Source organism: Arvicanthis niloticus, chromosome 2 (genome assembly GCF_011762505.2).
Source record: "Arvicanthis niloticus isolate mArvNil1 chromosome 2, mArvNil1.pat.X, whole genome shotgun sequence".
NCBI classification, from domain to species: domain Eukaryota; kingdom Metazoa; phylum Chordata; class Mammalia; order Rodentia; family Muridae; genus Arvicanthis; species Arvicanthis niloticus.
Window position 1 is genome coordinate 47,165,034 of NC_047659.1, and position 72,089 is coordinate 47,237,122.

At 45.1% G+C, this 72,089-nt stretch overlaps 1 long non-coding RNA gene across 2 annotated transcripts; it reads left to right on the plus strand.

The window, feature by feature from the left end:
* Positions 1 to 7,490: 7,490 nt before the first annotated feature.
* LOC117703694 (uncharacterized) lies at positions 7,491 to 36,726 on the plus strand. 2 transcript variants are annotated; one of them, XR_004606185.2, is made up of 5 exons: positions 7,491 to 7,655; positions 24,780 to 24,959; positions 25,912 to 25,982; positions 30,610 to 30,815; positions 31,164 to 36,726. It is a non-coding gene; the product is annotated as an uncharacterized LOC117703694 (long non-coding RNA). The 2 variants fall into 2 exon arrangements; XR_004606186.2 differs by lacking the exon at positions 30,610 to 30,815.
* Positions 36,727 to 72,089: the final 35,363 nt, after the last annotated feature.

Here is a 72,089-nt window from a genome sequence, read left to right on the forward strand (position 1 = left end):
GTGAGTTCACAGCTCCATGTGGAGGACTGTTTCAATGTCACGGAAACCCGAGGAGGCTCCCGGTCACTTTGTAGCTAGAGGAACCTGGGGGGGGGGGGGTGGGGGCTGGCTGGCACTTTCAGCCCCTTTCACTCTCCTCGGCTAAGCACCCTGCTGTGGGCTTCCCTTTCTTTCAGGCTCAGGCCAGCCCCGCCCCCACCCCAAAGCCGTTCGAGGTCTTTGTATCAGCGGGGAAAGGAGGAGCTGAAATTAGATTGTGTGGGAGGTCAGCAAAGAAGAGGGAGAGGAGCCCCCAGTGGTCTGAGGTTTCCTAAGTGACTTTGCAGGTTCTTCATAACCCCCTCCCCCCACAGGTCTCCCATGCACATTCCACCGCTGTGACAGTACAGTTAGCCAGCAGAATAGAATCCAAGCAAGATATATACGAGGGGCCAGGGATGCCATGCCGCTCAACGATAAAGGGCTTGCCTAGCTTCTGGGAGGCCTTGGGCTGGATGGTCTTTGTTCTTGGTAGGGGGGAGGAATGACACTACAGGTTGTTCCCAAAGCTTCCCTTCCTCCACTATACCCGTTGGGAACAGATCATCTCCCGCCGGGATGAAAAGATCTTGAACTTACAGACAGATGCCTGAATATTCTTTCTCTCAGTGCTGGCCATGTTGCTGTGGGAGAACATTTCAGTCAACACGCACTGCCTGGGTATCTGCTGGGGGCGGGGGAGCACTAGCGAGCCAGAGTTCTGCTTTTTCCCGTTGCTGCCGAGAGCACCTGTCTCCAGATTTTAGTAGATGTACATTCATATAAGAGTGAAAGTGAGTTGCCCTACCCATACCCACTTTTATAAATTATATGATAAATTATATGATGTACTGTTATATTGTATATTGTATAAACAGATGCAATGATTTACGTATATTATCAAATAAACATATGAAGATGAGGTGGGTTTTTTTGTTGTTGTTGTTTTGTTTTTTGAGACAGGATTTCTCTGTGTAGCCCTGGCTGTCCTGGACCTCACTCTGTAGACCAGGCTGGCCTCGAACTCAGAAATCTGCCTGCCTCTGCCTCCCAAGTGCTGGGACTAAAGGTGTGCGCCACCACTGCCCCGCTTGAGGTTTTTTTTTTTTTTTTTTTTTTTTTTTTTTTTGTTGAGAATCATCCAAATGACCTGTCGTTGCCTCCAGTTCTGGACCCCACAGGTCAGTTCACATGTGGTTGCTTCTGAGAGCCACCGAGATCATCCTTTCTAAGAAATGGAGCGACGCAGTCGGCCTTCTTGGGTTGACTGTAGAATGAAGAAGGCATGTGTTAGAGCACTGACCAGCAGATTGGCTTGGAGGTGTGAGGCCAGGCTTCGAAAGGAGTAGGGGGTGGGGAGAGGCTGGTTTCTGGTACCATGGAGAAGAAAGTACCTCTAGAAAGTATAGGAATAATGGCAGGGGTTTCAGATGACTTTCTCCACATCAGATGCTCTGCTATGACCAGGTATTCGAGAGAAGCAGAGAGGTTTAACTATTGGCAAAGATGAGGGGAAACAACAGCCATAAACCAAGATCAAAACAAAACAAAACCCAATTCTTCGTCAAACTCTAAAGCTGAGGATAAAATTGCTGCCTCCTCCAAGAGCAAATGACTTAGGCCGAGACTGAAGAGAGCTGGCTAGTTAGTTGTATGTGCAACCAGGGCTGGACAAGCATCCCCCAAAAGGCTGTGCAGCTCCAAGTCTCCAGCTTCTCCTCAGCTAAACTGGCATCTTTTTTTGTAAGCTCTCAAGTTAGAAAGGATGTGTGAAGGCGGGTTGAGGCCTGGAAGGAACAGGGACAGAAAGTGTTTGGCATGTCAAAAGATGGATCAAGATGAGGATCAGAGAGGCCACTTTTATTTTTATTTATTTTTAAAGTAATTCTTAGAAACTGTTAGTATTCTGTCTAAACTCCACCTCCACAGTTACCTGGTAACAGCCAGTCCTGACCCACTAAAAGGGGCTACTTGCCCCCTCCTCTCTCTTGATCTCTTACCTCTAGCTTCTCTCTGTCCCCTCACCCCTCTCCCTTCCCTTCCCCCTCTCTCCAAGTGGTCATGGCCAGCCTCTACTTCTCTACTCTCTCTCTCTCTCTGCCTCTACTACCCTCCTGCCCCCCCCTCCCCTGCCCTGAATAATCTCTATTCTATGCTATACTGGTGTGTGGCTGGTCCCTCAGGGGGAAGAGATGCCTCTGCGTGGGCCCTGAGACATCCCCTTCCCCCATACCTCTCCACACACCCACAGGACATACTCTCTTTATCTCTTTATCTTTTTATAAACACATCAGAAACACCATGATTTCTCTTTTCTTTCTTTATGGTTTTTTTTTTTTTTTTTTTTTTTAGTTGTTGACTCAGGAAGCTGGTCAATTTGAGAAAGGTTATCGGTATTAACAAAAACCAATTGCTGTTTTAGTTCAAGCAATAAATAATATACTTCTAAACATAGAGTAAAATATATTTTTAAAATAGCTGCGGAATTGAAGGTCAAAGTGAAAGCTGGGTGAGGTGATTTCTGTGAAGCCCACATTATTCATCTACTAGCCTGACTTTAGGACCCAAAATAGGACTTTTACTCAATAGATTTTTTTTTAAAGTAAAATAGTCTAGCACTTTAAAAACGAAAGTTTTGTGAATCCTTTAACTATTTAAGTATATTATGTTCCATTAAGGAAGTAAATCTTAATTGTTCTAATAATTTCTTTCACAGATCACAAATTCTCACTTTTATTTTATTTTTTTAAAGACAGGGTTTCTCTGTGTAGCCCTGGTTGTCCTGGAACTCACTCTGTAGACCAGGCTGGCCTTGAACTGAGGGTTCCTTCCCACCTGCCTCTGCCTCCTGAGCACTAGGACTAAAGGTGTGGGCCACCGTGCCAGGCAGATCACAACTTCCATTTATCTTATGAGTTAAAAACATTGTGAGCCAGTTAAGGTGAAGGTCCTCAGAATCCCGTGTGTGCAGCTAGCACAAAGGCTGATCTGTGGCCATGTGGATGATAACAAGATCTCTCTGAGAGATTTTACTTCAGAGTTTTTCTTCTGAAACAGTGGCTTTTAACAACTGGAAGGTCACAGCTTCCTTTACTGTCTCTGTCCCTCCCTGTTTAAGCCGAGTCTTTTTTTCAGTGTGTAGTCTTAAGGAGACTGGAGGACTCTTGCCTTAAGCTCCGGCTTTCTCCCTATAAATCACGGCCAGTGGAGACAGGGAACTCAGGCTCATGGTGGGTGGTGGTGTTCCTTGTGATGGACAGTCCCAAGTATGTCAGTGGAAGAGGCCTGTTTGTATCTAGACCCCTGAAATACCGGATTTGGTGGGGCTGGCTTAATAGCCAAGAGGAATTTTGCATTAGTAACTAATCAGCTAGAAATTTATTGTGGTGGTTTGAATAAGAATGGCACCCATAGGCTTATATATTTGAATGCTTCGTCACCAGGGAGTGGCACTGTTTAAGGATTAGGGGGTGTGGCCTTGTTGGAGGAAGAGTGTCAATTGGCTTTGAAGATTCAAAAGCCCAACCCAGATCCAGTGCCCCTCTCCCTTCCTGCTGCCTGTGGATCTGGATGTAGAACTCTCAGCTATTTCCCCAGCACTGTGTCTGCCTGTGTGCCCACATGCTCCCCACCAAGAGTCATGAGCTAAGCCTCTGTAGAGAGAACATCTTATGTGTTGCAGGGATGCCTCACCTGTCCATTAAAAAGCCCATGGCCTATGGCTTAGGCAGGAAATAGAAGGTGGGACATCGGGAGGAGAAAGAATTCTGGTGGAGAAGGAGGCAGGGAGATTGGCTAGGAAAAGTGTGAGGAGATGGACACATGGTGACTGAGCACAGGTGACCAGCCACATGGCAAAACGTAAGTTAAAATAACTGGGTTATTTTAGCTATGACCTACTCAGAGCAGAGCCTAGCTATACAGCCAAGGCACTTGTATTTTGAATCTGAGTCTTATTTTGGGGAGCATGGGGCTGGGAGGCAGAACTGGATCTAACTTTTTGGACTCCGAGTCTCAATTTAATGCTTTCTTTTATAAGAGTTGTCATAGTCGTGTTGTCTCTTCACAGCAGAAGAACACTGACTAAGATATTTATTGATTCACTGGGGGCAGAGGTATGTGTGGGTCAGTGGAAATTTTATGGGAGTTGGTTTGTTCTTTCCATCATGTGGGTCCCTGGGTTCTAACTCAGATCATGAAGACTGGTGGTAGGTACCTTTCCCTGCTGAGCTATCTCCCTGGCCACAGTCAGCTGGTTTTTAATGACTGCAATGGACTGGGTGGAATGGAAGTGAGAATTGCCACAACACAGTTGCCTTCTGGGTACCCAGAATCCTCTGATTTTGTGGCCTGCCTCCAAAGCAAAACAAACCCTGCCAGGAGCAAACCTTTGTCTTCCTCCAGGAGTCCTTGGTATTCCTGTTTTCCAACAACACAGTTTCCTCACTGGTCCTTAATGATCCAAGAGAGCATCCTTATTGAATTTCTCCTTCCAAGTAGTCATGGGCATTAGGACAAAAGGGGGAACTTAGCTCAAATAAAATCTAGTGGCCAAGACCTCTTGAACAGGCATAGGGGTGGGGCAGGGCTAGGGAACAGATCCTTAACCCTTACATTTTTCTAATGAAAGGGAGATATTAAATATCAATATTCCACCCGAGGGATGAAGTAGAATACTGTTTTGATGGATTTGTTCCTGTTGGAAGGTGCTGGCAGATGGCAGTTCTTTTCCAAAAGTTATGGTGAGACTCAGCAGGTAAAGGGACCTGACACTAAACCTCAGGATTTGAGTTTGATCCCAGGGACTTATGTGGTGGAAAGAGCAAACCAACACCCATAAGTTTTCTTCTGATTCCCCAGTGAATCAGAGGAAATGTCTTAGTCACTATTTATCGCTGTGAAGAGACACCATGACTACAGGTCTTACAAGAACAAACATCTAATTGGGGCTTGTGTATAGTTTCACAGGTTTAGTCCATTTTCGTCATGCTGGGGAACAAGTAGCACACAGGTCGACATGGTGCTGGAGAAGCAGCTGAAGAGATCTACATGCTCTCCACAGACAGCAGGAAGAGAGGCACGGCTGTAGCTTGGGCTTTTGAATCTTGGCTCTGCATTTTACTAACAACAGGGAATGAAGAACACCAGACTCCTAAAGAGAGATTCTGCTCAGGCAGAATCCCTTTGTGGCATCAGTCTCTGAATTATGGCAGGATTAATCCTGAAAGCACAATTCTGGGAAGCCTTCTCAACTTCCTGAGCCCAGTTCTCCCCATCTGTGAAAAACGACATCTCACAGTGTTGTGGTGTCAAACTGAGTGAAAAAATGTGTCCTGTGTATTTTATCAACTTTAACTCTCATACTTCCTCCTACAAACTAAAATCCTCTCTGAAGTTGTGATGGCATCCTGGGGTATGTCTAGGTTTTATGTGGCCTGGACTTTATATTATTTGGAAGAAGAAAGTTAGAAATGATATAAATACAGTACTCATGTATTAAATCCCCCCTCCCATCTTAGAAAACAACATAAACTATAGAATCAAAATTAGGCAACAACGTATTTGTTTAAATAAAGAATCACAACAAAATTACAATTTTAAAAAGGGGCACAGAAATCACAAATAATACAAACTACTCCCTTTCCCAATACCTCATGATATGTAAAAAATTAACTGTGTGGCCAACTTCTGCAGTGTCTCTGTAGTCCTTTGCTTTGGTCAAAGCCGTTTCAATAACAATGAACTTATTATGTCATTTTTCTATCAAGAGAATAATCATACCGTTCAGCTATCGCTATGGTTGATGGAAAGTTGTATTTTCCTATTGATAATTTAAGATGATGTTCTCCAACTTAATAACTTATTTATGTCAGTGTCATAGAAACTGCCAAAATAAGGTTGCTAAGTTGGGAAAAATCTCTTTTTCCAACATAATATTTTTATTGATTGTTTAGGAATTTTACATCATGTATCTCAATTACACTCACTCCCCAGTCCTCCCAGGGCCATGAGCCCTTATGACCTCCCCTGCAAAAAAGAAGGAGGAGGAGAAGAAGAAAAAGAAGGAGGAAGGTGAGAAGGACGAGGAGGAGGAGGAGAAAAAGAAAGAGGAGAAGGATGAAGAAAGAAAAAAAGAGGAAGAGAAGGATGATGATGATACCACTACTGCTACTAATAATAATAATAATTCCAGTTTGTGTTGCCTATATACTCACTAGAGCATGGTCAGCCCCTTAAAGAAAACTGAGTCCTTTCCCACCCCCACTCCCGTCAGAAGCCATCAATTGTGGAAAGCTACACTTCAGCCTCCTTATCACAGTTTTAAAGAGTTCCCTTCTATGGCTTCCCATCTAGGCTGTTCCTTTGGGGATTAGGGTTGAGGGTAGGGATTGTCATAGAAGCCTTTCATGTCCCTCTTTCTCAACTGTGATTCTCCAGTCATTGAAACCCCTGCAGAAGTAGCTTTCTTGCTACTTGCCTGTAGCAGCATGGATCATAGACTTGTTTGCAGAAATTTTTCTGGAGTTTCTTTTGTATGTGATCCGTGAGGTTTAGCGGATGGTCCCGCAGACTGACTTCCGACTCAAACCTCATTTCTTTTCTCCTACCCTGACATACTCTTTACATGAGCACAATGGGGCATGTTTATACTGGTCACAACCCTCAGTCTTACACCTGAGGACCTGGCTGCAGGAGAGTTAATGTGGTGGAGGATAGATAAGCAAGAAGCAATTTTATACCAGAATAACCAGAAGTAGCTACAGTGCAGACATAACTGTGACCACATGAACTTGTCCCCAGGATGAACTAAATGTGTCCCTGTTACTCTCCCCCAACAACTTCCCCTTTATATATAGGATCCCCTGCTTTGCCCATGGTCTCTCCAGTGCCACTGAAGACAAGCAGAAGTATACCAGAGGGGAAGTCAGCATGGAAAGAGACTGTGGTCCAATAGAGAGAAGCAAAAATAGCTTCTGCAAATTTCACAAAAAGATAGTCACGTGACTACACTAGTAAGGGACTTTGTGCTTTAAGCTCTTTCAGCTTACAGGCAATGCACTGTGGTGGGCACTTAGAATTAACTGGTAATGTGTTTGTTTTTATGACAAAAAGTAATGAATCAGTTATAACTGATAGCAACTTAGAGTTTACAGAAGTCATGGCAAGAGCGGCACACAGTGCCAGAACCTTAGCAATTATACCTGCAATCTGGAGCTCCTGCAGTGGTAGGGACTGTGCCCTTCAAGGGTGTTATTGAAGAATCAGCTCTCTATAAATTGGTATGCCATTAGTTTGCCTATAAAATTTTTACATTGCTGTTTTTGAATTCACGGATCTTAGTTCAAGGTCAATAGAAAACGATTGACGGGTAAGCAGCGAATGCCCAGGGGCAGAAGATGTGCTATTGCTTGGTTAGTGGTCGATGATAATGTACTGGCTTCCAGCTAATCACAAACAAGGCAAGCCAGGAAGCAGGAAAGGCAAAGCCAAAGGAACAGCATGACAAAATGAAGGACACTGTACTGAGGATGCCTGAGTTCGGTGCAGCAAAGGAGAAACTTCCAGAATGATCTTGCTGCCCATCATCTCCCTGAAGGGAACGTGCAACCTGGCCTTCTGACCAGCTGCCGTGCTCGGTGAGGTCAACCCGTTCCATCATCCTTCCCTCCCTATCTTCTGCCTTTCCCTCCATTTCACCTACAGGTTCTAGCTAGTTCAGTTGTCATATTTGGCAGAAGCAAAAGGATCTCGTTGCTTGTTAATGGCGTTGGACCTTCTGCTTTCAAGGCTATTCCTGTGTATAAACATCAGGAGTCTGGGTGCTTGAAATACACTTGCAAAGCTGATTTCCCATCAGCCTTGGAGGCGTGTGCATTTCCTTCCTCTGGCCCCAATTTAGATCTGTTGTAGTCTTGGAGGCCTTTACATGTTTCACTTGGGACTGTGTGGCTCCTGCTAGTAAATGTTACAACTCCTTTCACCCCACTTGGGTCAAGCTGTGTCTCAGAGGAGACTTAAGTATGGTGGTGCTATTTTATGAACAAGTTATAGAAATTGTGAATAGTTAAAATGCGTTCTAGAATAAGCAAGGAAATGACCAAAATAATGAGGTGTAATGAAAAAGGAAGCCTGTTTCAATAGCTGACGGGGGGGGGGGGGGGGGGGGGGCCGAGTTGGTGTGCCTGTAATCTGATTTTGTAACAATCATTTTCCCTAAAGTAATTTGGATGCTATGTTGGTTTGATTACCATGATTTCCTGTTTAGAACACAGATATCTCCTGATATGTCCCCAACAGTGTGTTTCTGGAAATGACCCCCACCAATTACATTAGCTCTTATTCCTTTGGTCTCTATGTGGTTCACTAGACAGGAACCAGGCTGCTCAAGTGTACATCCCAGATAACATGGGCACTAGGGAGAAACTATTTACAATGTCCTTGTGGTGTTACGCACTGTGGAGGCAAGTTCAGCAGAGGCACAGGATGCTGTGGAAGATCTGGTGTAGGCGTATTTTCTATACTATACATCTTGGGGTGGCAGGGTGTTTAGCCTCCTCTTAGCACCCCTTGCTCTGTGTGAATCTGTCAGGAAAGTTAAACACTCCAAGACTGTATTTAAAGGATGTGTGGCAGAGGCCTAGGGAACTCCCCAGGAGAGGCTTGCTTTCCCAGCACCTGTCTAGAGTTGATAGCAGTGTCCAGCTGCACAAGTCAAACTGGCATTTAAGAATCACCTGCTTCTCTGGAGTCAGATTCAACTTTCTACTCGAATTGGACTTTGAAAGGGGGCAAGAGAGTGGACATGGTGGTGATACATGCCTGAATCCTGGCACTCACGGGGCCCAATACTAACAAAAAAGGGGGTGAAGACAATGCCTGGCTTGAGCCTTGCTATGTAGCCCAGAGTGACCCAGAACTTCTGGTGATCCCCCTGCCTCAGCCTCCTACATGCTAGGATTACAGGCAAATGTCACCACACGTGGATCCGCTTCTTTTTTCTTAAGTAAAAATTAGTGTCCTCTCAGCTGAGCATTGAAAACAAAACAAAACAATGGTAAGGACAGGCCTATCAATAAAAGCCAACTTCTTACAGTGTCTGGTTCCTCCAGATACGTGGAAGAAACGGAGGAGTAAATTGCCAGAGTCATCCTACAAGAGTGCAGAGCCACAGGGAACTAGGGCCCCAGGGAGTAGCTACACAGAGCTCATTTGGCACATCCTTCAGTAGTTCAAGTATCACCACCCACCCCACCTGGCCCCCATTTGAGAAAGAGAGGGTCATTTGCAGCAAGACAACAGACTCACAAGTTTTAATTTCTCCTCTGTTTCATAAAAGCATGTGATGTGAAACCATTTTAATGAAATAACTGTTGGATTTCAGGAGTTCATTACTCGGGGCCAGAAAGCCGGGAGCTGCCCAGGTGCCTAAGGATGAGATGGGCAGGGGTCTGGCTGCTCACGAGGCTTTGGTAGTTATCACCTGAAGCTGAATTCTTTATCCCTCAGGCCATGCTTGTCAAGCCTGAAACAGAAGCAAATGTGAGTGGCATAGCCAGGAGTCACAGCCTCAAGTGACTGCCTGTGGGCTCCTGAGGGAGACTTTATGCTGCAGGGTGCATTGTCTGAGCCCAGAGTGCAGTGTCTTGTCTGAGGCCACCAGAGAGTCAAACTAGATCTGCTGGGCTTGGAAGCCAACTGTTGTGGAGTAGGTGAGACTTCGTGTCTCTGGATCTGGCTGAACCCAAGGAGTCTATATGTAGGCAATCACTGTACTCAACCTCTGATTGTTACATATTTCAAGATAACTGGAAGCATCTGAGGTTTCCCAGAACATAGGAATGATTGATGTTTGATGAGGTAGAAATGCCAATTACCCTGATTTGATCAGATGCATGGCATGCATGTATCAAATTAACATAATGCACCCCATAAATATGTACAAATATTTGTATTAATTAAAAGAAAAGAGTTCTCACCCGTGAATGAGTGGGATCCTTGCTGTGCCCTCACCTCCTTCTCCAGGGGCTGTTGCTGTTGATGGCAGCTGCTACATTTCTTTGGAGAGTAAGGACCAAGGGTGTGGACTGTATCAGCCTTGTCCCTAAGCCTGTGTCCCTTGACTGCTAGAATCCCAACAAACTACATTTTGTTGAACTATCATTGCTTCAGCTGACAAATGGGAATCCGAGTGTTGATTTTGGAACACTTGCTAGGATGATTAGATGAAATAAGGCCCACAATATACTCTTACCATCCCTGGCCAAAAGAAGACATGCTCATTTTGGCTATGGGGAAATATTATTTGCCCAACAGTCTGAAGTTTGTCAATAAGAGCTTGGCATGTGAATCTTTGCTAAAGGCGACCATGGAACATAGCACAGCCCTCAATTTTATCTATCTATCTATCTATCTATCTATCTATCTATTGATAAAAAGTCTTTCTGCATAACAGCCCTGGCGCGCGCACACACACACACACACACACACACACACAAAGTTTTTTTGAAGCAATACTTGCCCTTACATGCAAAGTGCTCTGTAACTTTCTCAACCATTGGATGTGACTGTCAGCTAGTTTGAGTTGAGAAATACCTAAGACATTAGCAAAGCATAACCGTGGATGTGTCTGTCCAGGAATGATTGGCATGTAGGACAGCAAGTGAGAGAAGGTCGGTTAGAGTGGGGGGGGGGGGCATTGTTCAACAGGGTGGGGCCTTGATGGAACAAGAGCAACACAGGGAGACAGCCCACTCTGCTCTCTCTGCTGTCTATGGGGTCATGGGGTGAGCTATGTGCTCAATGCTTCATTGTGGCTCTCGGTTTCCATGGACCCGAGCTGATCACGCTGTCCTCTGAAGCCACAAGTCAATCTCCCCCCGCCCTCCTTAAGTTGGCACTCTCCGTGTTTGGTTTGGTTACAACAATGGAAAGCTAATGGTGAACTGATTTTGATGGCTGCTTATAGATGGTAGCCTCAGTTTGAAAGGCAATGACTGACCAGTGCTATGATCAAGGCTGGTTTGAGCCTTTGAGAAGATAGCACTGTAGGGAGGAGCCACTCTGATGGCAGAGTGGGCCAGGGACTAGTTTTCCTGCTCTAAAAGGTGAGGGGCGGGTATTTGTCTTTATGATCTGGTACACTGTATTGTACACGTGTTCCAGGATGCAGACCAGCACCTTGGGTGGCACTGAATATGGTAATGTATGTAATCTGCCAATCTCAAACCTGGCATCATAGGCCATGGGGAGAGGAAGGACCCAAGCTCCAGCTAACACCGTGATCGCTGAACTCATTAATGTGAAGCTGCCCTGCGAGTGGACTTTCTTCTAGAAGACAAGACACCTTAGTTCTCATAGGTGCTTCATTTAGTCAGAGTGACAGTTCAAGTGACAGGCAGCTTTCGATATCCCTTGCCTCTGGAATATGTGCTATGTGTTTTCAACGTTGAATCACCTGGGAACCAGGAGAATCAAAGCAAATTAAAGTCAATTAATTGCCCCCTTAGATTAATATTTGCTTAGATTCACATCCTGTGAGTGGGATGTTTTCCTGTTGTTTTTGTAAACTGTGGAATGGCTGATCTGATCCCCATTTTCTCCCAGGACTGGGAATTGAACCTAAGACCTTATGCATGTTAGACAAGTGTTCTACCATTGAGCTAGGTCCCTAGCCCTGTTTTTACTTTTTATTTTGATAGAAGATCTCACTAAGTTACCCAGGCTGGACTTGAACTCATGTTGGTAGCTCAAATGGGCCTTGTGATTCTCCTGCCTTGACCTACCAAATATCTGGGATTATTGACCTGTACCCCCAGGTTTAGCTGACTGAACTGATGTTAACTAATGCAACAAGTAGTTTAGGCTGTGTGACCCCAGCAAGTTACCTAATCTCTCTGTATCTCCGTTTCATATTTTTATAAACATAGAGTTGTAGATAGAGATCATGGTCATACCTTCATTTTATAATGCTACAGGGTATAATGTTTGAGTAAGGTTTCAGAGGAAAAGGTTTCTTTACAAAGTTATTGCGTCTATTATTGTCACTTTAATATTTGAGTAGGAAGTTTCAGTTGGAAGGTAGTGATGTCCTGAGGTTTGATGGAACTGGGCTACCAAGTTGAGACCTGAATTTAGGCCGTGGCTTTACTGTTTGGTGACCACAAAACCTTGCAGGTTGCGTTCTCTCCTGGGTAAAGTGACCTTGGATACAGTTTATCCTCTATGATTGTGTTTGTGCTTCTGTAAGATGGAGATAGTATTGACTGCTTTTCAGAGTGGTACGAGCGAATTCAGCAGAGTAGACAGAGCTATGCACCGACTGCCTGGCTTGCTGAAATGGATTAGCTGCAGTCAGGAAGCAGGTGTTCAGCTGTCCTTCTCCTTTTTATTCAGCCCAGGACCTGTGGATGGTGCCACCCACATTTAGGATGGGGCTTTATTTAGCCCAGCCTAGAAACTCACAGGGACACCCAGAGGTTTATCTCCTTGGTGACTCTAGAGCCTATCAAGTTGACAGTCAACAGTAACCATCATATGGTGCAAACCAAAGTGTGCATTTAGCTCCTGAAATTGTATGCTGTTGTTTTAACAAACCCAGAAACCCTTCAGGAGCTGAATCTATTCAAGGGGGAATGAGTGTGCGCCTTAATGAAGCTCTCTGACCCTCTCTCTCTTTTCTCCACAGCCTCTAGTACCTGAGGAATTGTTTTTGCTGGGTTGCCCATTATTCTATGCTAGAACTTTCCAACCTTGCTAATTAATAGCTTCTGTTGTTTCTTTGCGGGGGAAAGTGGGCACATGGCTTGCAGAGCACAGATATGAGTTTGGGCTTAGCTACCTAATATGAGCTTTCTCTTGGCAAAACCTACATTTCCACTTAAATAGAGTGTTGGTTCAGAAATCCCAGTGGCTTTTTGTAGAGAATTAAATAGAAATAAATGCATTGGTCCATTGTCCTTGAATGTGATCTGCTTTTAAAATAAGTTTGAGGCCCACTGTGTTGGCACACACCTTTATTTAGTCCCAGCATTCTGGAGGCAGAGGTGGGTGAATCTCTGTAACTTTGAGTCCGGCGTGGTGTGTTTAGTGAGTTCCAGGACAGCCCGGGCTGTCTGTTAGAGAGGTCCTATCTCAGAAAACTAAAATATTAAAAATTAAAATAAAATACGATTTGAATATTCAGCATTGCAAATTAATGTATGAACTCACGCTTCCTGCTTTTCCTCTCAACATAAAATTCTATGGCTCTTACTCATGGTTCTAATCTGAAGTACCAAGAAATCAAATGATTTCTCTACACTGGTGTCTCCTACAATCTGCCATAGAGCTGGGCCGATACCTGGCCTCTCCTAATGAGTATTCCATATGTGTCTAAAAATAGACCATTATCGAATGCTTTCTATCAGATTCTGATTGGGCAGCAGCGTGAGTCTCAACTGCTCTTCCTTCCCTCTCCTCTGATTTTAAATGATCTCTGACATTCAGGATGTGGTAAGTCGACTGTGTTCAGAGTTCAGAGTTGTGAACACAATTTTCCAACATAAGACGAGCTAGAAATATCTCTTTCAGACAAAACATGGAAATCCTACGAACCGGTGCGAATTCTCTTTGAGTTTCCCTCTCCTCCGCCTCAGGAAGTGCACCTTGCACCTGGGGTCTCCCACACTGGCTTCTGGGGCTGGTGCTGAACCATCACCATGGCAACGTACTTCCCCCAGACCCACAGAACGGTGGCCAGCCAGCTCTGGTTTCTCTTTGTTGAAAGTAAGTGACCACTAGGGCCCAGAAGCCCGTGACCCCGCTCATCCCGGCTTTGTTTTGCCCAGAGTCTTTTGTGCAAAGAGGAAACCCAGAATTCGAATGCTTGCTCCATGCTGTGCTGGCACAGCGAGCTGCAAAATAAACCACCACTCCTTTCTCTGAAGCAGCTGGAATGGAGCACTTTTAATGGTAGGGGAGTCTGGCCAACATAGGCCTGGGATGAGACAGGATCATCATTTTTGAATCCTGGTTTGGGGAGACAGTGCTTCTTGTCTGCTCTCATGTGTGGAGTTGCCGCTCCTGGCAGACGGCCGCTGGGTTGAAAGTGTTCCCATGGTACACATCCTGCGCTCAGGGCATGCTGCCTGCAAGGCCTGGCAAAGCCAGCATCTTTCCAAAACTCATGCACACAAGGCTGATTTGTCATTCATTCTGCAAAAGTCACGGGGGCGGGTGGAGGGTTCTATTTAATAACAACGTGAATTAAAATAGATCCCCGAACGCGAGTGTATTAATGAGTCCTTGGCTGCCAATGGCACAGTACCACAGACAGAATGAGTTTTAACAATAAGGGGTTTGTTTGGGCTCGTGATTCTGGAAGAGCAAGGTCGAGGGCCTCCATGGGGGATGACCCGCTTGTTAAAGAATACCAAGGTGGTACCAAGGGCATTGTATAGTAAGAGATGGGGCAAGGGAGGGGGAGAGAACGAGAGAGAATATGTAACTATCTTCTTGCTCCTTTCTCTCCCCCTGTAAAGCCTCCAGGATTCAACAGTGGAAGCTCTGGCTCCAGCCCTTTAACTAGTCTCTACTCATGACCCAGAAACCTGATCTCTAAATACCAGTCAGATTGTCACTATCCTCGGGGTGTTAGTTTTGTTCTCTCTCTCTCTCTCTCTCTCTCTCTCTCTCTCTCTCTCTCTCTCTCTCTTTCTCTCTCTCTCTCTGTCTGTCTCTCTCTGTCTCTGTTCATTTTGCTTGGGATCACACCCAGGGCCTCACACATGATAAGTGAGTGTTCCATTGCTTCTAAGCTTCTCCCAAAGTCCCCGCTCCCTCTTCATATCTCAACACAGGGACCCAAGTGTGATACAAGAAGCATTGAAGGACATACACAAAACGTCCTCTAAATCACGGCAGCACACTCGTAACCATGTTTGTTTTTCACTGAGGAAGGTTTGCCACTGGCTACAGAGAGAGAGGTTGACACTTGCGAAGGCTTCATCATTAGGCAGGCGCATGGCATGCTTACAGCAAGCCTATGAGGTAGCCACTAGCTTTGCCCAAGCCCACTGACCTTTGGGAGCTGTGACAGGCAGTGATGGCGGTGGTTGCTGACCTTGACAGGCAGCAAGAAAGAGGCTTCAGGGATGGTACTAGGCCTTCACACCCCCACCCTCAGAATTTCATCACTTCTACGGGGTATGACTACTATGTTTATAACCTCCGTGAGATGGATGAGCAACTGAGGTGCTAAAGGTAACTTGCCTAATGTCACATAAGAACTACTGGGGGTGGGGAGGAACACTAGAGGGATAGCTCATTGGTTAGGAGTGCGTATTGCTTTTTCAGAGGACTCAAGTTCAATTTCCAGCACCTACATCAGTCAGCTCACAGCAGTCTGTAATCCCAGCTCCAGGAGAGCAGATGCCTCTGGCTTCCATTGGCACCTGCTCTCACAGACACAGGCACAGGCACAGGCACAGGCACAGGCACAGGCACAGGCACAGACAGACATACACATACGCCCACATAATTTGAAATAAATAACTATTAGGGAAATTCAATGATAAATCTCAGTCTGAATCCCAGATTTGTGCTTCTTGGGCCAGCTCAGTGAATGAAGGTGCTTGCTGCCAAGTCTGACTCCCTAAGTGAGTTCTATCCCCAGAACCCAGATGATGGAAAAAAAGAACCAACTGTCATAGGTTGTCTTCTGGGCGTAGTGGCTCATGATTTTTAACCCCAGCATACCAGGCAGAGGTAGGTAGATCTCTGTGAGTTCAAGGCCAGCCTGATCTACATAGTGAGTTCCAGGACACCCAGAGCTGCAAAATGAGACCCTGTCTCAAAAAAAACAAATAAACAAACAACAACAACAAAGAAAACCAAAGAAAAATTAAAGAATAATAATAAATATGGAGTGCAGATGTTATTGGTTCACCTACCAGGAGGCTGAGATATTGTTTCCTGGTCAGCACTGTAACAGCATTCAGTATCTGCGCCTTGTAGTGAGAAGCCAGGAGTGGACACTGGGGTAGATGCCAACAGTTCTTCCATATTGCTCTTGACCAGTGAGTGAACAGGACACACAGTTGACCGTGTGGTGACAGAGGGGAGATTTGCACTCTGTCCAACTGCAACCTGAGCACAAGTGGGCTGTGTTCTTAGGCCCTCCTCGGAGTTTCCTTGCTGTCCTTTCTCCATGTCATAAGCTTCTTGGAGTCTCCATGGCTGTGTTTACTTCTCCTGTATCTAGAAAGGATCACTCTGAGGCTTCATTTTCAGTCATCTCCAAAATGCAAGGTTGCCTTGTGGGCGGGGAAGCTCTGTGCATGGAGGCTTGGCTGGGCCTCCAGCTCTTCTCTCATCTGAGACACTTTTGGCCGGCACCTTCTCCGTGTTCCTTGAATCCCCCCAGGGTGTTCCCACCGCCTCCCTCGAGTGCCTCCATTCTTGTCCCTCTAGCTCCATTCAGTGTTACTGTAACAGAATACCACTGAGTAATTTCTAATGAAAATAAATTTATGTCTCTGTTCTGGAGGCTGGGAAGCCAAGTGCACCAGGCTGGCATCTGTCAGGGCCTGTGGCTGCATCTTAAGATGGAGAGACAAAGCTGTGTGAAACAACGAGAGGAAACAGGACAAATCTCTCAGCTTTCCCAGAAACCTATTCTTGGGTAATGACCTTTATTCATTCATGAGGGCAGAGTCTTTGTGATTTAATCACATCTTTGTAAAATTTGTTTATAATACTAATATTAATTAGTACACAATATATTATGATATAACTATGATGATGATGATTACTATTGAGATAAGGTCTCTCTAAGTAGCTCTAACGGGCCCAAAATTCAGAGATTCACCTGCCTCTGCTCCCCCAGAAGGCCCAGTGGTAGGAACAAATGCACCACCATACTTAACCTAGTCCTTTTTTTCCCCTCTAAGACAGGGAGGGTTTCTCTGTGTAGCCCTGGCTGCTCTAGAACTTGATCTGTAGATCAGACTGGCCTTGAACTCAAAGATCTGCCTGCCTCTGCCTTCCGAGCTGGGACGATCACATCTAACACCTAATCCCTTCTTAGTATTACTACAGTAGTGGGGCTGGAGAGATGGATCATTGGTTAAGAGTGCTGGCTACTCTTCCAGAGGACCTAGATTTAATTCCCAGCACCCTCACGCTGGTTCACAACTGTCTGTAACTCCAGTTCCGTGGAGCCTGATGGCCTCTTCTGACCTCTGTAGGGACCAAGCATGCACATGGTGCACATACATATGATCAGGCAAACACTCAGGTGCAGCAAATTGAAAAAAAAATTACTGTTGCAGTGGTGTTGGAATACCAGCGAGTTTTGGAGGGACATTCAAGCCACAGCACAAATTACAGAATACACAGGCTCCTTTCTTGTCGGGGTCTTTGTGTTTAAGGAGACATTAAGTTTTACTTTATATCAGGTCTTCTGTAAACTGGAGTCTACCCATAACCATGTCTTCACAGTTATATTACAAAGACACCATTGTTTTGAATCCTGGACAGATTGGTTTGTGCATCACCTGCCAACTATACAAATGAGATGTAAAAGCTTGACACACAAAGCATGTCAAAAGACAAGCAGCCTTGGCAGTTACTGGAAGTTACTAGAAGGGTCTTGAGAATCAGAGTCTGAAGCATTACAAGGTCCTCAGACACACTACTGCCCTGATAGAGGACTCTGGAGCTGTAGGCTTTCCCATTGGCAAATGTGAATCCAAGCAATTAACCCCTGTGTCTACTAATGACTTACGCTGCTTGCTTTAGAAGAAACCAAATCCCAGCACTTGGAAGGCAGAGGCAGGTAGATCTCTGTGAGTTCAGGGCTAGCCTGGTCTACATGAGTTTCAAGAGAGGCAGAGCTACATAGTGAGACTTCTGACTCAAAAAGAAGATAAGGAAGAGGAAGAAGAGGAGGAGGGGGAAGAAGAGGAAACGAAAAGGAGAAGGAAGAAGGGGAAGAGGAAAAGTAGAGGAAGAAGAGGAGGAAGAAGAGGAGGAGAAGGAAGAGAAGTTAGGAGGAAGATGAGAAAAAGAAGCAGGAGGAAGAAGGGGAGAAGGAGAAAAAGAAGAAGGAGGAGGACGAGCAGGAGGAGAAGGAGGGGGAGGAGAAAAAGAAGAAGGAAGAGGAAGAGCAGGAGGAGGAGGAGGAGGAGAAGGAGAAGGAGGAAGGAGGAGGAATCTAGGGAAAGAGTGCAAGTGACAACCAGATCCTGAAGTGAATAATTAGTTTGCAGCAGTCTTGCTTGTGCTCCCTGCTTCTCTGGTGCCTCATGCAGATGTCAACTATTCGTCAGTCAGTCCGCTGATTGACAGACTAGAAAAAGGGACCAGGCAAAAAAAGATAAGAATTCTCATACTTAGCTTCCTTTTAAGGATTCCCTGGAGAAATGAGCCAAATCAGTTGCACTTAAGTCTCCAAGTTGTAAGCCAAACATGCTTGACATTTTGGGTTCCCGTAATTGGCTAGTTTTGCTAAGAGACTCCCCAAAGCACCATTGGCTAAACAATGATTTCAGTCTGAGGATACAGTCTAGGTTTAAAAGCCAACTCATGACTCACTTTAGATAGTAAAAGCTGAGGGCTGGGGGCTGCATTCACAATCTCTTTATTGTAGGATCCTCTATAGCTCAGACACCTGGAAGAATAACCGCTGATATTTATCTCTGTGATCCCAGCCTTACACTGTGGAACACAACAAAGAATTTCATTTGGCATTTAAAAGATACTCCCAGTTTATATTTAGGTACTCCCAGGTTGGAGAGGCTGCTCAGTAGTTAATAACACTGGCTGCTCTTCCAGAAGACCTGGATTCGATTCCCAGCACCCACGTAGCAGGTCACTCTTGTCTGTCATTCCAGTCCCAGGGGCTCCACTACTCTCACACAGACATACATGCAGGCAAGACACCAATGCACTTAAAATTAAAAAACAAAACAAAACCTCTGTCCTTTGCCCCGCCACAGAGACTCTCCAAGAGGTTTTTAAACTCCAGTTGGCTTCAGGCCACAGTAGCCATAGGATCTGACAACCTGGATACACACCCAACCTTTCCAGCTCTGCAGGGTTGGAAAATGCACTGTCCTTTCTGCTATTCTATGATGGAGGGACTGCATGAGAGGAAGCAGTGTCTCTGTGTGATGTCACACAGAAAAGGCCCACAACACCTGAACACGTGGCTCACTTTTTATTTTACAGTAGAGGACATGAAGAACAAGAGTGAAGAACTCACCGGGCAATGGTGGCGCACGCCTTTAATCCCAGCACTTGGGAGGCAGAGGCAGGCAGGATTTCTGAGTTCAAGGCCAGCCTGGTCTACAGAGTGAGTTCCAGGACAGCCAGGGCTACACATAGAAACCCTGTCTCGAAGAAAAAAAAAAAAAAAAAAAAAAAAAGAGTGAAGAACTCTCTGCTGCAGGTCCCATCATCGGTGGCTACTTGCCTACCATCTTGAGGCAGCTCTGTTCCTATGGGGCCCAGTCAGGATTAACAGCAAGAACAGAATTGGTCCCTGAGTGTTTCTTGCTGGTTGATCTCCCTCTGCTCTCTAGCCCCTGACTGACAGCCTGGTCTGCAAGACAGTAGAGAGACAAAGACGGCCATCTTTGCTGCTATGCATAGAAGAGCACTTTTGCCCTCTATTTTTTTTTATTTTAATATATATGTTCTGATTACAGTTTGTCTTTTCCCAACTCCTCCCAGATCCTTTCCTTTTTCCTCCCCCACCCAAATTTACAGTCTTTCTTCTCATTAGAAAACAAACAGGCATATAAAAAATAATAATAAGATAAAATAAAAACAAACTGGAATAGCACAAAGCAAACAGAAGAAAAGGAGCCAAAGAAAAAGCATGAGAACCACACATGTTCACCCACACAGAAGTCCCATAAAAACACAACGCTCAAAGTCATAATATACGTGCAAAAGACCTGCAAAGTAAACAACAACAACAACACCCTGACAGAGCACTGTGGGACAAAGAACACCCAAAAAATGCCGTTGAGTTTGATTTGTGTTGGTCATCTGTCCAGTCCAGCTGGACAATCAAGTGGGACCCTTAGACCCTGTGGAGAGGACTGAGATGCGGGAGAAAATAAGGAGGCACAGCAAGTCAAGACGTCTGATCAAGCTGGCAAAGATTTTATTGTTCACACAGGTTATATTCTCTGAAAACAGGATATGGGGAGGGGCAGGAAAGGAAAGAGGGCTTTGCAGGTGGAGGAAGCTAGCTGCAGCTGTGGGGTCTAACTAAGTTATACCTGTTGTTCTCACAAAGCCTTGCCATTACCAGGGGTTCTAAAAACATCTATCTAGCAGGATGTTGGCTAAATCTAGAGATCAGGAGGAAGGGTTACTAAGGTGGGTTGCTATGAGACCTTGTTTGAAGTTCTGAGAACTGACAAGTGAATCATGGAAGGTAAGCAGAAAGAAGAATAGTAGATAGGAGAACCAAGGGTGAGTGTTTGCCAAGAGTAAGGCCTCGCCATGGCTTCCCACAGTCATCTACTGCTGGGCATGGGGCCTGCCCTTAAGAGTGGTTTGTATACCCAGTGAGATTCTGCTGGAGAGAGCTACTTTTTCCCTTGTGAACATTCATCACTTGGAGATAGCTTCTGGGTTAGGGGTGGGGCCTGTGTCCGCGTCCCCTCTCAGTGCTGGGAACCCACCTGGCTTAGACCCATGCAGGCCCCGTGCACGCTGTTACAGGCTGTGTGAATGTGTCAGTTCTGTATTTACAGCGTCTTGTTTTCTTGGACTCCTCCAGCCCCTCTGGCTCTTACACTCTTCCCAACTCCTTCAGCAGAGCATTTTGAAGTCAATAATCTCAAAGCTGCTCCCACTACCTCCCCAGCATTTTGATAAGTCCTCCCACCACTATACTTCTTTCCCAAGATTAACTAATTAATCCTCACTGAGTACCCCAGAGATGAAATTAAAGCTAATTCTTTCACACATGTGAAGCATCTTTTAGGTAAAGATTATTAACCCTGCCTGATGCATTTGTCTCCTTTGACAACAGCACATGTTTCTGAGATGACAAGGAAAGTATTCATTACTATTTCAAAAATCAGGAGCAAAGAAGAAAAAGTTGCCCCCTAGGATACAGAGGAAGAGTTGGAGTTAGCTGAGCAGGGATGGGCTGACGAGATAATCCCAGAACACATCTGGACCTCCAGGTGCGCTAAGAAGAGGGAGTGTGGAGGAAGAGGCAGAGGAACAGGCCTGGCTACTAAGGCTATGGGATGATAGTTCTGGTAAAATCAAGGCAAAGGCAGAGGGTGACTTCTCTCTACCTTGCTGGGCAGTCAATTGACTTTTCTTGACTGGGCTGCTCAGATGGCAGCCACTGAGCTGCAGCTGGGAAAACTATGTTATAATGCTGTTATCTCAGTGGCTTCGTGAAGGGGGGTGTGATTGGTCATCCTGGAGACTTCTCCCTTGACATCCAACAGCAGTTGTTGGAAACCTCCAGTTATCAGGGAGGACAGCACTGCAGCTGACCTCCATCCTGAGTGATGGCTGCGACTGGAGCTCCAAGACCTCCACCCAGGTCTGGTATCTGCTTACCAAGCAGAGGGACATAGCTTCCTCTGGGTCTCTTGGGACAGAAATGTCATAGGACACTCCTGCTAGCCATGAGTTTAAGGACTAGAAGGAGAGGAACTTTGCCCTTTGTAGGGGTGTAAGATGAGATCACCTGTGCCTGGCTTCCAACTGAAGCTCCAGAACAAACACATGAGCCTGATATCTACAGACACCTCTGCCAGCCCTCTCTCCCCCTTCCATTGGAAGCTGGCTTCCCATAGTCATCACACTGGGGAGGGGCTGCCAATCTAGGACTGTCATCTCCAGTTCTTTCCCTCCCCTGGTCCCACAGTTGGGCACATAGCTCTAGAAAGGCTATGGAGCTCTTTATGTGGGATGTGATTTTGAGAAAGAATCTTTTAGAGTTGAGATCTATTTGTGTGTGTGTGTGTGTGTGTGTGTGTGTGTGTGTGTGGTGATAGTTATAATTATAGCTATATATATGGCCAACATATTGGTTTTTTTGCCTGATGCTCATAATTTTTTGTTGTCTTTGTTGAATGACATTTTTAATGTTGATCAGTCTTTATGATTTAGACAGAGACTATGGAATCTACTAAAACCCGCCCCTTGTTCTTAAAGTAGAATGTGGTTACTGTAGTAGGGTATACAGCCCAGAAAAGATCGGAGTTCTCACTAAGGTCATTAGCTGGTTAGTGAACCAGAGGTTTCATGAAGACATAGTATTTGTGATATTCTTCTCTAAGGCCAAAGCAAAGAGTTACCATTAGGATCTCAATTTTATATAATAGAAACCCAGGGTCCTCTTCAAGTCATCTCTGCCCATGGCTCCTCTGTTGTGCCACTGTGCCGAGAGAGAGAGAGAGAGAGAGAGAGAGAGAGAGAGAGAGAGAGAGAGAGAGAGGTCCTGCTCAAGGACTAAAATGGTCCTGATGATATTTGAGATGCCATGTGGGTAGGGTCTAAAAAGGTTTCTGGAGTCCAAAAAGAGTTTGAACAAAAGCACAGAAGCTGGAAAGCACCAGGTACGCCAGGTGTTGCCAGGAAGAGTGTGCTTCAGCACACCTGGGTGAGAGGCTGGGAGCAAAGCTGGACCAGGGCAGGCTAGATCTTCCAACCATCCCCTGTTCCCATGAAAGGGTAGTGATGATGAGCAGAAGACGGCAGCCACAGGCTCATGACTCGTGGGTGGAAAGCTTAAAAGTTGGTTAAATCATGCTTACTTTAACCATCTCCAAAATGTTAGATCCTGGCACTGAAACTCCACACTGTCTATAATAGGCTCTCCAGACTTTAGAGAGCCACTCAGGAAAGGTGGTTAGCAGAAGCTGGGGGGTGGGGGGGAGGGAAGCTCTTAGAAGCTCTTTCCAGAGAGCTTCTAAGCTTAGTTGATTTCCTTTCTTGTGTATCTATGGCTTACTCTGAGGGCTACAGATCTCTGGGTTTGTTTATTTTATTTTATTATTTATTTGAGATAGGTCTTGCTATATGACTCAGGTTGGCCTGGAACTTAGGATTCTCCTTCTTCATCTTTCTAAGGGCTGAGATTGTCAACCTGTGCCAATGTTACTGATTTTCAAATTTAAAACCTTTTCAATTTGACCCAGATGCTGCTGCTGCTGCTGCTGCTGCTGCTGCTGCTGCTGCTGCTGCTGCTGCTGCTGCTCCTGCTCCTCTTCTTCCTCTTCTTGCTTTGTGAGACAGGGTGTTTCTGTGTATCCCTGCCTGCCCTGGAACTTGCTCTGTAGACCAGGCTGACCTTTAACTCACAGATTTACCAACATCTGCCTTGAGAAAGCCATGAGCCACCATGCCCAGCTAACACACACACACACACACAGAGAGAGAGAGAGAGAGAGAGAGAGAGAGAGAGAGAGAGAGAGAGAGAGAGAGAGAGAGAGATAAAGAAAAGCTTTACTTGTTAGGCTCCAAAGGTCTGCGCCCGCTGCCAGGCACACAGCATGTGTGTCAAACACATGTTGGAAAGGAATGAAGAGTGAATTCTTCTGCCAGCCTGCAGTGGCTGCTGAGACCCAGCTGTAGCCAGAGCAGTTAAAACAAGTTGCCAAAGAGCCACCTGACACTGACCTGGCTGGAGACCAGAAGGAATCTGTGAGACCTGAAAGAGTCAGATCTGAGCTCAGCTGCTGTTGGAGAGGTTGGTTCAACAAACCAAAAAGCTATTTTGTTTTCATGTGAAGTTCAAGCCTGGTGTGACCCAGCTCTTAGGTATATCAGAGACCTAGGCTTCCCTTTCCAGTTGCTCTTTATTATGTTCTAGGTGGAAAAATGGGGGGAGGCTGAAGGGAAGGACATGCCTTTTCTGTTTAAGGACATAAGCTCACACTCCTTAGCCAGAGGCTAGACACATAGCTGGAAGAGATGATGAGAAATGCATGCCATTTATAGAGAGTGGCCATGCAAACCATCACATTATTCTCAAAAAGGAAGCTACCTGGGTTGGGTGGTGCATGCCTGTAGTGCCAGAACTCAGGAGATAAAGACAGGAGGACCATGACGAAGTACACAGACATGCATGTAGGCAGGCAGAACACCCATTCACATAATATAACTTAAAAAATAAAGAATAAGAAAACATATATTCCAGGTCTGCCTGAGCTATGAAACAAGAGCTTTTTCTATTTGGGGAAAAAGAAGCTAAAAAAGGAGACTAGATATTCACAAGCAACCCGCCATTCGTGCCACATGCTGGCTTTATGTAATGGAGGGCAGATGTGACTGTCTACACAGGCTTGGTGTAGACAGCTGGCTCTGATGACATAAATAGAAAGCATTTTCTTCAGAACAGGGTCAGGCTGGTGCACAAAGCCTCAGCTGCCATGACGGAAGTGTAGCATCAAAGTGCTGCCTTCAGATGTAAAGGTGAGTGTGTGCTCTGGTTAGCTTGCTTTGGTCGTTGTGAGTCTTCCGCCTTCTTTCTAAGAAGAGACCACATGGCTGATCAAAAAATGGCTGTCTTGTACCTTCACAGCAACAGACAGGAAGGGCAGAAAAAAGACACTAGAACTTGTGTGGTGACTAGACATCCCTCCTCCCCCCAAGCCCCCAGCATGAGGGATTGAACCGAGACTCTTGCATATGCTAGCCAGATACTCTGGCACCAAGCTATATGACTAGCCATTTGGCTATTTGAAGCAGGGTCTTTCTATGTAGGTCTTGAACTTGTAATCCTTCTTCCTCAGATACCCAAGTGCTGGGATTGCAGCCGTGCACCACCACACCTGATATGTCCCCTTTTAAACTGTTGGTCTCTGTTGTCCACACTTCCTGATGAACCCACCATGGTTGGCCTTGGAATTTCCCACCAAACTTGGCCTCTCCTTCCTGGAAGATGGGTGGATGCCTTCTCCTTCCTCTTGCTGGTAAGTGGCGGGATGGCTGAGCTTTCCAGTGGGATGTGGGCAGAGTGTTCATCCCTAGACCTAAGCTGAAGACTGAGGGTGTCATGTCCATAGCCTTTCTCCCTGTTCACTGCTGGCTACATGGCCTCATGGGCACATAGACCATGTCACTGTGTGATGTAGACAATATGCATGCCCCAAAGGACTGTGGAGCTTCAGCCCGGAGGGTACTTGGGTCTCTTAGTTTGACTTAGAGACAGAGCTGCCCTGACTGACACACTCACTTGTGACTGTTGTGTGAGAAAGGAACTTTATTTTCTCCATTGTATTGTGACATATTTTGTTATAGCAGTCCGGGCTTTTAGAGTAGCAAGAACACAAAGCATTTTCCTCCCAAGTACTAGGGATGGAGCCTGGGGTGAGCACTTTAACACTAAGCTATACTCACGCCCCTTTACTTACTTTTAAAGACAGGATCTCACTGAGTTTCCTAGGCTAGCTCTGGAATCAATCTATAGCCCAGGCTGACCTCGAAATTTTAATCCTGTTGCCACATCCTTTCCAGTAGCTGAGATTATTAGCCTACATCACCATTTGTCACCACGTAGTCCAGGCTGGCCTGCAATTCCCAACCCATCTGCCTCAGCCTCCTCCCATGCTCTGGACTAGGATTACAGGGATGAACAAATAGTGATGCTTAGCACATTACATTTTGAAGTCATAAGGAGAAAGACCTTATTGGGGTTCACAATCTTTCCATCTACGATCTGTTGGTCTGTTTCCTTTGGGCCCGGGGTAGGGGCAACACATCATGGTGGGAGTGCATGGCGGAGGCGGCCTTCATACCCGTGGCAGCTGGGAAGCAAAGTGAGAAACAGGAATGGGCCGGAGCCCCAGTGCTCTCTTTTAGGTCACACCCTGATGGCCTAACTCTTCTCTCTTAAAGGCTTCACAGCTTCTCATCCGCCCACAGGTTTCACGCATGCGCCTTGGAGGGGACACGTTTCATCTCTGAGCTGTAGCCCGAGGATGATGCACTTGACAGTAAGTGAAACAAGGCAGGCGGTAGTGTGGCCACAGTCTGTCCCTGAGCAAAGAGTCCCCTTCATCTCAACTCTGACCCCTCCCACTTACCCTCCTCCTCTCTAGCCACCATGGAGTCCTGAGTGCTCTCCCGGCCCTGTTCTCAGCCTCAGTACTGAGACAGCCTCGGTGTCAGTCCATCTGGCTGCAACAGACTGTTCCTAGACACACTGTGGGTGCGCCTTCCCTTCCTTCAGACTTCAGTTGACCAAGCCAGCCAAACCATTTTGGCTGTACCACAGCAGAAGAATGGTCTCTGCATCCCACCCATGGCCTCCCCACACTTCTGCTCCTCTTATTCAGCCTATGTTTGTCTAGAGCAGTTACTATTGCGTGTCACGTGACATTTATTGTCTAGCTCCCACTGAGGAGTGCAGCCCTGTGAGGAAGGTCAGAGAATTTCTGTGATTTGTTCATTATTGTATCTACAACCCAGAGCAGGTCACCAATAAATGTTTGTGAGATAAACAAGTTACATATGTGATTATAATTGACAATATCTTATGATGTTGACTTTTAAGTCTTAAGAAAAGCCAGACATTTTGGTAGAGGGCACACTCATAATCCTAGCACTTGGGAAGTTGAAGCAGGAAAACTTGCAAGTCAGTGCTAGCCTGGGCTACATTGTGAGACTGTTTCTAAAAGCAAACCAAACAGCCCCAGGTGACTGGTAGAGAAGTCAAAGGGGTGATGAGGTGGTGACCAACATGTCAAGTGGGTGGACAGACGGTTAGCAAGTTTGATTTTCTTCATTGTACTTTTCTGCAGGTTTGAAACACTTTGCAGTAAGCGTATATTATAATGAGAGAGACACCGATGCGTTTCTATTGTTAATTTACCTCATACCTTTGCTGGCTAAATGTTTCAAGCTGTAGACCATGTCTGTTATTTTAGGAGTGTTCACTGTTTCCATTTTACACATGAGGGACTCTTCCACAGGGCAAACTTTTATCAGCTACTGCCTCCTGGTATTTCCTTCCTCTGCCTCACCGGCCTCAGCAGCCTCATAGACTTCAGCAAGTGCCTCGTGGTTGTGGGGTTTCCTTTGGATACTGTTCAGTTTTCTAAAGCAGCCTTTTCCTCTGTAGTCTTCTTAGCCTCAGATGCCAACTTGGGTTTGCTAAGGCTAGCTCTTTCCCCCCAAACCCAGTCTCTTCCTATAGTTCCTTCCTGGGACCCACAGTACCAGAGACATAGAGGGACAAGGGCTCACTCTGCACAGCCCTTCAGAGCCTGAAGGGCTGCCTGGGGGAAATGAACTGAGAACACAAGAGCCTGAGATGGAATAGCTAGTCTTAGTTCCCTTCAGTGAGTTCATGGCAGCGGCTGCAGAGCCTGCCCAGGGCAGGAGACACACATCGAAACAGCCACATTTACCTGCAGGAGCCAGAGCTAGAGCATTTGTCCTTAGAGAGGAGAGCCTTGGTCTAACACCCAGGCTCCCTTATTCATCTCCATAAGAAAGACTGTAACCCATAATTCCACTGGCCACGCCATCTCCTTGATGTTTAAACAATGGCCTAAGTATGGAGTAGCTTTCCAGTCACAACCAGAAGCAAATCCATGATGACAAGAGGGAGTCCAGGCCTGGGTGGAAGGAAGGAAATCATCAAACACACTAGAATAAAATAATGCCCCCCCGCCCCCCGGGGCACCGAGCATGTCAAGGTGAACTAAAGCGGTCCAGTTATTATTTATAGAACCGGTGGGGAGGGTTTGTGGGCTGCTGGAGGACCTGTGACAGTCGGGTCAGCACTGGCTTTGTCTGAGCAGAAGACTGCTGGCTGACGTGGAAGGAAGTGCCCTGCCCATCCCCCAGCAGTGGCAGTGCTCACCCAGTAGGGCCACTCTGCCAAGTGTGTGATCATCCTTGGTATCTATAGACATGGCTGCCCAAGAGAGAACGTCAAAAATGTATCCAGGCCAGTCTCTTCACACTGGCAGGTGAGATTCCTTTTCCTGCCCATCTCTGAGGCAAAGCAATGCGCTCTGTAATAAAGGGGTCACTGATGGGTTATGAAACAAAGAGTGAGAGAGATGGGGGAGGTAGCAGACCCGGCTAAGGATGCAGATACTGATATCATCCATGATACACAATGCTTGGCACCATATAGAGGTTTGCATGATAACTCAAGAGTTAACCCTAACCGTCCTGCGATAGAGAGGCTCATATTCTTCCCATTTCACAGATGAGAAACTTGAGGTGTGGGAGAGATTGGATAAACGGCCTACAACTGAACTTATAAGTGGGAGAGACTGCCTGCTGAGTCTTAGGGATGTGGACCTAAAATGGCAGCAATAATAGTGTCAAAGAATGTGGTGTTTTGGTATTTCCCAAACCTAATTTCTTTGATCTCCTCCTAAAGAGAAGCTGGGTATTTCTTAAACAAGTCCTTGAACTTGGCAGTAGTTAGAGGGCCTTTGCTTTCCAGCTGGTAGACCTAGTCTGTGGTCCAGCCCTACGCACCCTAAATAGCCTGATGTGGACAGAAGGTAATGGTTAAACACCAGTTCTGAGCTATGTGACCTCCAAACCTTCACTTCCCTATCTATAAAAAGAGGGTAATAGCATTTCTGTCTAGGGGGTCTCCTGCCTGCTACTTCTTGTTTCCTCCACACCCATCACACAAGATGAGGCTTCTGAATAGCACAGATGCTGAAAAGGAGCCAACCTGGAAGTCTGGGGGGGTGCTCTAAGTGACTGCAGCCATTGTTCCATGGCTGCGGAGGGCCTCTCTGTCAGGGAGGGCAGAGGGCTCTGGCCTTTGGTGGACATCTGCTTCAGAGTTCCTCTGCTCTGCTGTTTGAGGACATCGGCTTTTCCTTCAAGGACTGAGCAAATGTAGTCAGAAGAAATACATCAGGGAGACAACACGGTGGTTGACTGAAGACTGGATTAGGACCGGATGTAGGCCTGACCCGGGGCTGTGTCCCTGGGGTGCAGCTCAGAGAGACCTCAGGACCAACATCATGCTCTTTGTTTACTCAGGGGTTTCCTCATTGGAGCTGCCAAGGAAGCAGCTTTGTGAGGAAAGGGAAAACACGTGGGCTAGGCCACTGGACCCACGAGGCTGCCTACACACAAGCTCCTGCCTTCAGCCAAGGAGGACTGGAATGCAATCCAGCCCCTGCCCTGCCTGGGCCAGCAACATAACATGGGCCCTTGGGGGCACTGTCTTCATGGCTACTCCATCCTAGGTGACCTGGTACCTCTCCATGGGATAGGGTGGGGGTGAGTGAGGTGGGGTGGGGTGTAGGACAGTAAAACCATGCCAGAAAGCTTGGTAAGGTAGAACAGGTTAAGACCCAGAGACTCAGTGGGCACACACTTGAGACTTAGGCAACTTACCGCTCCCTGCCAAATTCCTGGCCTGGAACTCATGCCACAGTCCCCACATAAGGAAACATGACCTGTGGTCAGGTAGGCCTAGAAAAAAGTTCTCCCTGCTAATGAGGTACCTGAAGACCCTGAGGGCTTAGCCAATAAACTTCCCTGATTGACAGGCATCCCTCCCTGCAAAAGGTATTTAATCTCAGGTCTGCCCTGAGAAGTGGGTACAGTTAGGTATGCATTCATTTTCCACCATGAACAGTCAATAAACAGTTCAGAACCATGGACTGTCTTTTCATCAAGACCCACTTTGGGGAGCCAAGGAAAAGGCCTTTGCCTACCTCTGTAGGCCTCAGCTTAATTCTCCGGTGGAAGGCCTCTCTATGCCTCCAGCCTGCCTTCGCCAACCTAAGAACAATCACTGCTGGGACAAGCCAGAGCTCCCCTTTCCCCTGGTCCTGGGCTAGATGCTGTCCCCAGCTCTCAGACCGCCAACTCAGTTCTCGGCTTTTCTGTGACTCCCAGCAGTTTCTGGATGTCCAATGAGTCAGAGAACCCCATGACCCCAGCCTCATTGCAGGCTCAGGGACCCCCAAACCAGCTCTAAGTTTCCCACATCTCAGACTGTGCTTCTTACTCCCCGCAGCAGTGTTTCAGTGCCTCCCTAAAGCCCAGTACCTGCCCCTGTGGTGATGTGAGATAGGCACAGTCATACTCCCCACATTTCGCCTCCCCAAGAGGCCGTGTCCTGTGGTGGGGTGGATGAGGACCCTTAGGGTAGGGCTATTCATTTGTTACAGGCCCTGAGCTGTCTTTCACATGGGTGACCAAATATCTGGGATAACCAACCTAAGACAGTAGGAGTTTGTTTGGACTCTTGGTTTCTGAGGCTGCAGCCCCTGACTAGCTGGTGCTATTGATTTCAGATCTACAGCAAGGCACAGACACCAGGATAGAAGGATGTGGCAGAGCAAAGCTACTCATCTCATAGACAGGAGTCAGGGAAGGAAGGAAAAAGGGAGGGAGAAAGGGATACAGACACACATACACACACACATACAGAGAGAGATTGAATGAATGAATGAATGAATGAATGAATGAATGAAAAAGCTAGGGAGACAATATACTAACCATGTTGCCCCTCCAGTGATCTAGCACCTCCAGTTAAGCCCCACTGCCTGATTGCCCGCTCAGCCGTGTGACCAGGTCTATGAGGGAGTGCTGAACTCTGCCCTGAACGATTTATCTCCATCACAGGTGGAGGCTGCAAACCAATCGTTGTGCAGTGGACCTGGGACTAAAGGCTTCAGCCAGCCGGAGCCTTGTGGACATAATCTCTTGATGAGCTTACCATCCTCAGCATTTAATCACCTCCAAATAGTACCCTGGACAAGGGACTGACCCTTTAACTCATGAGCCTTCTTAGGGATCACTTTACAACTAAACCATACAAGACTCCTCAGGTGACTTCCCAGAGAGATTACTTTGTTTGTTATAAGATCTGTCTGTCCCTTCACCCACTTTGTTCTACCTTGTCCCTATTTAAGAAATAATGATGTGTTGAAAAGTTACAATATTTGCAAGCAACAGTGTGGTGGTTTGAATGAGAATGGTCTGTCCCATAGATTAAAATATTTGAATACTTGTTTCCCAGTTGGTGGAAGTGTTTGGGAAGGATTAAGAGGTGTGGCCTTGTTGAAGGATGTATGTCACTAGGGGTGGCCTTTGAGGTTTCAAAAGGCACCATTCTGAGTCTCTATCTCTCTGTCTCTGACTCTCTCTTTCCATCTCTGTCTTTCTCTTTCTTATAGATCAAGACATCACTCTCATCTGACTCAGCACCATGCCTGCCTGCCTGCTGCCATACTCTGTGCCATGATGGTCATGCTTCTGTCCTGTCACCCCCAGAGGTGAGAAGAGGACCTGCCTCCTCTGAGAAGCCTCCTGGAGCAACAGTCACTGGAGGTTCTCATTCGTCCCTTGACCATTGCCATCTCAGTGATGATGTCAGTAGCGGCTCCAGCCTCTCTACTGCCACAGGTCGTCCATTTCTCCTCAGTATACAGCAAGGGGCCGGTGCTGGAGAGAGGCAGGCTATCAATCCAAGATGTATGGAGAGAAATAGGCTATCAAACCAAGATGGAGACAGGAAGACTATCAAACCGAGATGGACTGCATCATTGTATCCTTTCTAGGAAATTTTCTCAGAAGTCTAACTCCAGAAAGACCGGAGTTTCTTGAGGGTGATACAGGTGGCTGAGAGTCCTTCAGCGAAGGCGCTCTGAAGATAAGGGAAACTGAGAGATATACTAAGGCCCTCCACAGGCCTTCAGGAAAAAAGTATCACACACACTTCAGAAGCAAGGCCTCTGCTTAGGCCCTTTGTTGGGAAGGCTGAGCTAAGCAGAGAGCACAGAGCAGCCGGGACTGGCTGAGTTGGACTCAAGAGGACTGCAGAACTCCAAGAGCACAGCTTCTTCAAGCTGCTTTGCAATGGTCAAGCAACCTCTCCTCCCTTTACCTCAGCACCACAATGACTTTGACTATTCTGCCCTGGGCAGGTCCCTGCCACCGACAGCTTGTTTATAGAACCCCTTTGTCATCAGCATATTGTATAACTTTCTAGAATGTGTTTGGCTTCACCCCTTCCTCACCTCTTTAGAGCTATTTCAAAAATATTGGGTTTCTTTTTTTTTTTTTTTCCTCCTCCAAAAACTTCATAGGAAAGAAGGAACTCAAAGAGGTTAGTGCAGATAACGAGAAAAGCAGGACTAGGTGGGCTGTCACCGTGTCCAAGGATTAGGAAGACGAAATGCTTCTTTGTCCCCGTCCTTGCTGTCACAGAGAAACTGTTTCAGGGCATCCAGATCAAGGCCAGTGATGCTGGCGGCATCGGGCAGGGGGCTCAGTAGCAATAATAAAAATGCTATATTACATACAGTCCCACCTATAATCAAAAGTATTTATAAGTAACCAGGGATATATTTTCAGAGGACGTGGAGACATGGCTCAGCAGTTAAGTGTACATGATGCTCTCAAGAGGACCAGGGTTAGGTTCCAAGTACCCACCTGGTAGCTCAACCATCCACAACCCCAGTTGTCAGGGATCAGATGCCCTCTTCTGAACTCTGAGGGTACCTGGCATGCATGTGTTGACACACATATGTGCAGGTAAAGCATTTATACCCAGAAAATTTAAAAAAAAAAAAAAAAAAAAAAAAAAAAAAAAAAAAAACCAAAATATTTTAAAAGTTTCTGAGTCGCTAGGGTTCTTGGAACCTAAGGCCTCACACTTGCTGGACAGGCAAGGACATTGTTTTCAACCGGGACAATGTGTCAGAGATTGATCTTGGCTTTTTCAGCCTATGCTGCCTGTAGTCTACAAGTCAAAGCTTGATACCAGAGCCAATAATGTTGCAAACAGAAAACTGCCCATAGGGAGAGCCTGGAGAAGCAAGATTTTCAGTAACCTCATAGAAGTCCTCAGGGTATAAATTAAATCTATTAATTTACTTTTATGTGTTTGTTTGTTCATTTGTTTCTGAGGCAAGCTCTATGCATTCCAGGTTAGCTTGGACTTCACTGTGTAGCTGACGATAACCCTGAACTTCTGCTTTTTCGGCCTCTACCTCCAAGAGTTGGGATTACAGGTGTGTACCACCACAGCTGGGTTAGCTACACCTGTTCTTTTCATCCTCTCTTGTATTCCTTTTTTGTGTATTGTGATAACACAGGATTCCACTTCTAGGTTTGCTTTTTTTGAGACATGAGCGTGTTTAACTTAATTTTGCTGTGTAAGGTCTGGGTTAAGGCTTTTGATATTTCACATGCTCATTTTCTATTCTAAATGCAGAGTCTTTATAGCAGACACCTTTTCTCTCCCCACCCCCTCTTTAAGATGGGGCTCTCATTGTATAGCCTCAAGTGACCTAGAACTCACTATGTACACCATCTGGCCTCAAACTCATTTCGATCCTTCACTTTTGCCTTGAAGGTGCTGGAGTTAAATGTGTGTGCTACTATGCCTGGCTCAGTCTATCTTTCTTTCTTTCTTTCTTTCTTTCTTTCTTTCTTTCTTTCTTCCTTTCTTCCTTTCTTCCTTTCTTCCTTCCTTCCTTCCTTCCTTCCTTCCTTCCTTCCTTCCTTCTTTCCTTCCTTGCTTGCTTGCTTCCTTCCTTCCTTTCTTCTTCTTTTTCTTAAATGGAGTCCTCAGTGCCATTTTTCAAGAACATAGCTGGGCCCTTCACTTTGCTTTGGGAATACCCGTACCTTGACTCTGCTTCAGCCCAGCAAATACACAGCAGCTGCCTGCAGGTCCTTAGCATGTCTTCCTCAGTTCATAGCTCCTTTCTTTCCTTTACTCTTACTCTCCTTAGTGCTACTCAGGTACAACAGGCTTTGTAATGCCAAACTAAACCCTGGTCATACAGATCTGAGCTAGTCAACACCATACAGGCAAGATGGATGGAAACAAGCATCCTCTGGAAGATGCTGTGGTGTGAAGGGTGCAGACTCTTCCAAGGATAATGTATAATTGTCAGTCAAGGTTGCAAGTACGCTGTGCTGTGCTTTGACTCAGTGTTCTGCTTGCAGGAGTAAGATTATACAGATAATCTTGCATATGCAAATGTGTGTGATGCTATCCACAAGGGAATTGTTTATAAAGAAAGATACTAGACATGGCCAAAGGACGTTGGTAAGTACGATCCAATTACATAGGAGTCTTACTACTCTTGCTTTTACCCACTAGTGATTGACTGATACTGAACCCACTCTTTTTCCAGGAGTGGACCCCTTATTGGTGGAGTTTGGTCCATAATTTTTCTCTGTCCATAGGAACTCTTTTATGTATGATGAAATCTTGTCTTATCAAAAAGAATCAAAATGAACAGGAGATTAGAAATGGCTATTTTTATGAACAGAGCTTGAAGCTTCTAGACACCTGCGCCTGGAAGCTAAGCCATGGATAAGGGCCCTTGAGGATAGGGCCTGTTGGTGTCAGACTGGGAAGTATGCCATGGCTTGATGAGCTTCCTTTTGGTTTAGGTTGGTGTACTAGGGTTCCCAAAGGGAAAAGAACTGATAGAGTGAATACATATTCAAAGAGGATTAAGTTGGTTTACAAAATGTGACCATGGCAGCAATGGCTGCCTTACACTGGAGATGCTGAGAACCTAGCAGTGGTTGAGCCATGAGGCTGATGTCTCAGCAGTACCAATGTGGCTCTGTAGTGTAAATGTAACTTTTATTTACCTGATGTAATTGTTGTCTTTGAGGCCTACTGCCTCTGTCTACTAACCTAGACCTAGTCCTAGAAGCCTCCATACACTCTAGGCCTAGAATGTTTTCAGTCTCTGAGACTTATTGCTGAATAATCTCACCCCTTTGTTGTTCTTTGTGATCTGGCTGGCTGATTCAACTCAGCTGTTCTGGCTCAAACTCCTCTCCAAGCTGACTGACTCAATATGGCTTCTCCCTCAGCTTCTAACTTTTGCTCTGCTTGGCCTCAAATTAACACTAGCAATTTGTTCTAATCTTCTGGCTCATTCTCATTCTCTGGCTTGTTCTGTCTTCACCTGTGTCTAGCTTGTGCTTGTTCTTGATTCAACCTGTCTCTGTAAAACTGCCTCTTCTCTCTCTGCAATGTCCTTTGAGTATCTTCCCTTTCCTCTTTCTTCTCATGGGAGTTGGGCGTTTCCTATTCTGTCAAATCTTTCTCTGACTCATCACTTTGTCTGCCACTCAATTAGACATCACTTTCAAACATGGGTGCTTCCTTATATAAACTAACTTTACTTTCATTGTACAGGACTAAAGGTGTGTACTAAGTCATGTCTGTTCTCCAGCTAGAGATTAAAGGTGTATGCTAAGGCTGAGCTACACCACAACTAGAAACAGGGTTTTTCCAGTAAGCAACACACTCTTGGGGGTTCACAGTGTGATCAAATATCCTGCAACACTGTAGGCCTGAGAGATTCCCAGAGAGCTGCTGATCTTCAGTCTCTTGTGGATTCCTAAAACAGTTAGTTTCAACATCAGTGAAGGTATGCCACAGTAACAGGATAGATGAACTTGCCAGTGAGTGCAAGCAGGCAAAAAGCAAAGTTTTCTGTTGTTTTTTTAAAAACATCTCAAACATTTGATTTTACCAATCAAGAGTCAGAAACCAGATGCTGGGATGAAATCCAAAAAGAAAAAGAAAGTTCTCTCTCTATGCGGTCTCAAAAACCCTTCAAACTGAGTGACTCTCCTTTCTACTTCCTGAGCGTCTCTCCATCCTCCTAACTTCCTCTTACTGTATGGTTTTGTTTTTTTTGTTTTTGTTTTTTTCCTGTGTTCACTCCATGTCAACTGATTGTTTCCTCTGTCTCTTAACTTATGGCTGACTTTATTTAATCCTGTTTTGGTTTCCACTGCTGTGAAGGGACACCGTGACCAAGGCAACTCTTACAAGGGACAACATTTAATTGGGGCTGGCTTACAATACAATAAACAGAAAGTTCTCAGATTAAAGGTGTGTGCTAGAGCTGAGCCACACCACAACTAGAAACGTTTTTTTGTTTTTGTTTTTTGTTTGTTTTTTTTGTTTGTTTGTTTTGTTTTTCCCAGTAAATAGCACCACCTCTGGATTCACAGTATGGTTAAATATCCTGCAACAGTTTCCTTCTTCCACGTCCTTTTATCTAGGCTGCTGCCAGAAGGGGCTATCCTCATTTACATTGGTTCTTCCTGCCTCAAACAATCTGATCAAGAAAACCCTTCACAGGATCACCCAGCAGCTTAGGTGTTAGTGGATTCCAGATGCAATCAAGATGACAACCCAAAGTAGCCATCACAATAGGTTTGGGTTTCAGCCAATTGGAAGCAAGCTGTTTTCTTCATATATTCATAAGGATCTTAGTTGCTGAAGGACAAGGACGCCAAGTAACCATAAAAGAAAATCATGTAGTTACCCATGTGCCCTTGTGAAATGGTATCTGTGGTGCCTTGCAGATTGAAGGTGCCATATGATTACTATATGTGCCCTTCCCCCAGCCTTGAACAGGCCTGAAAGAGCTTGTTTACAACAGTAGACCAAACAATAGGACCCAGGTGGTGTTACCCACCTTGGCTGTACTTGCAGCATGCTACAGGAACTTAGTAAAATAGACTGTCTGTTGAGCTTGCCTTGAGACACCTCTGGCTGTGATTAAGGATGGGTTCCCCTCACCCACACCAGCTGAAGCAAGAAGGGGTTCGGTGGTGGGGCTTCCCCTTTTTACTGAAAGCTGAACATTAAACTTCAAGCCTTGATCAAAATACTTGTCTTGGCTACATCTTTTCTCACCCTTCCATTTCTGTCTTTTATTCCCAGCCCCGCTTTCAGGTGAACCCAGTTGACCCGGGCTGCAGGCGGCTACAACTATAGAATACATTCTCTGATATATAAATAAAAAACTGTGAGAATGGTCCCACACTCATGCCTATCTAAGCATGACACATATAAGTGGTCTTGGTTAGCAATAACACACTCTTGAAAAACAAATAGAAATAGATAGATGCCTTTCTTTGAAGTATACACCCATCCAGAGAGCAATTTAGCAAGCCAACATGCAATGTATTAACCTCTTGAGTCTCCTTGATTGTCTTGCCGTGAAGAGACACCATGACCAAGGCAACTTTTATAAGGGACATTTAATTGGGACTGGTTTACAGTTTCAGAGGTTCTGTCTATTATCATCATGGCAGGAAGCATGCTAGCATCTAGGCAGGCATGGTGCTGAAGAAGAAGCTGAGAGTTCTACATCTTGATCTAAAGGCAGCCAGGAAGAGTCTGACTTTTCTGCACTGGGCGGAGCTTAAGCACTAGGAACCCTCAAAGCCCGCCTACAGTGACACACTTCCTCCAACAAGGCCACACCTCCCAATAGTGCCACTCCCTAGACCAAGCATATTCAAACCACCACAGTGGTGGTATGTAGTGTGCACCCACACAGTAGTAGGTTGAAGTTCTGTGTGTGTACATATGTATTTGTGTCTGTGATACTCCTGGTAGGTAGTCTGTAAAACTAGAAAGAAAAGTTGTTTCTGGGAAGAAACTCACCCCTCTAGGCTGCACTTGGACAGTTTCACATTTATTACCAAATCCATAAGGTGCACTGTTTTTCTTTTTAAATAAAAAAAATTGTTACTTTTATTTATGTATGTACATATGTATGTATGTGGGTATGGTGTGTGTGTGTGTGTGTGTGTGTATGTGTGTGTGTGTGTAGATCATAAGACAACTTGTAAAAATTAGTTCCCTCTTTCTACGGTGTGTGTCCTGGGATCTTTAGCTCAGGAGCAGGCACTTTTACTGCCTGAACCTTCTTTCCAGATACTGTTTTAATACAGAAGTTTTGTTTGTTTATTTTATGGTTTTGTTTTTCTGAGACAGCGTTTCTCTGTGTACTCCTGGCTGTTCTGGCACTCACAAAGGCCTCGAACTCACAGAGATCCACCTGCCTCTGCTTCCCAAGTGCTGTGATTAAAGGCATGCACCACCACTGCCTAGATTAATTCATATTTTAAATAAAAAAAACCTTGAATTGTTTGTTTTGTTTTTTTTTTGTTTTTGTTTTTTGTTTTTTGTTTGTTTGTTTGTTTTTGGTTTTTCGAGACAGGGTTTCTCTGTGTAGCCCTGGCTGTCCTGGAACTCACTTTGTAGACCAGGCTGGCCTCGAACTCAGAAATCCACCTGCCTCTGCCTCCCAAGTGCTGGGATTAAAGGTGTGCACCACCACAGCCCGGCTGTTGGGTTTTTTTGTTTGTTTGTTTGTTTGTTTGTTTTGTTTTTGTTTTTTTTTTTAAACCTTGAGATTTGATTTCAGTTTATCCTTAGGAAACTCTGCTTCCTGGAAGAGAAGCTTTATTGTGTCGTTTATTGCATCATTCAAAGGTCCCTTTTTGGCCTTAGGCCACCTTCCCTGTCTATCTCTGGCCACTTTCCTTCCACATGATGCCTTCAAGCAGGGTTGTTATGTCCCTTTAGCCTTCTCCACACATTCTCTGCTCTGTGCCAAACCCAGACTCTGGGAACTTCCCATCATCCCCTGGGTCTTCCTTTCTTGGTACACCCATAGTCCTTTGCTTCTGTCTCTTTCTTGCTACTTGCCACATTTGATGTCATTTTTACTGTGGTCCATAATTACAACTCTAAACAAATTCTGTGAGTGGCACTTGGAGGAACCAGTGTCTACAGTCAGTGCTTGTCACTTGATGGGAACAGGCACCTCATAGCTGTCCCATGCGTGAATGGAGGCAGGCTCAGATTCAAGCTTTTCACTGGGTCTCTTTCCCCTTGCAGCTGCAAATCCCTATCTATTCATTGCCTCTCTGCTCAGTAACAATTAGCCAGGTTACAGCACATCTCCAGTTTCCAGCCAAACCCAGATTGCATTACCTCACTGCCAGCAGCCAAGGGGGTTGTCTTTCACTGCCCTAAGATGTGTCTGAGATTTGGAGCTGATCTAATGAGCCCTTCCCTAGCTCTTTGTCTGCCGTGACACAAAGCCTGTTAGAAGAGTCCATCCACTCAAAACTTGAAGAGTCAGGGAACAGGAGGCAAGTGTGTGAGAACCATCATCTATTACCTGATCATCTATCCCTGCACCTGACCACCTGCCCCTTGGGTAAGCCTTTCAGCCCAGAGAGCTGTCTGCCCTCTATCTGGGGCATTACAGAAATAGTCTTTCCAGAAGAGAGATACAGAGTGGTTATAGCTTATACTCAGCAAAGTTAGTTAGACTCTCCCAGGAAAACTCTGATGGAGGCTGGTCCAGCCACTACTGAGAGTACAGTTAGCATTCTGGAAAGACCCAGATGGTTGTTGACTGTTGAACCATCAACCCCACCACTGGGTTTCACCTATAAGAGCAGTGGCATGCTGTGGCTATAATCTCTGCTAGGCTCTGCAAAGATATTGTGCCATTGAGATTGGAGTTAAGCCTCATGCTGGCCCATAGGGTACCAGAAAGACATAACCCCCCTGGGCTGATGCACTAGGGCAGTCTTGTGTGGTAGAGGTACCTCCGTCTACAGAGTGCACATTATCCTGGATAAACCCAGCCCCACCTGGGGCACATGTATTTAGTCCACTTGCCTTCTGGAGGGAACCATTGTGCAGTGCTCAAGGGTCCTGTGGCTTTTCCTGAAGATGCTCCCTGGATTTGGGGGATGCTGTCGTTGCTTTTTCTTATTCTACTGCTTGGCTTCCTCTTCGAAACTAATACCTTCTGTCATGGTTTGAAAATGCTTGGGGGTCTGGAGAGATGGCTCAGTGGCTAAGAGCACTGCTTGTTCTTCCAGAGGTCCTGAGTTCAATTCCCAGCAACCACATGGTGGCTCACAACCATCTGTAATGAGATCTGGTGCCCTCTTCTGGTGTGTCTGAAGACAGCTACAGTGTACTCATCATATATATATAAAATAAAAAAATAAAATACTTTATTAAAAAAAAATGCTTGGACCAGAGAAGGGCACTATTTGGAAGTGTGGCCTTGTTGGAGTAGGTGTGTCACGGTGAGTGTGGGCTTTAAGACTCTTATCCTAGCTGCAGGGAAGTCAGTATTCTGCTGGTAGCCTTCAGGTGAAGATATAGAACTCTCAGCTTCTCCTGTACCGTGCCTGCCTGAATGCTACCATGCTCCCACCTTGATAATACTAGACTAAACCTCTGAACCTATAAGCCAGCCCCAATTAAATGTTGTCCGTATAAGAGTTACCTTGGTCATAGTGTCTGTTCAGAGCAGTAAAACCCTAACTAAGATACCTTTTAACATTAAAAATTCTAGAAATTTTGAAACAGAGTGATGTGGCTGGAGTTCCCCAGTCTCTTTGCTAAGAGATGGGTATTGGGCTGAAGAAAGGAGAAAGTAGGCCCCAAGCAGTTTATAAGGCTACAAGTCAGCCTTGGAGGGGGAAGGTTCTGGAAAGGAGGTGCTACCTGGAAGATGATGAGTAGATGTTGGGTACAGATGAGACGGCAAGAGACACAGGGGATGCCAGGGGGTCTCACATTTGGGAGAGCTGTAGGTAGTTTGGTGTGGAGGAGGTTGTAGGTCTCCCTTCTCCATCTGCCCAGGGCCTTGAGGACAAAGGGAACAGAAGCATGGAGCAGGGTTCTGACAGTGAGTACTGACAGATGAACTTCCAGAGACCGCTGCGGTGAGACAAGGCTACTTTATTGTTCCAGGAATAAAGTGTATAAAGGCTTTTAGAGATACATGTAGAAAGGGCTAATTGGTCATAATACAGTACCTGGTTATCACTTGGGCAGGAAGCCAGCACAGGACTTGTGTGCAGAGTTAAACAGCTCTGCACAAGGTCATTCTCCAGATAAGGTCAGACACCTGCGTTCAGGGACACTCTCCAGACAAAGTCAGGCAGAGAAAGGGAGGTCCCACTGAGAAAAGGAGTCCTCCAGTTTGTTCCGAGCTCAGAGAGCCATCCAGACATGGGGGACTGCGACCTTAATATCAGGGTTCTCTGACAGGACTTGGGTAGGGTATGGGGGACCTTACTTTATTCCACTAGGGACCACCTTTTCCAAGAAAAGTGCTAAGGTGTTAGAGGGATGTGGATCGCTTCTCTTCCTTGGAAGCTTGCAAAGTACTTTCTGGTACTGTGGAAACTGGACCCCTGGGAGTTAGGTAAGATCTAGCAGGCTTGTGTTTTGTGTCAGCAATAGGAACTTGCCTCAACCTCTGAGAGGGAACCAGTGGCAACAGTGATAGCCTGTATTGTTTGAGGAGTCACTTGGGCTACCCTGACCAACAATACAAATGGAGGTTTTTCATGCCTGGCACCTGTGTTTTTGTTAGGTAGTCTATGGATCCTGTGGGGAACACTTCAGTCCAAGTAGAATAACTTTGTATACACACACACACACACATACTCACACTTATATGTATTATATATAATTTTAGGTAAATATAAAATAATATATGATTCCTTGAAACATTACCAAACCAACGGTCGTATTGTTTGTCCCTCTGGTATTAGAATCAATAGTCTTATCCAACTGTGACACTTATGAACCAAAACTCTGACCATCATGGCTAAATGTTCATATAGGTAAAATAGTGTCATTCATATCTTGATGGTAACCAACAGATGTCTAGTTGGACTTAAGGGCCACTTAACAGGAAGAAAATCATGTCTGGTACTAGAAACGTAGCTAACTACCCGGGACTATAAGGTAATGAATGTTAGAAGAACATCTACTATTACTGCTTTACTAGACCAGCATAATTCCTAACTGCATTATAAAACTTATCCTTATACCAACTGTTTCTTTTCTATTGTGGTAAAAACACCGTGAGCAAGGCGTATTATAAAAGAAAGGGTTTAATTAGGCTTCCAGTTCCAGGGGGTCAGAGTCCATGAAGGTGAGCCAAAGGTATGGTGGCAGCAACAGCCCGAGAGAGCTCACATCTGGGAACCACCAGCAAGAAGCTGAGAGGCACAATGACAACGACATGAGTCTTTTGAAACCAACAAGTCTAGCCCCAATGACACAAGGCCCACCTCCTAATCCTTCCCAACTGGACACACTAACTGGGGACCAAATACTCAAATGTATGAGCTTTGGGGAGCTGTTAGCATTCAAGTCATGACACCCACAGATAAGAATGCTTCTTACCCTCCATGAAAGAAGCTCCCCCCTTTTTTTTATATAGCAAATGGAGTCTATTACAAAAAGCTACAGTGTAGCCGCCTGCGGCCACGAATCAACTAGGTTCACCTGAAAGGGGGGCTGGGAATGAAAGGGGACGGAGGTCGAGAAGAGATGAAGCCAAGACAAAGTTCTCTGATCAAGGCTCAAAGCTTTAATGTTCAGCTTTCAAATTAAAGGGGAAGGCCCAACCTACAACCCCTCCTGGTTTCAACCGGAGAAGGGTGGGATAATCCATAATCCGTTCTAGGTCACTTAATCTCAAGGCAAGCAAGCCCAGGGGCAATTCTGCTTCTAAGGTGGGTAACTCCATCTAGATCCTATCACTTGGTCTGTTGTGGTAAGCAAGATCTCGAAGGCTTGCTCATGGCTGAGGGAAGGGCACACTACAGTTACACCCGATGCAGAGACGAACAGATCGGAGGGAGTCCATCACTAACTGATATAACTCCAATGCAACTCTTGCACCTAAGGGTCAGGGAAGAGGTTACAGAAAGATTGTAAGAGCTGTAAACCTGTCTCTCCTAGAAATGGCTCACTGAACAAGAACTGAATGGCAACATGTCAGCAGTCGTGCTATCACAGAAGGAGCAGACTCTCACAGGACCCGCCCCTAGACAAAAACTTCAGGCAACTAATGACTGCAGAGAAGGGGAGAATTTTAGACTCTCCCAGGAATGAACCCCTTAATTGGTTGTCCAATACTAAAATTATGTACATACAAACAACAAAAGCAGACTTTAGCGGGTTGTATTTATATATTTGTACAACTATCTACCTACTGTCTGTCTGTCTGTCTGTCTGTCTGTCTGTCTGTGTGTCTTAGTCAATGTTCTATTGCTGTGAAGAGACACCAGGACCACAGCAACTCTAATAAAGAAAAGCATTTAATTGGGGCTGGCTTACAGTTTTAGAGGTTTAGTCCATTATCATCATGGTGGGAAGCGTGGCAGCATGCAGGTAGGCATGGTGCTGAAGAAAGAGCTGAGAGTTCTACATTCAGATCTGCAGGCATGAGAAAAAGAAAGAACCAAGGGGGCTGGCTTGGATTCTGAAACTTCAAAGCCTGTCATGATTCAGTTGACTCAGTTCTGCCAACAGAGCCACACATACTCCAACAAGGCCATGCCTTCTAACTCCTTTCAAGCAGTGCCACTCCCGAATGACCATTCATTTAACTATATGAGCCTATGGGAGCCATTCCTATTTAAACTACCACGCTATCTGTGATGGCTATTCCTGGTTGCCAACTTGTCTACATCTGGAATGAATTACAATCCAGAAATGGAGGGCATGCCTATGATCCAGATATTGAAGCTGCAAGACACAGGCTTCTGACCTGGATCTTGACATAGAGATCTTGAAGCCTCAGGGCCATGAAAACCTTAGGCCCAGGCAAGGTAGTACAGGTCTTTAATCCCAGGAGACTGAGACAAGCACATCTCTACGTTCAAAGCTATCCTAGAACAAAGCAAGTTCCAAAACCAGGTGTGGTGGTGCACACCTTTAATCTGGGCCACATCTTCTGGAGACCTACATTGGAAAAAGGAAGGCTCACTGTTCTTCACCTGCTTGTATGTATGTGCCAACATATCTATTGGAACCTACTTCTTCAGGATTCCAGCTTATACAAAAGTCCAGCTGAAGCAACTAGCTTTGTGGACTGAGCAATTACTAGATTATTGGACTTCCCATTCACAGCTGCCCATTGTAGGTTTAGTTAGACTACAGACTGTAAATTCCCTTAATATGTACAGACATCCCATAAATTATGTGACTCTAGAAAACCTTAACTAATTATCTATCTATCTATCCATCCATCCATCTATTTATCTATCTACCTATCTATCTATTTATCTGTAACAATAACCAATGATAGAGGCCATCAATTTGAGAGCAAGAAGGAGAGTGGGAATGGAGGGATTAGAGGGAGGAAAGGTGGAAAATGATATAGTGATATTTTAATTAAAAGTTTCAAGAGAGATAACTGGGTCATTGGTGTCCATTCCAACTAGGTGGGCAACATAGTGGAGGGGCTGTTCTGCAGGGTAAGAGTAAAAGAAAAACATTAATCTTTTGGCCTTTTTTTGTCAAGAGTCCTGAGGAATTAGATCATTCCTCACCAATGAGATTATGTATACAAAGGGGATTTATAGATCTAACATTCTTCAGAAATATTTATTATTCTCTATTGTCATTTAATTTTTTGTTTGTTTGTTTTATGTGTCAAGACAGGGTTTCTTTGTGTAGCCTTGGCTGTCCTGGAACTCACTCTTATAAACTAGACAGTCCTCAAATTCCCAGAGACTGCCTGCCTCTGCCTCCAGAGTGCTGGGATTAAAGGAGCGTGCCATCCCCACCTGGCTTGTGATTTGATTTTATCATAAGGATACAGAAACCATAAATTCCATCTCTGAGGAAGTTAAATATTTGCTCCAGAGTTGAATGCATTTATTTATTAGAGAAGCTTCAAATAATATTTTCAGAGATTGCTTGGTAACAAGTATCTCAATGAGGGTAATGAAATTCATCCAATGGTAATATTTTAAAGCAAAAGAACACAAAAGCATTATGCAGACACAGCTGGGGACTTTACAGAGATAGCAGACCTAAGGCCACGGGTGAGGAGCATTACCCCATCTTGTCTTCTTGTGGGATGCAGTACATTCAGAAATAAAAGACTAAAGACTTCTATAAGGGAAGCATTAAAATCTTTCCTCTTCTGTGGAGTGCCTTTCCATTCAGAAGAAGATTCCAGAACAGTAAAACGCGGAGCTTGAGTTGTTTAGGAAGTTTCATTTCTCTGTGTGGTTTGGATTTGCTCTGTACGTGCAGCGACTTGGTTAGCATCTGGGAGCTCCCTTGTCTGGAAGCAGTTAATTTACATATTGCTCTCATTACAGCCTTGGAGTTGCTCTAGGGGTGCAGGAATGATGGAATTTGTCCAGAGTTAAGAGTTTCCTGAAGATAAATGTCCTTTTGCTCCCAGAAAGCTTAAGGATTATATTACTTTACATAACAAAAAGCAAGGACATTTAGTCACTTCTTTGTCCTGTTTATTGAGCACCTATTATGTGTCAGTGATTGGACCAAGACTAGATAGATGAATAAAACCGATCCATTGGGGTTGTAGAGATTGTCTAAGTGGTAAAATGCTTGCCAGAAAACATCGAGACTTATGTAGGAATCCCAAGGCAGGGCACAGCGTTTGCTTTTAATCTCAGCACTGGGGAGATCATCCCTGGGCTCACTGGCTAGCTAATCTCATTTATTTTATGAGTACCAGGTAAAAAGCAATAAGCAATTGAAGAGACATCAATGTCGGTCTCTGGCCTCCACACTCATGTGCACATATCTGAACAATGACTATATACATGAATGCACATAAACACATGAATGCATATGCACACATACAAAACACACACACACAGTCCTTAATAACTGTTAGGAGCCACAGTGAGCGTGACAACATTCGCCATTATAAGATGGCGCGGGCATCCTGTGCTCCCACTAGTAAACAACTGACTGCGCAGGTGCAAAAGGCAAAAGCGCGCCAAAGTCACTGCCCATCCCAGGGCGTAATAGGGGGTGATGAGTGAACAGCCAATCAGAAGTGAACACACCACTCTAGGGTATATATAGCAGTGCCTTTCCCGGGCTTTGGGTCTTTCCGCTTCTGCTGATACAAGAATAAAGCCTCGCTGTAGTAACCACCTGAATACTGCCTCACATGTCTCTTTCACGGGCGAAGGGGACTCGAAAAGGGGCGTGGAACAAATAACCTTCATAATCAGGTCTCAGTTGATGAGGCTGTACCACCGTCACATGCTGGTTAAGTCAGCTGCAATTTGCTTTATTGTGCCTAAAGGTGTGTCCACAGAACTACAAAGGCCCAGGCAGGAAAACACTCAAGTTTTGTCTCAATGACAGTGGAAAAGGCAAGGAAACCTTCACCCAAGAGACACCTTTAAGCCATGCAGAAGCAGAAGAAGGCGGAGAAGTGAAGAATGGTCTTTTGGGTAGGAAAGCAGGTGGGTGGCTTGCCTGGGGAAATGTGGTGGGCTGAGGTATGAGCAGGTAGGAGAGCAGGTTGACAGTTCGGTACAGCAAAACCAGGGAAAAGTCTGGAATGGTATCCATGGGGGTGTTCCCTTGGTTCCCAGGGAGGTTCAGCTGGAAGCTGATAAACTCCAATCTGCCTTTTAAAGAGTTCTAGTAGCTGGGAAGCCTGCCTGGCTTGGGGAGGATGGGGAGGGGCGTTAGGCTACTGTACTATCCAGAACCTGTGAGCCATAAAACGTCCATAAGCTGCATCAACTTCTGACATTTGCAGGATGTCAGACTGCCCAGTGGCCAAGAGACGGACTGGCCACTGGGCAAGGGTAGAATTGTCTTAGAGCAGCGAACCCTTCTGTTGCTTAATCAGGGAGCCGAAGGGTGTGTGTGCATCCAGGATTCAAAGACATACCCTCACTTGCTGATCATGTTCCAGGACTCTGTTGGCCCACACTTCCGGGCTAGAAAGAGTCTTAGTAACCAAGTGGGCGTGGCTCATCTGGTCCCGTTGCCCTGCTCCCTATTTAGTTGTTGGTTGGCTGGTGGTTTTAGGGCTCAGCCCTTGCCTGATGCCTGCTGTGTCTTCAGGGCTGGCCAGGAGGCAGGATTCTGACCCTGGTGTAATGCTGGCCGTCAGGATGGCTGCAGGGTGGTGGGAATCGTGGTGCAAGGCGAAGTTTCCACTGGCTGCTTGCCACTGTTCCCAGCGCACACCGACACCCCACCCTACAGCAGGATGCCCTGCCCTGCCGAGCCGTTGGAAGTGATAAATACATTTGTTTTTGCATTCGAACCTTTTCTGGCATAGGAGGAAAAGCATCTGCAGCAGCCTGGTCTTGCCATGGGGCCAGCTCTCCACTTTCACTGAGTCTGGGCCCCGGGGAATGATTACACTGGCTTGCTGGATCCTGGGTCTCCAAGGGCAGGGGGGTGGAGTTGGGGGTATGTGTGCTGAGATGAAGAGCTCCCCAGCTGCTTATCAACATCAAAGGTTCGTTAACCACACCGCCCCCACGTAATCAAAGCCCAGATCCATCCCAAAGGCCTCATTTTGGCATCATGCCCATGGATTGCCACCCCTGAGTGGGAGGAGGAGCAGGTATGTCTAAAGACTTTAAGGAAGCCGAAGACTAACCAGGTGGAAACACACTTGCTTTCCTCTCCCTGTTTAGCCAGGAGAGAGGAAACTAGACACCACAGAGGCTCCTGTGAACTCCAGGTGTAGACCTATTTGGACAGCCTTTGGCGGGGCGCCGGTTGAACACTGAGGAGCCAGGGGTTACCCGTGCCAGGGCACCACTGGCTGCTTTGCAGGGTAGCTAGCTCCAGAGTTGCCAATGTTATTGTGCTACCTAACTATGGACAGATATTTGCCAAACGCCTCCATGTGTCAAGTGCGGTGCTTGCTCTATGAACAGGAGACTGGTTTTTAAGTTAGGCTGCATTGCACAGTCATAACTGAGGAGTTTGGTTGAGACGTGCTAATTTCTGAGAATCCAAAAAAAAAAAAAAAAAAAAAACTAAGATATTAAAAATCATCTCATTCTTCATTGTCTTAACCTGGGTAGGAAGATACATTATACACTAGTGGACATGAGAACAACTGCCCCCTCCCCCATTCCCGCTTTGTTCAAGTGGAAGTTAAGGAGATCTGGGGATGGGGGAGGGTGTGCTAAGGCTTTGCTGAGGCAAGTATCGCTGCAGTTCAGAGTTCAGTTTGCAGGATTGGCAAGATGGGTCATCAAGTAAAGGTGCTCACCCTGCCAGCAGCCTGCCTGAGACAACAGGGCAACTCCTAGAGCTGGTGTAAGGGTGTGAGAGAGAACTGACTTCACAATCCTTCCCTGAGTTTCACATATGTGCCGTGGTACACACATATGGTGAGCCCACACTCACACACACATCAAACGCACATGCACACAGTAATAATAAAAATTTAAATGTTTTATTTGGGGCAGGATGGGGAACAAGCCTTCTGCTTTCCCTAAGCTTAGTTTCTTCATTTGTAAAAAAAAAAGAGAGCACAAACATGACCGAGTTCATAAGGCAAAGGAGAGGACTAACGCCTGATATTATCAGCTTGGTTGGTCTGAGTGCCTGGGTTATTTGTAGCACACACTTCTGCAGTGTTGGTGAGGGTGTTTCCAGAAATACCTTGCTCTGAATGTGGATGGTACCATCTGGTAGTCTAGGACCCCAAGAAAACAAAAAGAGAAGCCAGCTAGAGGAGGCATCCTCCCCTCCTTCCCCCCATCCTCACATCCTGACCATCACACATGAGTTTCTGTACCACACCACATCCTCCTATTGTAATGCATTGACCTCCACAACCATGACCCCATATAAAAACTCCGCCCTTATTTTTCACAGGTATTTGTCACAAACACGCGTGGGTGATTGTGTTGAATGAGTATTCAGTAATGTAAGATGTTCTGGAATAAGCAGGCGGGAATAACTATAGACATGGTATACAAGGCATGAAAATAGAGGGGTGTGCAAAGTACTAACTCAACTAAGGGGCAGTTAACGTCTTGAGAAAATCAGGGAAGGACTCACAGAGGAGGCACTCCTTAGCTAGACATTGAAGAATGGTTAAGGAGTTCTTCGGGGAGGAAGAAAGATGGCGGCAGACATTCTGGAAGGTGGCCATAGCTTGCACAAAGACAGAGAGGCATATAAGATTATGGTCCAATCTGAGCACCACAGGAGTTGTTTAAAGATAACATTTTCCAAAAAGATATAAATTGTGGCTCTGATGGAGTCATACAGTGAGGTTCTATCAAAGATATCATTCAGATTGCTGACTGAGCTGGTCTGAATGAGAATGGCCCCTGCCGCTCATATGTTTGAATACTTGGTCCTCAGTTGGTGGACCTGTTTGGAAGGATGGGGAGGTGTGGCCTTGGTGGAGGAGGTATATCTCTGGGGATGGGCTTGGAGATTTCAAAAGATTCATGCCATACCCCGGGTGCCTCTGAGCTCTCAGCTGTTCCTTCCACAAGCTGAGACTTGTGTTCAGCTATTATAGACTCTCTGAACAATAAGTCTAATTAAACTTTCTTTTTAAGTTGCCTTAGTGGTAGTGTTTTATTACAGCAATATAACAGTAACTAACACGCTCACTGATCAATAATGAAACAAGTAAGATGCCATGGATTTAAAAACATCAATGGAGAAGTGATCAGAAATGCTGAAAAGCAGGCTGTAGTTCAGTGGCAAAGAGTTTCCAATGTCCCCATGGCCCTAGATTTGAATCTTCCTACTTTGCATATATTAAAAAACAAACAAAAACAAAACAAACAATCAAAAACCACTGAAAACAATGTGCCAGTGGGTGTAAAAGTGGCCAGTATCCTCAGCATCCAAGTCATTTGTGTCATGTTCACTAGTCTACCCCTTGGCTGTTCTTTAGCACCCCCTAACCCCCCAAATCCCTCACCTGCAGGACCATTTGTGTGCACACACCCCACTCAGTCTTCTCCCTTCTCTGACTTGTGCTGGCTGATTGACCTCCCCAGAAATCACTTGCCTCCCTTGTCCTATGTTACTGGTGGGTTTGATGCCCAGAGAGTGGTACAAGAAAGAGGCTGCGACAGTTATTTCTCCAGCCTCGCTCTGCTGTGTACAATTGACAACTGCCATTGTTGGACCCCACAGCAATCCCTCTATACCCTGCCTTATAAGAGGGAGAAGTATATCACAGATTCAGCCATGACCCAACAAAATGCTTATGCTGAAGTTCTAACAGAAGGTAACTTTGGTAAGAGGGTCTTCGAAGATGTAATTTGTTAGGATGAGACTGGACTCCAGTCTACCTGATAGCCTTCATACGGGGAAGACAAGGCCACAGGTTGGCAGGCAGAGAGAACCCCAGATGATTGCTGGGAGTATGCTATCACAAACCAAGTAGTTACTCCAACTCAGAGACAGTCTCCTCCAGCATTTTCAGCAACAGCCTGGTCCTGATGATGCCCTGACTTCACAGTGTGAACTAACTAACTAACTAACTCTCTCTCTCTCTCTCTCTCTCTCTCTCTCTCTCTCTCTCTCTCTCTCTGTGTGTGTGTGTGTGTGTGTGTGCATGTATGTGTGTGTATGTGTGTGTTGAATGGAGGTGAGAACACAACTTTAGGCGTCAGTCCTTTGATCTTGAATGACATAGAACCTCTGATGTTTGCGGCTGCATATGCCAAGCTAGGTAGCCCTTGAATTTCTGGACATTCTCTGGTCTCTGCCTCCCATCTCACCGCAGGAACATTGACATCACAAACATGCAACTGTGCCGGCTTTGCATGTATTCTTAAGATTTGAACTCAGATCCTCACTCTTGCTCAGCAAGAGTAAAAGACCCACAGAGCCATCTGTTTGTCTGTCTGTCTGTCTGTCTGTCTGTCTAGCCCTAGCATGTTCTTTATAGACGGCACTGCGCCAGAGGAAAAGATGGTAGCAGGAAACATGCACAACTTAATTGGTGTTTTGCATGCTGGCCAAACTCTCAAATGTCAACAGTTGAGACACTTAGCAGTCTGGGTGACTTCCTGGGCACACTAGGCCCTCAGGCTTCCATCTGTGTAGTAGGCTTTCATCCCTGTGGGTTCTTCACAACGTACGGGAAGAACAGAATAGACTTCACCAGACACTCTTGCCTGTGTTGACTCTTATCAGAAGGGCCTGTGTACTGAGGAGTGTCACATCCCAACAGCCCTTGCAAGTTGGAAACACAAATATCTCTTTATCCCAACAGCCCTTTCCACTCTCCTTCATGCCAGCATCTAAACAAAGGTCAGCTTGTATGCTTTGGCTGCGTTTCCAGATTTCTCCTCTGAACAGCACAATGAAAAGATCTCTTCTTAGCCTAAAAGTCTTATTTATTTTCTCCACTTGAGATAAGACACATCATTGGTTATGACCTGGAGTGATTACGTGACACTTGTACAAGGCTGTGCCAATGGTAGATGTCCACTCTGCTCATTTCTCAGGCTTGAAAAGCCAGCAGCTGTTCCTGGAACTGTGAATGACACTTATGTACTTAAAAGACACTTCAAGACAGAAGTAGTAAAGATGAGGGTGCATGCTTGCAATCCCACACCTTTGAAGACTGAGGCAGGAGGATTATGAGCTCAAGACAAGCCTGGGTTATACAGTGAAGTCTGTAATATATCAGATCTTGTATTAAAAGCTAAAACAAGGGCTAGAGAAATAGTTCGGTGATTAAAAGCACTTGTACTCTGCCAGAGGATCCACGTCCAACACTTAGCACCCATGTGGTGGCTCATGGCTCATAATGATCTGTAACACCTTGGACACCGGACATGTGCATGGTGTGCAACATGCATGCAGGCAAAACACCCAAACACATAAAATAAAAACAATTGAAACAAAACCAAACCAAACACAAAGGTTGTCACCATGGCTGAGTGGGGAAAGACAAACACTCACCACCAAGCCTGACGACCTGAGTACAACCCCTGAAACTCACATGTTGGAATGAGAGACTGACGACCTGAGTACACACACGGTGGAATGAGAGAGACTCCTACAGACTGTCCTCTGACCTCCATTAGTGTGTGCGCACACACACACACACACACACACACACACACACTTTAAATAATAAATAAATAAGTAAAATATTTGAAAAAAATAAGTCTTTTTAATGTGTTCCCTTCCAGCATGGTCTCCCCACAGAATGTTGTGCCAAACAGCTGGATTTGTGATCCTCACGGCAGCTTAATAAGGTCTACAACGCTAATTTTCTTTCACACTGTGACTTGTGACTAGTAGAAAACAACAAGCAGATAAATACTTTTTAATCTTAATATTTTCCATTTTTTTGTTTACAGCAGGCAATTTTGCCTTTCCATCTGGGGACCATTTATTATTTGTTTTGAAAAGTCAGAAGTAACGAATACCGTTCTTTGAAGGTGGAATCACCAACCTATAGAGAAGGCTGGAAAAGGTCTACTCCTCCCCAGACAACCTTCTGTCTTCTGGAGTCCCCTGTAGTTCCTGAAGCAAGCGTCCTGTGCACTTGGGAGAGGAAGCAGAGAGCATACCAGGCTCAACCCCATTTGTCAGTATTTAGCTTTCCATGGCAGTTGAGGCAGTGAGCTAATGAGAGATCAAAATCTGAAGCCAAGATCTAGCAGCAGTGACCCTTCCGGTGGCTGATAGGTAAACTACTCCAGGCCTTCTCTAGAAATGCAGGTGCCAGCATTTCTCCAGGCACCTTGCTTGCAGGTCAAGCACTCTAGTCAATGTCTGCCCACATGTGGCCCTATCCTCTGCAATTCTTTCTGAACATACCTTTCTTGTTTGAGACAAGGTCTCTTGTACCTCAAGCTGGCCTTGAGATATGGCTAGATATTTAGTTATATCTTGATCTTGAACTTCTGGTTGTCTGGCCTCCATTCCCTGAGTGCTAGAATTACAGGTGTGTACCACCAGGCATACAGGGCTTTGTGTAAGTTAAGTAAGCACTCTACCCAAGTCCTATAATTCCCCAGTCCCCAAAGTTCCCTCTTCTTATAGGGATAGAGTCATAAAGTGGGAGTTACCCTAACCTAGGGGAACCCCATGTTAACCTCAATCCAGTATGTGTGAGTAGACATGCATTCTCTCCCTCCCTCTCTCTCTTTCTTTCTCTCTCCTTCTCTCTTTCCCTCCTTCCCTCTCTCTTCCCTTCTCTCTCTCTCTCTCTCTCTCTCTCTCTCTCTCTCTCTCTCTCTCAATACATAAATAAATAAGTAAAAGTAAAATATTTGAAAAAATAAAAGTAAGAAATAAAAGATCAAGCCCAGGATCTTGTGCAGGTAAAATACATGATCTACCACCGGGCTACACCTCAGCCCTTTATCTGAATGTGATTTCCTTTGTAAAGACTTGTTTTCCAGTTAAGATTCCTGTCACAGCATCAGCAGCCAGAAGGACTCCAAAATACCTTTGGTGGGGGGTATGGAGGGAGGGATGCAATTCAATCCAGCAACACAGTGATTACTACCCACAGTATTTTGAAACTGAACAGGAGTTCGCACCTGGAACAGCCAAATCCCACCCCTGCTCCCTCTTTGTCTGTGCTGTCTACCTTCACTAGCTGCTTCTTTCATCAACTAGTGGCACAGTCAGGTGTCCCCCACACCGTCGTTCTGTGAGGATTAAGTGAGTTCAACTATGGGAGACATGGTGCCTGACACAGAATCAGCTGTAATAATGCCACATAACATCTCCCACCCACCAGTCTCTGTATATGTCCAGTTAGCCTCACAGCTGAGAGAAAGAACCATATGGGACACTTGATGGGGGGGGGGGGGTAATGACACTTGCATCTGGTGCAGATGAAGAACGAATGCTTCTGTTTGGTTGTGTTTGCACTGTTCCACCACCCTGAGGTTTCTTATATAAACACACAGACTGATACCTTCTATTTGAACAAGGCTTCTCGTTTTCAAAGTTTTCACTGGATACTCATGAAACCCTGGAGAAACTGGCAGGCGGGCACTGATGACCTTGTTTTGTAGATAAGGAAACTCAGGCAAAGGTTGAGAGACGAGTTAAATCAGCTAGTGTCTGCTCACTCACCCTGTGCTCCTTCCTTAGCAAAAGGATCCCTGTATTAATCAAATAGTAAGTTAGCTGGGGAAAAAAAAATAATATTCCAGATTCCTTTCCTGACATAGCTGGCTAGTAACATGTCAGCTACAGTGTGGGCAGGGAGCTTCCAAGACAGCCCTCTAAAGCCTATTTTTATCTGGTGTAGCCCTTTGGCCACCAACTCACAACTGCACCGTGTGTGTGTGTGTGTGTGTGTGTGTGTGTGTGTGTGTGTGTGTGCCTGTGTGTCTGTGCTCATATATATGTGCATACATGCTATTTTTCATCTGCCGCCTAAAGTCTGGTGATTGCATTTGAAGGACACTGGTGAGAGCTACACACTCTAAGAGGACTGGAGATGCCTCTTGAGTGTCCATTAGAGTCATTAGTTAGCACAACAGTGAGAGAACTGACAGGGACACAGTGTAGACTGGCTACAAATATTGTAAAGGCGCCTCTGCCCTAGCACTGATGCTAGAGTAGGCTCACCAGCTTCCCCTTTGGAAAGGTGTGAGGGTCAAGGGTTCTTTCTCCTTCCGGGTCCTGACAGGTGCCAGCTGTGCATGCTGAGCTGATGGCTGCCATCACTCCTGCTTTCAGTAAACTCTGCACATCATGCCAGGTGTGTGAACTGTGACTTCGTTGAACTCACACGGTCAGGTGCTATGACATTTGTGTGTGTGTGTGTGCCTGCTTATTTACAGGGTCATATGTATGACAGACTTCAAAAGAAGACCTAACTTGGTGTTCACACCCTGACAGTGAGATTGTTGGAGAAAGCCAGGGCTCCCATGTCAGTTGGAAACCACTATTATCTATCAAAAAAAAAAAAAAAAATCATTGGACAAGCATAAATGGCCAAATTGGCTTGTGTAACTGTCAACACCCTAGTTTCCGTGTCTGAATAGGCAATGAGAGCAGAGGAAGACAATAGCTCAAACGCTGGCAGTCAGGCCCTTTCTCATACCAGCTTGGCATTAACACTGAAAAACATTAGGTTCTACTTATTGCTAAAATGAAGGTCATGTTGACCCAGGATGGAGGCTATGTGGGTGGTCAAGTAAGCGAGTCTGCTGAGAGGAGTAGACACACGTACACAGAGGCAGGATGGAGGCCCCTTAGGATGACAGTGTGAAGGAGCAAGAGCGAACAGCAGGAAGCTACATCAACTCCTCCTGGCTATTTGGTTATGACTGACTAATCTTTCTGTCCCTAGAGAGTCATCATGCCCCTGTATTTGTGCACTAAATGACTCACTGCAGTTAAAATGGTTTCAGTTACTTTAACCAAAGGGCCCAATGCAGTTTGACAACATGCTGAAATGTATATTAATACCCCTCGAAATGGTTTGTGCATCTGTAGACTCCATTGATATCCATTCCTTCCAAACTCATCCCCATATATCATGATCACACGCAGACTTGTGTGACACACAGCGTGCTGCTCATTCTCAATTCCACCAGCATATGCACCCTTCCTTCCTGACTCTCTTTTAGCACTATTATTTCTCAGCCTCCATAGTAATTTTGAGGGAGTTTTCCTTATGCCACACAAACCAGTGATAGAAAGAACATGTAATTGTTTTCTTAGCCTAAGGGCTTCACTAGCGCCCAGCCAGCCAGTACCCAAACCATTCCTTTAAACTTCTAGAACTATATGGAAAAATCAGTCTTGCCTATTTCCTTATAATGACTGAAAACAGACTAATTCAAGAGGAGAGAACATGGAAGGTTAGCTCCTGATGAGGACACCAGAAACTTATTGGATGTCTTTCCTGGGTCACCTGATTGGACACAGGACATTTATTCTACATGGAGAGATATGCCCAGGTCAAGTTTTGATTCTGACTATGTTAACATTTCCTAGGAGACATAAACAAATATTTGCTTATTCACTCCAGATAAGGCACCAACAATGGACCAAGGACTAGTCCATCCAAATTTAGATCTCTGAAGAAAGGTCTCACTTCACAATTGTTAACCTTTTTATATCCTTGCTGAGGGATCTTTGAACCTCTGAACACCACTTCCATGAAGGAATGTCTATGAGCCCAATCTGAGGAGGGTCTCAGTGGCTATTCTCAGGTACTCTGATATCAAGGCATCATTAGCTATGCAATGCCTGAGATACAGTTCTATAATATCAATAAGTAATTTAATCTGTTTAAACCTATCTTAATCATCATCAAAATGAGGGAATTGGGAAATGTTCAGATCTCTTGTAGCTCCAGTGGGACAGTTCTGTAACAGACAGAACAATGGAATCAATTTTAAAACCTCAGAGGGGTCAACACGCAGTAGGTAGGGTATGCAGGCAATTGTCTTTCATTTACAAAGATGAGAAATACTTCAGGAAAAATGGTTTACTGTTGGGCCCATTTTGGCCCAGGTTTGGGTCTTGTGAACAAACCTGAACCTGGCTCCAGTTTTGAGACCTATCCCAGTCACTTCTGTACTGGGGTGACTCAGCAAGACCTGTTTGGCCCTGACTCTGCCATTGCTAATGTAGAGCTTTACCATTGGGCCTGTCAGTCACCCCCTACCCTGTGTCACCCTTCCCCACTCCCTACATCATCTCACCCCACCAAAAATCCACTTCCCTATGCTCTGAGTTTATATAAGGGAGAGGTTGATGCAATATAGTTGAGTTCCTGCTTCGACAAGACTCCTGGCTCGGTGTGCTTCTTTTGGGCGGTTGACACTTACCATCCCACTCAGTCCCAGAGAGACCCATCGGGACCAGGACTGCTCTCCTCTCTCCTGGACCTGCCGGCAAGGAGCCAGCAGCTTACTTTCTTGAACGAAAAGTCTATTAACTTAAAAATGTGAGCAGGGCCTGTGGGCATAGAGAGGCTAAGACAGGAGGATAACGAGTTTAAGGCCAGTCTGAGCTATAGAGTGAGTTCTAAGCCAGACTGAGATGTGTAGAGAGAGATTCTGCCTCAAAACACAAAGAGACAGATCTGGAAGTATGATATTTTCGTGAACTGTAATTTGATTATGATTAACCTAAATGGCCAACTTGACTAGGTTGCAAGGTTCCTTGAAGATCAGTGAATCATACCTCTGCATGAGAATATTTCCAATGAGGATTAGTCTAGGAAAGAGGACCTATCCTGCACCTATGAGCAGCACCGTCCGGTAGGCTCCCAGCAGGGATTGAATAAAAGAGAAAGAAGGAGGAAGCCACCAGTACAGACATTTTCTTTCTTTGCTTCCTGGCCACCATGATGTCAGTGTTCTGTTTACTACACACTCTCTACTGCCATGAGCTGAACCATCTGAAGCTGTGAGCCAAAACAAATCTTAGTTCCTTTAAGTTGTTTGCATCTGGTATTTTGTTACATGAATGAAAAGTCTAATAGTCTGATTATCTATGTGGATGTCTACAATGAAGGTAAGGTGACACAAAGCAAACAGTTCTCCTCCTTAAGTAAGGAGTCTCAGTTTTCCTTCCTTCTCTATCATTAGAAGTAACCCAGCAGGACTCCTTTGCTCCCCACCCCAATACCACATATAAATTCACTACTTTTCTTTTGTAAAACTCATCTTGAAATCAGAGCTGCTGAGTGCCTAACCCACTCATTATTATCATAAACATTGTCTCATCTTTAACACAATAGGCAATTTAATTATGTGTTAAGGATGATTTATGGTTAGATTAGCTACATTTCTCCCTGCTGAGACAGAAGCTCTGACAAGAAACAACTTAGGAAAGGAGGTACTTATTTTGATTCTTTTTTGTTTTGTTTTGTTTTGTTTTTGTTTTTGTTTTTGTTTTTGTTTTTGTTTTTCAAGACAGGGTTTTTCTGTGTAGCCCTGGCTGTCCTGGAACTTACTCAGTAGACCAGGCTGGCCTCAAACTCAGAAATCTACCTGCTTCTGCCTCCCAAGTACTGGGATTAAAGGTGTGTGCCACCACTGCCCAGTACTTATTTTGATTCTTGATTTGAGGGAACAGTCCATCATGGTGGAAAAGGCATGGCAATGAGGGTGTGAGACCACTTGTAACACTGTGTCTGAATTGAAGATGTGAGATTTCAGGCAACATTGTATCTGCAATGAGGATGTGACATCTCAGGTAACATTGTATCTGCAATGAGATGAGAGGCCTTGGGCAACATTGTATCTGCAATGAGGCCTTGAGACTTCAGGTAACATTGTACCTGCAATCAGGATGTGAGACTGCAGCTAACATTGTATCTGCAATGAGGAGGTAAGACTCAGGTAACTTTGTGTCTGCAATGAAGCCATGAGACTGCAGGTAACATTGTATCTGCAATGAGGATGTGAGACCACAAGTAACATTGTGTCACAAAGAGGGAGTAAGATCATCGATAACATTGTGTCTGCTGTCTGTGATTAGGAAACAACAGTGTGATGCAGTGTGGTGAATGCTGGTCTTCTACCTTCCCCCCACCCTTCCCTCTCTCCCTGTCTGTCTCTGTCTCGCCCTGTCTATCTATCATCTATTTATCTATCTATCTATCTATCTATCCATCCATCCATCTATCTCTAACTGTCTCATTTGGGATTTAAAGCACTGAGATGGCGATGCCTACATTCAGAATCTTCTTTTTTTAGCTAAATTTCTTGGGATTTACAGACACACCCAGATTCTCAGACAAACTCAGAGGTGAGTTTCCTAGGTCAATCAAATATCGGTAACAAAGACTATTACACGTTTACCCAAAACAACTTAATACTTGAGGAAACAAGGTCCAGGAGGGTGAATTAGTTAGCCCAAGGCCGCATATCCAATACCTGGCAGATCTAAGGTCAAGAACCTTCTACCTTTATAAACTCAGAGAATTTCATGAACTCCAGGCAAGGAGACTTCTACAGAGCAAATGTGAAATCTACATAGTGAGAAGGGGTTTTTGGTTAAACGTGGAAGACTTAAGCCTGTCGGTTCTAAATTCTGAATAGAGATTCCAAACAGCCAGGAAAGGGATATAAATATGTAAAATCAGACGCACTGGCAGGAGCTGTGCAGAGTTTGAATTGTCTGTTCTATTTAGGCAGATACAGAGCAGGTGGAGAGGTGGTGGCTGGCTTTGCCTGTGGAACACTCCCAAGGCCAAGTGAACCACCCTCAGCAAAAACCCAGAAGGGCTGACATTCTGTGGTCCCCTGTGCTACAGCACACTAGAAGAAGCTGCCAACCTAAAGCTAGCCAGTTGCTTAGGGGTCTGAATCCCTTCCTCTGCCATCTGCTTGAATAAAGTTGGAAGTTTTTCTTAGAGATACTGATCCCTAAGAGCTCTGGGCATTTCCTCAGGATACACAGAGGGGAACAGGAGTGAGGTGGTGGCTCTCACTGGAAAGTCCTTGTGGTTGACGGCTGGATGGTCACTGCACCTAAGTGTATATGCTACAAGCAGAAGGCAAGGATTTTGCTCTACGAGAACCAAAAGACAGAAAGAAAAGACCACTTCAGTGTCCCACCTGAAAAGCTTGCTTCACCACCAAGTTGCAGCCAATTTGGTCTCCCAGCTGACAAGTCTGCACACAACACCTGACAGCAATCCACAGTCAGGACTTAAATCCACAGTTTGGATCTTAGGACTCACTATGCATGGGCTGCTTTTAGACATCAGTACCCAATTCTGGAGGAAAACCTCCAACATGAAAAAGACTCAGGCCATTCAAGTGGGGAAAAAGATTTAGGAGAAATGGGAATGATGCTGGCAACAGAATAAAACTTTGCAAGCACATGCACAGAACATATTTACTATTGAAAAGCGGCATGCTTAATTCAGGGATCATCAAAGAACAAGGAAGAAGAGCCTAGAGACGTTAAAAATAGAAGAACTTTTAAATGAACAGAGTGGGACCACCTTGCAGGAAAATTAACAAAAAAATAAGGAATGACCAAGAGTGAAGAAGGGACAGCAAAATGAAAGAATTGATCCAAAAGGGCTAACATTCACAGACAAGAATTCCAGAAAGAGACAAAAGAAGGGAAAAGTGACGAAGTGATACCAGAAAACTTCCTGTGGGTTTGGAAAGATCCACAATTCGACATTTCAAAGCTGTGGATGCAAATACCAAAATCACCTCCCTAGGGAGACAAAATCCACTCCATTCAAAGACTAGGTCTTGGGATGACATGGGGCTTCAAGCTGCTCCCTTAGGGACCAGAAGACAAAAAAAAAAAAAAAGAAAGAAAAAAGAAAAAAGAAAAAAGAAAAAAGAAAAAAGAAAAAAGAAAAAGAAAAGAAAAGAAAAGAAAAGAAAAAGGGACATGACAGCATGTTTTGTCTTTAGAGCCTGTTGATTTAACCCAAACGATTAATATATCTTTTTGTTCATTTGTTTTGTTTCTGTTTTTTAAGATAGGGTTTCTCTGTGTATCAGCCCTGGCTCTCCTGGAACTCAATTTGTAGACCAGGCTGGCCTGTAACTCAAAGAGATCCTGCTTGCCTCTGCCTCCCAAATACTGGGATTAAAAGTGTGTGCCATCACACCTGTCTCTCCCTTACCTATTTTTTTTTTAAAAAGATTTATTTATTTACTGTATGCACATGAGTACACCGTCACTGTCTTCAGACACATCAGAAAAGGGCATCGGATCCCATTACAAACAGTTGTGAAGCACCATGTGGTTGCTGAGAATTGAAATCAGAACCTTTGGAAGAGTAGTCAGTGCTCTTAATGATGAGCCATTTCTCTAGCCTCCAGTTAATATATCTTCATTGAGAGAGGAGAGACAGAGAGAGAGAGAGAGAGAGAGAGAGAGAGAGAGAGAGAGAGAGAAGCAAACTAGGAAGGGTCATAGTCTTCTATAAAGACAACAGTGATTTCTTTTAAAGGATAAATCAAGAGCAGTACATGCAAACTATCATATACTCAAAAGAAGCTACAGTCCAAAAGGAGAGGTCAGGGGAGGAAGCCATATCTCTGGTTGTAAGGCTTGGATTGCTGTACTTTTCAAATGAGCTGTATAATGTAAGCTATAGAAAATATCTTGTTCCTATTTCCATGCCTGGTGTGTTGGTATTACTTTCTTGTAGGAGGCAGGGGAGGGGAGCTTGTCTGTTCATGTGCACACCCCCACACCCCACTCTCTCGTTAGCACATCGTTGTTAGGGGGTCTGTGTTTCCCCTTGTTCGAGGTACAGGGTCTTATGGAACAAAATGCTTATATAATTGGAGGGAGGAAAGAGTCTTCAGCGCTACACTGTGCCTGAAGTCCATGAAAGCACATGAAATAGAGCAGTCTTTCTCTGTTTCATGGAGACACTTATGCAAAGCTCTTTGCCCCTCAGGTGGTGCATGGAGGGCTCTCATTGCCCTCTCCCGACTCTGTGACCTTACCCATGCTCCTTAACCTGGGAGCAACTTTATTGGCAGATCTACTGGATAGTGGGTAAAGCCAAATTTGCCTCAGGTATCCTACTGATTGAATTGGTTTTCCTTAATATTAATATGGATTGGGTCTTTTAAAAGTCAATGCAACTCAATTATGACTGAGATAGGTTAGGCTGACTCCATGACAGGCTTCAAATTGGCAGTTCAGGAGATTAGGCCTAAATCTCTAAATACTGGGCAAGTCCAGGCAAGTCAGTTATTGGGGGAAAAAAAAACCCAAAAAACAACAACAACAAAAAAACGACTTTAGGCAGCCAGTCAGAAACTGCCCTGCCCTCAGAAGTTGCCCCTCCATCAGGCCTGAGACAAGGTCAGAGAATCAGCAGCAGTTTCCAGCCCCGCACACTCCAGCAATGGTCCTGGAATGTTCCTAGAGACCTACCTTGCCCTGGCATGTCCCTAATGTGCTTTAAATCAAGTCTGTGGGCTCACTGGGGTGTCTCCATCTTGGTAATAGGAGACCCCAGCATGCTGGACTTCTGTAAAATGAAAAACCGCTCTTTGTATTTGCATACTATTTGAGTTTGGGGCATCATTCTTCGGCAAAACATGGACCCTTACATGACAAGTGAAAGCTTAAGAGTTAGATACAATTGCAACACGTGCTTCCAGAAGTAGCTATGCCAAACCAGGTATAGTGGCACATACCTGTAATCCTTGCATTTAGGAGGTTCAGTTGTTCGATGTTATCCTTCCCTATATAACGAGTTTGGGGCCAACCTGGGCTATATGAAACCTTGATTCAAAATTTTTAAAAGTTACAGTGAGCTGGAGAAGCTGGAGTAGGCAGTGGTTTTTCTTCCTTCTCTCAATAGCCATTGTTTTCTTCTGTCCTAGCACTGGTTTTTGTTTGTTTTGTTTGTTTTTTATTCTAAGTTCTAAGAGACCCTAACTTAGATTTTAATAGACATATCTCTGGAAAAAAAAATGCTCAGGGAAAATAAAGAATCAGAATATGTGCTGTGGATCCTGTCTGAGATTTGTGTTCTCACAGCCTCACTGAAGCAGGGGCTTCCCTGGACTTTTCTCCTGTAGGGAGGATGTATGTAGGACAGCCCTGTGGCCACCTGGGGAGGAGTGGAGGAGACAGCCAGAGATCTCCTACACTAGGGTAGGGGGAGGTCTGGGGGAGGGGCGTGCTCTGCAGGCCACAGGGCCCCTCCTTCTGCTTCATGTTGAGCCTGCTTTTTTGTTGTTTGTTTGTTTGTTTTCTCAAGGACTTGAAATCCAGCATCTTAGGGCCTCCAAGACAGAGCTCCTAAAGAAGATACCTCAGGTTGTACTTTCTACAGGTGGCCCAGATTTCCCTCAGTCTCTCAGTCAGCCTATCTATCTATCTATCTATCTATCTATCTATCTATCTATCTATCTCTTCCTCCCTCTCTTCTTCCTCCCTCCTCTTTCATTCTCCCTCCTCTTTTTATGTGCTCTGATAAACACCATAGTTTTGTTTTCCAGTTAAGTATTGGATCCTTTGGGTAAATTGGAACTGGAGAAGATGGGAGATTTGTATTTTCTAAATCTGTTTCATTTACAATCCTCCTAATGATCTAAAAGAGAAAACTGCCAGAGCTGCCCAGGATTAGATCCTGGCTCCGTTTAATCAAGTGCACACCAGCCCAGTCCAGCCTCAAATCAGAGTGGGTGCAGAAGTTGGTGAAAACCACCTTTATCTGATTAGGAACACTCATTAACATTTGAAAAGCAAATCCTTGTCTCCACTCTGCTTCTACTTGTCTGCTTGCAGGAAGCTTGTCCAGGCCCTGATTTTCCCTTCCAGAAGACTCCTCTTGAGGCGTGTTTTTGCACTGGCCAATGAAATCAACCACTCTAGTCTCTTGTATGATAGACTGTCTAGAAGATTGTAAGAGATGCTGGTGTCTCTCTAGTGCTTAACACAAACAAAAGGCTCGTGCTTTTAGCAGCTGCCCAGCTACAGGGATTTGGTGGAATTTTTCATCACATGCAATGGAACCTTAAGGACTACTCTTCTTCTCTGCGGCTGCCAAGTCTTACTTAGCTTCTCATGTTCATGATGACATGTGTTTGGCCAAGGTAACGCTTTCTTAAAAGAGAAGTGGGAAAAGAGGAGCTGGGGTGGGGGATTAGTGTCATCAGTAGGGTGCTTGCCTTGCAGAGAGGACCTAACTTCCAGCTAAGTACAATGGGACACTCTGGTTATCTCAGCTCTTTGAGCAAAGGAGACTGACAAATCTCCGGCTGGGTAAATTCCAGGCCAATGAGAGACCCTGTCTCAAAAACTAAAATGAATGGTACCTAAAGTTAACCAAATACACACCACATACACACACACAGAGTCGGTTTCTTAGTTTGTAGTTTGAGTAAAATAGCATAGTATTTAAAAAAAAAATCTCGCAGCTTTATGTTGCTTTTCTACAGCATTGTAACAGGATCTAAGTATTTATCAGTCCCTACATCTTGCAAAGGAATCAAGAACATGGGAAGTTTAAAATCTTCTTCTTCATCCAACATTGTTTCCTAAACAATCAGCAATATAACAGTTGAGTTCAGGCACGCCTACTCTACAGGACTACATTTGGAGAACTCTTGTTTCTTACATTTTGAGTATCACAGAATTAGATAGCCCGAGATCCCATGTCTTCCCACCACCATCCCCATCTTATGGTGTGAAGACAGATTTGAGACTCTGAATATGTTTCCCCCACCCCACCCCCCCTCTTTACCTCTGAAAGGGGAAATACTTAAAAATTGTCACTCGGTCCGGCTTGTTCTAGGCCATGTTCCCATTCCCCGCTGTTCCCACTCTGACGGCTGCTCTGGCTAACTAGAAGCACTGGCCCTGGCACCCACGAGACATCATGGCTGCCGTCTCTGCCAGTCAGCTCCATGGAGACCATGCCCCAAAGCATGGCTCTTGGGCCAGCCCCATCACCCTCATGGTTCTCTGATAAGCCTCAGACAATACCCACCATGCTCACGGTTCCTGGTAGAATGAAGACTCTTAATGCTTAAAGATTATTCAATAGATTTATGTATTTGGAAATGCTCAATTAACAAGATGCCCACACAATTAGAATTGTTACCCAGTATCTAACCTTTTGATAGAAATTGCTACCCGGGACTGCATGGGAGAGATCCATGGTTCTTCCTCCATGTTGCTTCCTCTCTCCCCTCTCCTCCTCTCCCTTTTTCTCCCAACTTCTCACCCACCTACCTCTTCTACTGCCCAATCACCAAGCTCCACTGCAAACACAATGTAGCAGAAAAATATCCTGCTACAACCTCCTAGGCTCATCCCAGGAGAACCGAGTCTTGGTCCTGAGCTCCAGAGAACCTTGTCCTGCTTAGCTGCCCTGAGTTGTAGTTGCATTCATTTTTGTTTGTTTGGTTTGGTTTTTGTTTGTTTGTTTGTTTTTAATCTCCAGCATCCTTGGTGGCTAGAGCTTTTAATGAGAGTGGGAAAAAGAGTGGATTCACAGACTCTTAAAATTAAATTAATTTCTGTGTCATTATGACAAAATACCAGAGAGAAACAATTTATAGGTGGAAGATTTATTTGGATCATAGTTCCGAAGTTCGAACTCTGTCATGTAGAGGAAAGCACAATAGAGTGGCTTGGTCCATGGCAGCAGGAGCATCAGGCAAAGGCTGGCTGTTCTAGACTAGGAAGCAGAGAGCAAGACTGAAACCAGGGGCCACATATAACCTTTGAAGGGTTAACTCACTTGTCTCTATTAGATTCCACTCCCAGTGGCCTTTCAGCCACCCAGTTGTGTTACTAGCTAGAGACCACCTACTGAAAGCATGAGTCTGTTGGGGGGGGTGATGGTTTGCATATGCTTGGCCCAAAGAGTAGCACTGTTGGGAGGTATGGCCTTGTGGGTGTGGGCTTTAATACCCTTGTCCTAGCTGCCTGGGAGTCAGTATTCTGTAATCAGCCTTCAGATGAAGATGTAGAACTCTCAGCTCCTCCTGCAACATGGCTGCCTGGATGCTGCCGTGTTGCCACCTTGATGATGAGAGGTGCACATATTCTCCATGTGCAATGGCACAAGTATACAGTCTCATCCCGAACAGGTCCATAACAAGGAAAGACTGAACGGAAGTAAGACCAACCCCTAGCAGGGCAAACACCAAGCCCCGCTGTTCCATGCCTGAGATCCTGGACACAGGGTTCATACCATAAACTCCAGTAGGTATAGTAGCCTCTCTTCTGTAGCTCTGCCACCTGGAGCACGCATGCTCTTTCTCTTGGACCAGTCCCACCTGGTGGCTACAGCTTACTAGGGCAGATGCTCCTCATTATTGGAATTGCCAACATTTTAGGGGGCTCGACTGCAACTTGGGTTTCACTTCCAGACCTTTACGTAGCAGGGATTCCCTGCAAGTAACACGACCTTGCTATACACTGCCTAGTCTTGCAGGAGTTTTCCTAGGATCTTGGTCCAAGCCTCCATGGGCACTTGCATTTTGCATGTGTGCCTACTGTATTGGTTTGCTTTCTGTTGCTGTGATAAACACCATGAGCAAAAGCAACTTGGGGAGAAAAGGGTTATTTCCTCTTACTGTTTACAGTCTGGAAGGAAGTTGAGGCAGGCACTGGAGAAGGAACCTGGAGGCAGGAACTGAAACAAAGACTACAGAGGAACGGTTTACTGGCTTGTTCCCCATGGTGCTATCAGTTTGCTTTCTTATACAACCCGGGATCACCAGCTCTGTTGTGGGATCACCCACCGTGGGCTAGGGACACCCACCTCAATCATTAATCAAAAAAAATATCCTACAGACTTTCCTGCAAACCAATCATATGGAGGTATCTTCTCAATTAAGGATTCCTCTTTCCAGATCACCCAAGTTTGTCAAGTTAGGACAAACAAACAACAAAGCACTAACCAGCACACCTGTAAAACAGCGTCATGTGGGCACTTTCAGGTTCTGTGGACCATAGTGGATCTCTGAACATCTGTGACACTTGGGAAAACACATTACTAGAGAGTTTTCTAGGCACCCCCTTTTCAAGCTGGGAATCCCCAAGGCTCCCACTTTTTAAAGGACAGTCTTTCAAATGAGTTTGCATTTTTAGTCCGGAGCCCTCAAGGCTCCTTTCTTACTGTCCCAGGGTGAAGTGAGAGGCTTCCTTTTAATGACACTTAACTCCTGTAACAATCCCTACTGCTCTGTCTGCACTGGCTTTGCCTGTGGCTTTAAGTTCACATGTGCTCTCCAGCTGCGCGATTTGCTCTCTCCTCTGCTCTCCTTTTTGTTGCCAAGTCTCACTGTAAATATGGCTAAAAAGGAACCAGCACTATGGCTAACACAGCGCTAGGAAGTGCTGTGCAGGCTGCTGGAGGAGATTGTCATCAGCCTCACTCAGGGGCTGGAGAGATGGCTCAGTGGTTAAGAGCACTGACTGTTTTTCCAGAGTTCAATTCCCAGCACCCACATGGTGGCTCACAATCATCTGAAACTGCAGTCCCATAGGATCCAATGCCCTTTCTGTTTTACAAATGTACATGTAGGCAAATAAATAAATTAAATAAATAAATAAATAAAATTAGCCTCACTCAGTTGTGTACCCCAGAGGATATATTACCAATCTGCCAGGCAAGATGTGCCTACTGGCTGGTCAGTGCCACTACAGCTGTGGAGTACTCAGCCCCATCTTCTTACTGAATTTGAGGAGCCTTCCAAGGTGGCTTGCACATCTGGTCCTGTGAACCTCATCCCTGAGATAGGGGTTGGGGGGGGGTGAGGTCATAGGTCTTAGTGGGGAAGCAACTGCTATTATTTTGCTAAACGGACAGATGTGAGGTGCCTGTCAAATTGCCTTCTAAATGCTTTTTGCTTATGCTCACAGATTAGTGTTGCTGTCAGGTTTGCTTGGGGGGCAGATCACGAAGTGCTGAAAAAATGTGATTGTCAAATACGCAGCACTAAAGGGGGCACTGACATCAGCTCTGTGAGGCTCAAGGGACATCAAAGAAGAGAGAGCAGGAAGAAAGTAGGAGCTTGAGGAAGAGGTGGGATGTTGACAGAGGAAGGCTGGCCTCTAGGCTCCACGTGGCTTTTACAGTCTTGACTTCTCAGCAGGTATTACCTACACCGGACCTAGAACAGGTGGGGCCTGTCAATACTCTGTCATGGAGGGAGAGGGCCTCTGTCTTACTGCTGTGAACAGTAATGCATGCCCATAAGAATTGCATGACCAATGCAAGTCTTATGAAAGACTACATATATTTGGGGCTGGCTTACAGGTTCAGAGTTTCAGTCTATTATCATCAAGGTGGGAGCGTGGCAGCATCTAGGCAGGCATGGTGCAAGTGGAGCTAAGAGTTCTACATCTTCATCTGAAGGCTGCTAGTGGAAGACTGACTTTTAGGCTTCTAGGGTGAGGGTCTTATAGCCCACACCCACAGTGACACACCTACTCTAACAGGGCCACACGTCCTAATAGTGCCACTCCCTGGGCTGAGCATATACAAACCATCACAGCCTCTAAGACCCTATGCCCCCTTGAGAAGATCTATAAGTAGCTAGTGGTGGATTTTCTCCAGTGTGTAACCATTGGCAAGTTGTCTGTGCTCCTGTATGTGGGGAGCCGACAGACGGTGGCTATCATCCTTGCAGCCATCTTGAGCCATATACGCTGACAAGAGACTTGTTAGAACAAGCCTACAACAGCTGAGCACACTCTGATAACATCTTGTTTTAGATACCCAGGATCTTCCCTTGGGTGTGTGAGACTTAAAGGTGTGAGACTTAAAGGCGAGACTTAAAGGTGTGATTTAGAGACAAGACTTTTTTTTATTTTTGGTTTTTCAAGACAGGGTTTCTCTGTGTAGTCCTGGCTGTCCTGGAACTCACTTTGTAGACCAGGCTGGCCTGGAACTCTGCCTCTGCCTCCCAAGTGCTGGGATTAAAGGCGTGCGCCGCCGCCGCCGCCGCCGCCGCCGCCCCCGCCCCCGGCTAGAGACAAGACTTAAAGGCGTGACTTAAAGGTGTGATTTAGAGACAAGACTTAAAGGCGTGATTTAAAGGAAGTGAGACAAATAAAAGGCGAGAGGCAGACAGAGCAAAGTCCTTGAGACTTGAGACAGACGACTGTGTGGATGCCCTGAGGCTGCACAGTGGATGCATGGAGGATACAGCGGATGCACGGTGGCAGGTTCCATGTGGTAGGAACAAGGAAGCAGACAGCAGCACCAAAACCAGAGTTCAGAAATAACCTGGTAAGGCCTGAGCCTAGTGACCCATTTTCTCCAACCAGACCCCATCTCTTGAAGGCCCCACAGCCTCCCAAAATAGTGCTACTTAGCTGGGGATTGAGCTTTCAAAACGTGAGCCTGTGGGGACATTTTGGATTCAAACCATAACCTATTCCTTCATAAATTATAAATGGATTATGAATTCTCAAGCCTCATTCCCACATGTCTAAGCTATCGGGAAAGAGAGAAGGCTTATTTTTAACTTTACTACCTTTATAAAAGCGTGGATTTTGTACCACGCACAACTCGTATACAGGTGTCTGCTTTTTCAAGTGTTGAATTCTAAAGTGAAATCTAACATGAGAAATTAGTATGTATGGAAGGCGTATTTCCATACGTATTGTCCAACTGTCTAGAGACAGAGAGGACGAAGCAAATGGGCAGCATGCTGACAACTGTTTAAGCTGGGTAACGGATGTCCAGGTGTTCTTGGTCTCATTTTTTTTTTTTTTTTTTTTTTTTTTTTTTTGTCATTGCAGCTTTTCTGTGAGTTTGACATTTCCCAAATAAAAAAGTTCTTTTAAAAAATCACCATGGAAGGAAAATGGGCCACAGCTGGGCTGTCAGCGGCAGGGCTGTTTACTGACGGGAACCGTCTTCTCAGCCATTTTCTTTGTTGCGCGTGTGGTACAAATTTAGGTTTTCACTCACAGACCCTTTGAAAATCATTTCCTGGAATAAATCCTTTTGAGGGGTTTAACAATAACAAAAATTGGAGGAAAAATCATGGTTAATGCAATAATTCTCTCCAAATTGATAGCATCAGGTTCAGATGGTATGCGGAATACCTTTGTAATTATGGAACGCTCTCACTAATATTTAAATTGAAATTTCCCCGAGAGAGAGAAGGAAAAGAGAGCAAAGGGGGCTCACATTCACTCAGTTTTTTTTCAAGCAGGCACAGTGAAGGATTTTTGAATGTATTATTTCATTGACCAACACAAGTTCTATGAGGCTAATTTTACTATCTCTGCTCCACTACTAAAGAAACAGATTCAGGCAGGAGCTGTGTCAGACCTAGCCTGTGTGGCTACAGGTAAGAAAAGTTCATCTTAGGGCTGGGAGATGGTTCGCTGGTTAAGGGCACTTGCTGTCCTTGCAGAGTTTAGTTTTCAGCACCCACTCTGGGAAGCTCATTATCATCTGTAACTATAGCTTCCGGGGATCCAACACACTCTTCTGGTCTCTAGGGTCCACGCACATGCACTCGAATAAATTTTAAAAAAATGTTTTGAAGTAAGTAAAACTTCATTTTACTGGTTCAAACAGCAAGGGTGTTTCTTATCTCACAGAAGAAGAGTCTGGGAAGAAAGAAACAAGGCAGTCAATAAATACTGGGAATTCAGCCTGTTGTAGCCACTGGCTCTGGCTCAGAGATAGGTGTTCATTGTTTACCATCAGCTAGCGCTCAGCCTATTTTTTTTGTTTTGTTTGTTTTGTTTTATCCTATTTTAGTGCTGGGGCTCAAAGCTCCGCACATGCCAAACACATGCTCTTCCTTCTGCCTGTGTCTTAATGGCCACATGTGATTACTATTAAAGAATACAAGGCTTCCAGAAAGCTTTGAACGAAGTCATTGCTTCTTAAGAGAAACATTTACTCACACTATAAACTCATGATTTATTTTCTCATCAAGATTAAAGTTATCTCAGTGTTTTTACATTGAGTTCATTGGTTTGAATTATACCATTACATATAATCTTAGATCATTTTGCTTCTTGGCCTTATTTAGAAAATAAGGCAATTTTCTGGTCATAAAAACATACTAATTTTAGGTTAAAAACAGTTGAGTAATTTTAACATCTTTCATGGGTAAAATTATTTTAAAAATAAGGATAGCACTGGAGAGATGGTCCAGTGGTTAAGAGCAACTATGGTTCTTCCAGAGGACCCGACTTTGAGTCTCAGCACTCATTTTGGGTGGCTGACAACTCCCTGTAACTGTAATAGTAGGTAATCTGATGTCCTCCTCTGGCTTCTGCAGGTACCCACAGGTCACACACACACACACACACACACACACACACACATTTTTAAAAATAAAAATGAATAAAGATGCCACTAGTCTTCTTGTAGATAAGTCTTTCCTTTGCATAAAAAGCCATTCATCTGGTAGGGAAAAAAAATTGATGTCTTTCAAGTCAGCACCATAAGCACATTGCAAGCATTCTTCAGAAGTTCACATCTGATATCCTCATCAAAACTTTAACGTTTTGTTGGCGGCCTGTCTTTATTAGGCTGGCTTTATTGTCTGCCATTTTCCTAAACTTCTGCCCAGTGTAGTAGCAATCAGGAAACCTCAACACCATTTTTATATTAGTTGATAATTTGCTCTGTTCTTCAGCCTCATTCTATGGAAAGCAAATGGTTGGCCTTGTCCAGAGATGGAAAACAGACTCTATCTTAAGCTCTAACTGTGATTAGCACTGCCTGCCTGTGTAGCTCTGTGACTGATTGGTGATGTCTGCCCTGGGCTAAGAGTGATGGCAGACATAAGTACAATGGGCTTCTTTCCCCAGAGCATAGAGTATTTGAGTTTTATTGGTTCATTAAAAAATGAACCATATGATAGGTGATAACACACATATGCAAAGTATAATTTGATTTGTTTGTCATGCCTATCCTTCAAGTCATCATTATGCTAAACTAGGTGTGTACCCATCTCCTTCTAAGGTTTTGTTACACCCTTTGGCAATCTCTCTTCTGTCCCCAGGTGTACTGGCTGGTTTTGTGTGTCAACTTGACACAAGCTGGAGTTATCACAGAGAAAGGAGCCTCCCTTGAGGAAATGTCTCCATGAGATCCGGCTGTAAGGCATTTTCTCAATTAGTGATCAAGGAGAGAGGGCCCATTGTGGGTGGTGCCATCCCTGGGCTGGGAATCCTGGGTTCTATAAGAAAGCAAGCTGAGCAAGCCAGGGGAAACAAGCCAGTAAGTAACATCTCTCCATGGCCTCTGCATCAGCTCCTGCCTCCAGTTTCCTATCCTGTTTTAGTTCCAATCCTGACTTCCTTTGGTGATGAACAGCAATGTGGAAGTGTAAGCTGAATAAACCCTTTCCTCCCCAACTTGCTTCTTGGTCATGATGTTTTGTGCAGGAATAGAAACCCTGACTAAGACACTAGGTTTTCCAAGACATGGACTATCTTTAAGCTGCTTTTTCCCACCATGGATGAGCATTCTTTTTCTAGAATTTTTTCTCTTTTTATGTAAATGAACTCAGGTATCGAATCCTTTTTGTTTGCTACCTTTCATTGTGCATAACTGGGATTCATACAAGTGGTGACATGTACCAACAGTTCCTTCCTTTTAATTGCTAAGTAGCTTTCAGTTACACTGATACATTAATTACTACTGAACAAATAGTTGGCCACAGTTTGTTTACTCATTCATTTGTTGCTGGATATTTGAGTCTAGATTTAGGCTATTACAAACAAATTTCTTTCTTTTTGGGGGGAGAGGAAGGGTTGGTTTTTTGAGATAGGGTTTCTCTGTGTAGCCCTGGCTGTCCTGGAACTCACTCTGTAGACTAGGCTGGCCTCGAACTCAGAAATCCGCCTGCCTCTGCCTCCCAACAAATTTTTTTATAGACACTTAAGTGCATGCCATATTTGTAGACAAGCTCTCAGTTTTTTTCTTTTGTAAACCTCTAGAAGCAGAATGGCTGGATACAGAGGTTAGAGCGCACAATTCACTTTTTAAGAAGCTGTCACCCCGTTTCCCAAAAGGATCATGCCATGTGGCACTCCTACCAACAGAGTCTAAGACATTCAGTGC